The 69209-nt window shown below is 40.7% G+C and overlaps 9 protein-coding genes across 13 annotated transcripts; 4 read left to right on the plus strand and 5 right to left on the minus strand.

Annotated features, from left to right (window-relative positions):
- The first annotated feature begins 1616 nt into the window (after positions 1–1616).
- Positions 1617–13188, plus strand: LOC104420980 (probable inactive serine/threonine-protein kinase scy1). Of its 4 annotated transcripts, none has more exons than XM_010032772.3 (21): positions 1617–2084; positions 2786–2884; positions 3138–3289; positions 3665–3737; positions 4579–4701; positions 5633–5741; positions 6152–6231; positions 6378–6459; positions 7081–7220; positions 7310–7420; positions 7570–7686; positions 7796–7885; positions 8048–8101; positions 8356–8430; positions 8571–8646; positions 8917–9016; positions 9327–9396; positions 9882–9955; positions 11258–11367; positions 11789–12055; positions 12543–13188. In XM_010032772.3, the coding sequence occupies exons 1-21, from the start codon at positions 1959–1961 to the stop codon at positions 12818–12820; spliced, it is 2406 nt and encodes an 801-aa protein (XP_010031074.2). In that variant the 5' UTR covers positions 1617–1958; the 3' UTR covers positions 12821–13188. The 4 variants fall into 4 exon arrangements, with proteins under 4 accessions (XP_010031074.2, XP_018719669.2, XP_010031075.2 ...); XM_018864124.2 differs by having other exon boundaries at positions 9885–9955; XM_010032773.3 differs by having other exon boundaries at positions 1619–2084; positions 11795–12055.
- Positions 13189–14789: 1601 nt separating this feature from the next.
- LOC104420981 (transmembrane protein 87B) lies at positions 14790–19427 on the plus strand. Its single transcript, XM_010032775.3, has 5 exons — positions 14790–15146; positions 16071–17004; positions 17950–18045; positions 18367–18503; positions 18909–19427. Exons 1-5 carry the CDS (start codon positions 14872–14874, stop codon positions 19090–19092), a joined length of 1626 nt encoding a protein of 541 aa, XP_010031077.2. The 5' UTR covers positions 14790–14871; the 3' UTR covers positions 19093–19427.
- LOC104420982 (pentatricopeptide repeat-containing protein At2g40720) lies at positions 19278–24043 on the minus strand. Its single transcript, XM_010032777.3, is given in 3 exon segments — positions 19278–22106; positions 22109–22587; positions 23997–24043. Coding segments are annotated over 3 exon segments (2592 nt in total). The 3' UTR covers positions 19278–20040.
- LOC104420983 (aminoacyl tRNA synthase complex-interacting multifunctional protein 1) lies at positions 23845–29348 on the minus strand. Its single transcript, XM_010032779.3, has 12 exons — positions 29197–29348; positions 28476–28577; positions 27928–28098; positions 27730–27795; positions 27406–27471; positions 27125–27217; positions 26109–26260; positions 25857–25947; positions 25697–25765; positions 25003–25094; positions 24414–24477; positions 23845–24221 (listed from the first exon to the last, which is right to left on the minus strand). The coding sequence occupies exons 1-12, from the start codon at positions 29263–29265 to the stop codon at positions 24117–24119; spliced, it is 1140 nt and encodes a 379-aa protein (XP_010031081.2). The 5' UTR covers positions 29266–29348; the 3' UTR covers positions 23845–24116.
- A 727-nt stretch (positions 29349–30075) lies between these two features.
- On the minus strand, positions 30076–32373 carry LOC108955674. Its single transcript, XM_018863784.2, has 7 exons — positions 31979–32373; positions 31746–31887; positions 31394–31515; positions 31224–31301; positions 30934–31114; positions 30676–30800; positions 30076–30545 (listed from the first exon to the last, which is right to left on the minus strand). The coding sequence occupies exons 1-7, from the start codon at positions 32186–32188 to the stop codon at positions 30153–30155; spliced, it is 1251 nt and encodes a 416-aa protein (XP_018719329.2). The 5' UTR covers positions 32189–32373; the 3' UTR covers positions 30076–30152.
- Positions 32374–34505: 2132 nt separating this feature from the next.
- Positions 34506–39519, plus strand: LOC104420984 (U-box domain-containing protein 62). Its single transcript, XM_010032780.3, is given in 9 exon segments — positions 34506–35129; positions 35132–35277; positions 35407–35713; positions 36393–36474; positions 37681–37738; positions 38239–38327; positions 38635–38730; positions 38813–38883; positions 39110–39519. Coding segments are annotated over 9 exon segments (1362 nt in total). The 5' UTR covers positions 34506–34740; the 3' UTR covers positions 39234–39519.
- Positions 39520–39856: 337 nt separating this feature from the next.
- Positions 39857–44836, minus strand: LOC104420985. Of its 2 annotated transcripts, none has more exons than XM_039303528.1 (7): positions 44367–44836; positions 44179–44278; positions 42404–43531; positions 41955–42017; positions 41666–41862; positions 41015–41133; positions 39857–40401 (listed from the first exon to the last, which is right to left on the minus strand). In XM_039303528.1, exons 1-7 carry the CDS (start codon positions 44433–44435, stop codon positions 40290–40292), a joined length of 1788 nt encoding a protein of 595 aa, XP_039159462.1. In that variant the 5' UTR covers positions 44436–44836; the 3' UTR covers positions 39857–40289. The 2 variants fall into 2 exon arrangements, with proteins under 2 accessions (XP_039159462.1, XP_010031083.2); XM_010032781.3 differs by having other exon boundaries at positions 42404–43564; positions 44367–44834.
- A 2468-nt stretch (positions 44837–47304) lies between these two features.
- Positions 47305–48737, minus strand: LOC104420986. Its single transcript, XM_010032782.3, has one exon. It carries the CDS (start codon positions 48366–48368, stop codon positions 47664–47666), a length of 705 nt encoding a protein of 234 aa, XP_010031084.2. The 5' UTR covers positions 48369–48737; the 3' UTR covers positions 47305–47663.
- An 18275-nt stretch (positions 48738–67012) lies between these two features.
- LOC120289120 (vegetative cell wall protein gp1-like) lies at positions 67013–68437 on the plus strand. Its single transcript, XM_039303649.1, has one exon. It carries the CDS (start codon positions 67013–67015, stop codon positions 68435–68437), a length of 1425 nt encoding a protein of 474 aa, XP_039159583.1.
- The last annotated feature ends 772 nt before the right edge of the window (positions 68438–69209 follow it).

Genomic DNA, 69209 nt, shown 5'->3' on the forward strand with positions numbered 1-69209 from the left:
CTCCTCTCTCAACCAGATCACTCCTACAATAGACTTCCGCAACTCCCCTCTACATCTTTATCCCGTATGCTTCATGTGCTATTGAGATTCAATCTCCTAGTTTTTACACCTACTTTGGATTGAGAGGGGTATTAATGTGTAATTTATATGTATTATAGGGTATTATGTAATTATGTTTATATTTGTACCCTTATGTAATTACTCCCTCCCATAAGTATATATCATATAACCTTTATTGAGATTGAGCCACCATGAATACTTTGTAGTTATTTTCTCTTTAACTCTAAACATAAACAATTTGAAGGTAATAATTGACAAGTAGTACAAAATTTCATTATTTTATTAATTATTTGTAAAATATGGGCTAGACTTTGAAAATTGTTAAGAGTGTAACCCTTTTTAGCCAAAATCTAGATGATGGACAAGTGCTGTGCAATCGGCCTAGTTCTACCTAGGAATCGAACCGAGCTGACTTTAGATATAGATTTTGGTTTCCAATTCAATAATTTGGAGCTAGTATCGATACAGTGCGTGTAAGTTCCACCAAGAAGTCGGTAGTTAGAACCTAGTTGGAAAAATATGATATATCTTTCTTAAATAAACTTAACTTCTCTATTACTTTATATTCCTCTCTTTATATGTGCTAATTTAATTGCTTTAATTGTTTTGATGAATTCGCCCTCTGTAAAATGTGCTAATTACATGACAAAGGCATGACCGGAGCTCCGATTGATAAACAGCCTGAGCCAACTCCAAGGAAACACTGCTACATTCAGCTTGAAACTCCAAGACTCGACGACATGGAATGCAAAATAACTGATAAGTCGGGATGCAGTTTAAAGGAAGGGCAAAAATCTTAAGGGGGGATGCAATCCACCGTAAGTTTTATGGAAAAATTATTCAAAAAGTTATAGATATATTGCACTTTAGTTAATTTACTTCTAAATTTTTCAATTGCGTCAATTGAATTTTAAGTTCTTTTTCACATTTTGCGAATTGAGTCCATTCAACTAATTTTGATCGAATAATATTGATATGGTGGTCCAATTATTGTTAATCATCCTAAATGACATACCGGCGCTGATGTTGATAACTTTTATATTTTTTTTGATTTTTTTCTTTCCTTTTTGTTAGTGGCCGAGGCCAGTCTTAGGAAATGGCCAACCACCGTCAATAGTCGTGATTAGATGAGAATTGCCTTCACTCTACTCAAGCGAGGTTGCAAGTGAGTGATGACCTTTGCTAGGCTAGTGTCACCCACGCCAGCCATCGGCGACCCTTGCCCAAAGTCACTAAGGGCTGTGACGCCCTTTCCCAATGTTGGGTGAGGGTCGCTGGCCGTAGCTTATGGCTAATGACCCTCATCCGCACTCAATAAAAAAGAAGAGTAATAGAAAAAGAAAAGAAAAGAGAAGATGTTGCATAGGATGGCTAACCTTTATGTAAGTAATTTTCGATTAAGATTAATTAAATGAATTTAATTGATAAAATGTTAAAATATTAATAACTCAATTAACACAATTTGTTCGATAAACAGAAAAAAAATCGACACGATTTCAAAGTTGAGAACTGAATCGGCCAATTTCCCCTTGAGTTTCCCAGTTAAAACTGATAATTCGAAGAACAGGCGTTCCGATCCGATCCGATCCGATTCGATTGGGGGGGGCAGTCAGAAACTCCGATGGGACTGAGAAGCACCGGATCGCGCTAATCAAATTCCCAGTTTCTATTGCCTTCCCCCGATTCCATCATCCCTCTCTCCTCCTCCTCCTCCGTCTTCTCCTTCTCTCTCCTCGCCGCTCGCGGATCGCGCCACCTCGTTCGCAGATCTCTCCCTCCCCTCTGTCCCCAGCTGCGGCACACGCTGAATTATACCAGTAGCAGCAGCTCGGAATCGGGAAGAGGATAGAGAGAGAGAGAGAGAGATAGAGAGAGAAAGGTAGAGAGAGAGAGAGAGAATGTTGAAGTTCTTGAAAGGAGTCGTCGGTGGATCGGGCACCGGGGTCAAGGATCTCCCGTACAACATCGGCGAGCCCTACTCCTCCGCTTGGGGCTCCTGGCTTCACTGCCGCGGCACCTCCAAGGTATTATTATCCCTCCTTCTTCGTGTCGAGTTGTGATTGGTGGAGCTGATGCCGCGTGCTCGGGCGGGTGCGATTGCCGATGCGATTTGCGCGGGGTGGGACGCGATCTGGGCGGAGTGAGATTGTTGCGCGAGTGCTCGTTTGCGAGTGATAGGTGAATGTTTTGGAGAGGCTCTGATGGATGTGGTCGCGTATAGTTGTGTTTTTTTGCTGTGGAAAGTCTGGCTTGATTCGAGTGAACGGCGTGGAGTGAAAACTGGCCGGTGAATTTGATCAGGGAGTGCTCACTTTGAAGGCCAGAGATGCTAGGTCCGTCCGATGCGAATGCATTAACCGAAATTCTAGAGGAGCGGGGTTTCGCTCTGGAAAGTATAATTTGTTGTGAAATCAATGTCAATGAGTGGAGAGAGAGTAGGTTGTTTGGCTATATACTTTGAAGTACTTATGTCCACTCTTCCATGAACACTCCAGAGATGTTCTTTTGCATCACTATATGAGTAAAGCTGCGATTGTTTGATTCCTTTGGCATTCGTAATTTTTTGGCCATACCAATGCTTTCCTTTAGTTTTGTGGAACATAATGCTAGTGCTTGTTGATGCATCCCGTGATCTGGGGATGTTTTTCCCACTTTTGGAGGAATAGACGGACTATTGTCCTTCTGGTAATTGTTTTTCCTTATGGACTGCTTTTGGCTTATACAGGATGATGGATCTCCAGTTTCTATATTCTCCCTTTCGGGGAACAATCCCCAGGATGGACATCTTGCTGCCGGTCGAAATGGTGTTAAACGTCTCCGAACGGTAAGCTGTTTGTTATCTTTTAACTGGATGTATACTCTGACAAGAAAAAAAAAAAAAAGATTTATACCAAGAAGTCATATAGGAATTGAAGTTTCTGAGTAAATCTGTAGTGCTTGATAACGCATGATTAGAGTTTGAGGTTTAGTCGCACCAAGCTTCTTTCGGAAGCTGTATCGTCACCTTCATAGTATGCAGAGACAAGTTTGATGGTCAATAGCAAGATTGTATTTATCAAAGGATTGCATTTTTACAGGTGAGGCATCCGAATATACTATCATTTCTTCATAGTACTGAAGCTGAAGTTTCTGATGGTGCCACCGTGAAGGTTACCATTTATATAGTCACAGAGCCTGTGATGCCTTTGTCTGAAAAGATAAAGGAATTGGGTTTAGAAGGTACTCAGAGGTAGGGTATTCTTACTTTGCTCTGATATTCATGTTTGAGCGAAATGTGTGCACTGGTAGCCCTTTTTATTGCGCTGGATTATCTTTTAGCCTATATTAACACTGGAATAGTGATGCTTAAGTTACTGCAATTGAAGTTTCAAACTCCATGACATACCACTGCACATATGACTACTCTTTTTGCCTATTGAAATTTTAAATTTCCTGGGTGTTTGTTGGTTTTTTAATTTACTCTGCTTCTTTCATTTGTACTTTGGTCATATTTACTGTCTTGTCTACAATCTGCTTGCAACTGTGGAGCATAAAAACGATAGTATTTACAATCTTCTGCTAGGTTTTAGGTATATTATTCGATAACTTTCTTTTCCAATGCCAGGGATGAGTACTACGCATGGGGATTAAATCAAATTGCTAAAGCAGTGAGCTTCCTCAATAATGATTGTAAACTTGTGAGTATCAAACCTCAATTTTTTTCCTCGTGAGTGATGAAGGAACCACTATTTACTGTTTCGAAGAGGGGACATGCTGCTGTTACAGCAATATCTGGAAATGGTGTGGTGTCACTATTAGAATCGTCAATCTTTCCTCTTGTCCTATGATTCAGCTGCTGACAGAGTGACTAGGCTAAATATCACTTTACGATATTTGGTTTCCATTTTGAGCATGATTGATTTTTTTAATATGACTAAATTAAAAGTTAAATATTGTCCCAGTTTGCTGAAGTTAACACGGAAACAAAAGCCATAAAACAGGAAAAAGAAGCTAAAATTATTAGAAGAAATTCCAGTTCAACACAATTCTGAATATTAGATCCTTCCTACTTGATTTTGGTGAGGCTGCTCAGCTTAAAGATTTTCTCATTCCTTCACGCTTATATGGTTTTAAGATTGTCAAATATCTCCATATTGTGGTAAATGGATGTGGATGTTCTTGTCTATACAAATTCACCTTTGGAGAGAAGGGTTATCATGGGGAAAGTCTTTTGCTGGATCTTAAGGAAGGACCACACAGAAAAAAGGAAATCTTTAGGCTTCAGTCTCTAAGTTGCTGCTGATTGTTAACGAAAGTCACATGGATGCTATGAAGAATTCTCTGTTGTATATTTTCAAATTTTGGTTTGGATGACACCCAATGTAGTAGTTAGAGACTCAGTCTCATCTACATCAGAGTGTATAAGGGAGGCACCTCCCTGATCTGATTAAAACGGAAGTTTAACTTCGTTTGCTGTCCCTTCTATCACCTCATGATATTTTTTCTCCATTCTGTAGAGGCTAATTTTGGCAAGTGCAGGTTCATGCTAATGTATGTGTGGCAAGTGTTGTTGTCACTCAGACTTTGGACTGGAAGCTGCATGCGTTTGACGTTCTATCTGAGTTTGATGGGAACAATCCTTCTGCATCTGGACCTATGCTGGTAAGTGTCTACTTGATAATTTGTTATCCTTTAACTTTGGAGGTGATGTACAGACCTTTTGGCTTACAGGCTCTAAAATGAAACCATGGTTTTCGTTGCCAAGATTAGATAAGTGCTTGTGCATTTGTCCATCTCGATTTGGATATGTGATCTGTCATTAACAAAATCTCCTTATTTAACAGCCCCTCCCCATAAAAGAAAAAGAATTGCTGATTGAGAATTTTATTCGAGCAAACCTGTTCTTTCATTGTTCAATGACTTGTTTCCTGCTGAGTTACCCTTACTTTTTTTTTATTTTAAAATTAAGGTGGACTTGCATGATTTTCAAATGTGCTATAATATCCATTATCAAGTATCCTTACTTGTTGCTTGATTTAGCCATTTTAACTCAATGGGCTAGCGGTTTACAGAAATTGGTGCAGCATATTCATGTCTTGCTCCAGAATTTATCTATATTCACAAGTACATGATACAGATGATGCTTCACCAATTTGAGCAATTCATATATTTATCATCATGGCTTACATAGCTGGACTTGTTATTCACAAGTCAACTTTGCAAAAACTTTTATATTATCTCTGTCTTGGATGAATGCTTGTGATGGAGGGCTTTTAGAAGACATCTTTATTAGCATGCTTCTCGCATCATTTGTATCTTGCTATTTGAATGTAATTCGGTAGTTTATACACTCTACTGAAGTTGTTCTTTCGTTCATACAATTAACTCTAAATTGTTCTGGTCCTCCTTATAATGAATAGCATCAGAGAGCAAAAGTTTAATTAATTCCATAGGTTGTGTTGTTATATGAAAATATTTGTTCTATAGTGGCAATGGATGGACTATGATTAACCATCAGTAATTTTGCCTTCTCTCATGGCATGATAAATGATCAAAGTTGCAGCTAGGTTAATCTTATAATCTGTCTGTTCAGCAATATGAATGGCTCGTTGGAACGCAATACAAACCAATGGAGTTGGTAAAGTCTGACTGGGCTGCCGTCAGAAAATCTCCGCCATGGGCCATTGATTCATGGGGATTAGGTAAGTTCCTTGACAACCCAATGAACCTTCCCCTCCTCTCTCTCTCTCTCTCAAATTATTCTCAGAAATAAAAAGAATGAAAAAGAAGAAAGGGGTTGATATCTGAATGACCTCTCAATGCCATCACGTACTTGCACTTCCAAAGGTGTTTTATATGTATGGTCTGTATTCTCTTGCACACTTCATGCATAAAACGTGAGTTGTGATTACATGCTATGGAGATTCTGCACTTTATCAAAGATGACAAACATATGCTCATGCAAGATTCTTTTGTTTTGAGTTTCTGCTAGTCGATTCAGCTGCCTTTTATTGCTTTCTCACTAGATGCTTTGTTCTTTTCCCCCTTTTTTGGTGTATTTTTGCCTCAGGACTCTAGAATTTCATTCCATTTTGTTTGTTTTTATCGGTAGGCTGTCTCATATATGAACTTTTCTCCGGCATGAAGTTGAGCAGAACAGAGGAGTTGCGCAACACTGCTTCTATTCCAAAGGTAGATACAGTGTTTGATAAGGGTCGCTGTCTGGACATGTTCACTGGATGAATGGTTTATACTAATTCCATTGCATCAGAGATTTATAATTTTGGTTTGTTTTGGTTCTTGAAAGATTATTGTTTCACTTGCATCTCATCTTGCAGTCTCTGCTTCCAGATTATCAGCGGCTCTTGAGTTCCATGCCTTCTCGCAGGATGAATACATCAAAGCTTTTAGAGAATAGTGGTCAGTTTTCTAACTTGAGTGTCTAACTACTTTTTGATATTATTTACTCCTTATTGTTGGAGGTATAAATTGCAAAATTTTTATGTGGAAAATAATTTGAATAGATTAATGTCCATTTGAGTTATAAATTTATAGTTCTTCAGGGAATTAGTGGAGAGCATTTGATTCATTTCCAGATGTTGTCAGAGAGCCATATACCAGATGAATGTTAATTATGGAGGATAAACTGGTGGTAGTTGCTATTCAGTATATGGTTTCTTGGTCATTAGTTAAGTCTCTTCAGGAAATAACAAAAAATGTTTTTTATTGAAGTGACTATAGACAATCTGGTTAATGGTTAAAGAAAGTAAAGTGCAATTTCATTTCATTGCAAGAGCAGATGAGTGTCTTGTGGAATTTCTGGCTCTCAGGTATACTTGTGTGCATGTGAAAGGTGCTCATTGCAGGACCTTCTGTTTCCTTTAAAGTGGCTTTGCAGTCACTTGCTCATGTTTCTGTGTGTTTTCTATGTGCTGCCATTTTTCCTTTTATGGCAAGGGTTGTTGATCTAGGACAACTATTTCTCTGAATTCTTTTCTTCTGTGTGCCATAATACTAACGTTGGTGCTTATGGAATGGCAGAATATTTTCAAAATAAACTGGTGGATACAATACATTTCATGGAAATTCTCAATCTAAAGGATAGTGTTGAGAAAGACACCTTCTTCCGCAAGCTGCCAAATTTAGCTGAGCAGCTTCCTCGGCAAATCGTTTTGAAGAAGGTGCAGTCATTAATTCCTTGTAGACATAGTACACTCAACAATTATTTTCCTTAAACTCAGCGTGTTGATGTTATTTCCTGCTTTTACAGTTACTTCCTTTATTAGCTTCTGCCCTTGAATTTGGTTCAGCTGCTGCCCCAGCATTGGCTGCATTGTTAAAAATGGGTTCCTGGCTCCCTACTGAAGAATTCAGTTCCAAGGTTATATTCTTTTAAGTCCATCAGTTGCATCCTTTTATTCTGTTTCTTTTATATGAGTTTTGATATTGCATCTATTATATGTGAACATGTATGGAAGCGCTGTCTTTGTCTATATTGTTTTGTCTGATTTTAAATTTGTTTGATTTCAGGTACTGCCTACAATTGTGAAGCTTTTTGCGTCCAATGACCGTGCTATTCGAGTTGGTCTCCTGCAGCACATTGATCAGTATGGAGAGTCATTATCAGCTCAAATTGTTGATGAGCAAGTATGCTGCCACTACCAAATTCTTGATGTCTTTCTATACTCCAAGTATATCAAGAGTAATTTTTGCATGTCCAATTTTGGATTTCTAAAGCTCCTATCTTGCTGACTAGGTTTACCCTCATGTGGCTACTGGATTTTCTGATACATCTGCCTTTCTGCGAGAATTGACACTGAAATCTATGCTCATTCTTGCTCCTAAGGTAGGTTTTATCTCTCAGTTGTCTTCTAAGATGCTGTGCACAAACCCATAAAAGGCGAGTGCTGTGATTTTCGAAGCCCTGTCACATACAGCAGATCTAATGACAGCCAAATTCAATGAATGGAGACAGTGATTCATTACATTTTTCTTTTTTTGACTACAGCTTTCTCAGCGAACAATTTCAGCATCTTTACTGAAGTACCTGTCAAAGTTACAGGTATGATTACTGGGTCTTTCCGATCATCTTTTATTGAACTTCAGAAGTCGTATTCCTTCTCTAAAAATTAATTCCCTCCATTAGGCAGTGCATGATCAGTGGATAATGCAAGATCTGTGCATTTTAAGATATGCTTGGTACTGCAGAAAATTGGTTATGTCTTTTCTTTGTGGTGCTTGTTTTAGGAGTCACTCATCTATTAAGCAATTTCTGGGAGCTCTGGTATGTGTTTTTCATTTTTGTAAGGCTTGCAGGTGGATGAAGAACCAGCAATAAGAACCAACACCACGATATTACTTGGTAACATTGCAAGCCATCTAAATGAAGGGGTCAGTTTCCCAATTTCCATCATCTTTTGTTGTGTCTTTTGATTGCCATATCTTCTTTCAGCATATTACCTCATCTTAATCCTTCTCTAGTGTCAGTGAAATTGCTTGAGAATGCCACATATTGTTTTTATATGGTGCAGACAAGGAAAAGAGTGTTGATCAATGCGTTTACAGTCCGTGCACTGCGCGATACTTTCTCTCCTGCCAGAGGAGCAGGTAAGGTCCCTCTGTGATTTAATCAACATTTTAATGAGTAGTATACTTACAAGTTACAACATGCTTTGAAGATGCTAAACATTCCCAGCATTGACGGAAAATGAAAACTATTGTTCCGTTTGTGCATCTAGGCAAACTCTTTTACTCTATGTTCATATGTTTCCTTTATTCTTTTGCTGAATCTATTTTTTTCTCTTTCTGATTAGACTGTCCCTAAGTAGTTGTTTTTTTTCAACTCTTCTAATTGATTAAACAATTATGTCGAGGCAGGAATCATGGCTTTATGCGCGACAAGCTCGTATTATGACACTACTGAAATTGCAACTAGGATTCTTCCAAATGTTGTTGTTTTAACCATTGATCCTGATAGGTAAGGTGTTTTCTTTTCGCTGCATCATCCCCTCGCATGATTAGATGTTTACCTGCTCTTTGACTAGCCATCACTTTTTTCTCCTTTTTAATGTTGTACATTCACATGTACTGGTTTTGGGCCTCTCATTTTTGGGGACAAAATCAGTGTGGAGCTTTTGTGATATTCAAAAAAAAAAAAATAATAATAATAAATAAATACTTACGAGACCTAATGTACAGGGATTTGTACTCTCCTCCTATCTTGGAGGGAAATGACTCTAACACTGTTGCTATCTCAAGATTGAGTTCCTTTTTTTTTTCCTCAACAGTGATGTTCGATCAAAGGCATTTCAAGCAGTTGACCAGTTTTTACTGTTATTGAAGCAATATTATGAGAAGGTATCTCTTTTCCGTCTCTTTCTTCAACCACTAACCAAAACTGTATCTTAGTTTTAATTCAATCAATCAGAAAGCTTGGAGGTGAGTTATTTTATCATTTGCACCAACACAGTAGTCAGAAGGAGCATGGGTAGTTTGTCTTTGCTCATGATCTCTCTCTGTCTCTCTCTCTCTCACACACACACACGCACACACACAAAAGCACGCATCCATCAGATAGTCCTGCTGGTCTGATCTGATGGAATGAATGCACTTTTGATGACTTTGTTCGAATGAGGTACCCTATTCTTTTATCCCCCTCTAGTTTTCATTTTTCTCTTTATGTATAATACTTGGAAGTGCTAATTATATCACTTTAGATCTTTACCAGTACTCGTCTTTTTCTGAGCTATGATTTCACTTATTTAAGATACTCTAATTCATCGACAATGTTTAGTTTTTTCATCAGTTAGTAATAAAATCTTCTGTTCCTTGTTCTTTTTCAGCAGACAAGTTCTGGGGATACCACTGGCATGAGCACTGGAACTTCTTTGGACCTTGGAAATGCAGGTTTACTTGGGTGAGTTCATTCTTCTTTAGCAGTGCATTGTGCTTACATGGCAAATTATTGTGGTTGGAAAGTAAAATGAAACGGCTTGGAGGCTCTCTCTGTCACTTTGATGGAAAAAGTTCATTCTTTGTGATGCATATTAGTATTTATGCCTTGCACATCATACCATGCAGAAAAAGCAAAAATAATCCCAGCAGCAATCTAGGAAACAGATGTCTGTAGATATAAATGGAAACAAGCAGTTTATTATCATTTCAACAGTCTGAAATTAATTTTTCACTGCAACCAGTCAACAGTTGGATTTGGCAGTTTCAAAGCCCATACATCTTCAACAACAAAATTCACAACTGCAAAAAATGACAATTATTGTCACTGCTTATCTGCAAGTTCGTCATATGCAGATGAGGTGCCTCCTGGAAGAACTAGTGATCAATGTTGTTAATTGGGATTCAAATAGGGAATTTAAACCTCATATTTTGAATTGTGAATCCGAATAGGGAATTTAAACCTCATTTTTTGAATTGTGAATCCGATTGAATTGTGAATGATAAGATTCAGTAGAATATTAGAATAAATAAATAGAAGGATATCTTATTGAAGCCTAGCTATTATTTGTGAAATTATAGAAAAATATTGAACAGATCATTTTGAAGAAATAGCACCTGATCATGCCAGATGAACTCAGACTACCTATGTAAGATATTCAAGGAAATAATGCCTCTATCAGTAAAACTGTGATTTGAAAACATCCATGCTATGATTCGTGTTTAAAGCTTGATGTCATAACTTTCAGGGCCAACAATCACAAATATAGAAGTCTTGACTGAATTGTAGTGAATCGTACCTAATCATAGTGAATGGTATACGGATCATAAGATTCATTTGCAATTCAGATGCATCTCCACTTCTAGTTGCAGAATGAATTGTTTTGTGGGTGAAATCGATTTGAAATCATAGGATTTCAACAACACTGCTGGTGATTGACTGTTCCCTTTAGCTGGAAAACACAGAAAGCAATTCTGTGTTTTCTCAGTTACTCCTTTCAAAGCACTGAAAATGGTGGTAGTCAAAGGATGCATTCTCCTTGTAATTTTCGGGTTTTAGGGCTGTTGAGATAGGGAATCTGAGAGCATTGTAGATCAATATGATTAGAGAAGTACTCTGTCTATGCCAGAACTTGGCAGCCACAGGTCAACATAGTGGTTGTTTCTCTTGCAATTGTAGAGGAGTATTTTGAGTCAGGATTTTATCCTCTTTTATATGGTGTTTTTTCATGAATTTTTATTGACCTAAGGTTGCAATATTATGCAGATGGGCAATGAGCTCCTTGACTCTCAAAGGAAAACCTTCAGAACAAGCACCTGTTGCAACTGCAAACTCCAGCACTACTCTTACTTCTTCAGCTTCCACTCCCAGCTTTGGTATGGCTGCTGTTCATTCACTGATATTCTCTGAATGTGTTCCCCAGAAGCCTTTAGTGGAGTCTAGTTATAATTTGTTTTCATAAAGCTTGAGCTGGCTTTGGTAATGGTAAATTTTATTACCAACACCGTTGTGCATGAATGGTTTGTGCTAGGATTGACTTTCTTGCGGTCTTACTATATGCAGCTGCTGCAGTGTTTTCTCTAAAGGGAAGGGGTTTTTGAAAAATCAATAGCGAGACTAAGCCCAGAGGGATCATAAATTCTCTTTAGAGTCACAGTGCATGGCTTTACTCCACAAGATGTTTCTTCCTACATTATGGACTGTCGATATAAACCTAGGATAAAATAATTGATATGTACATCACTGTGACTATATTTAATATAATATGCATGTTATGTTGATTGGTTTCTTGGATAGTTTCAGGGGTGGACACTCCAAGTACCACAATGGTTCATGCTAGTTCTAGCACAGACTTGTCTGATCAGCCCGTACCTGTGTCACCGACATCAACCGATGGTTGGGGAGAAGTGGAGAATGGAATTCATGAAGAGCATGAAAGTGACAAGGATGGTTGGGATGATATTGAACCCCTTGAAGAGCCTAAGCCATCTCCTGTTCTTGCTAACATCCAAGCAGCTCAGAAAAGACCAGTGTCGCAACCTGTTTCACACTCCAAGCCACCAGGTAATATGAATATATTTTGCTTGATGTTGATGGTGATGAATGCTCATAGTTTGCTGTGAGAGTGCATTGACTGTAAAAGACCTACCGATGATCTGTCACTTGACGACTGAACCATTAGACAGTTTTTTAGTCCAAAATGCTATCTTCTGCTTGAAAAATTCATTTCAAATCATTATATTTGTTTCCAGTATCTGTAATGTCCAGTGAGTATGCGATCTTCAATAGTAACTAGAATATTATAGATTGAGTTGCTGTTCTGGATAATTGGTTCTGAATCACATGAATATCTATATGTGAGGGCCAGTTACAGTGTATTCAAGTTAAGAGGTCGTGGTGGTAATCATCTTTTGGTGCTTTAACATCGAAGGATTGTCGTTAGTATTGAGATTTTACCGCAATTAATAACTCTTTTACATTTTGATTTTGATTAATGCTATTTGCTGCCAATACATCCGGCAGGCTTAAGTATTTTCCTTTTGATTCTCAGCGACGAGTTTGAGGCCAAAGAGTGCAGTGAAAGTCACCAAAGATGAAGATGATGATTTGTGGGGATCCATAGCGGCACCGGTTCCAAAGAGCGCCTCGAAACCTATGACTGTAAAACCTGCCGTAACAGCAGATGACGATCCATGGGCTGCCATAGCCGCTCCCCTGCCTACCACCACCGCCAAGCCTTTATCGTCCAGTAGAATCCGAGGAGCTAAACCCGCCGCTCCAAAATTGGGCGCACAGAGAATAAACCGGACATCGTCATCCGGAGTGTAAATCAGACAAATCAAGAAACAGGAACGCTAGAAGAATCGGGGAGCCTGTACATTTTTGTCTTCAGGGGCTGTGGTCGACCAATCAATCATAGCAAGAATCGGCGCACATTCGGTTTGCGATAAAGTTCTTTCTTTCTGGCAAAATTTATCATGTGTATCATTTCATTTGTAATATCATTTATAACCATCATATAGAACGTCGTCATTCTTTTCTCACAGTACCTTAGTCTTGTAAGTGGTTATGAGAAATTTCAACTGGCAAGGACTCCCTGGTTGTGAGCTTGTAATGTGATGGCTCTTTTTGGCCGGACAAACTGTAGTTACTGCTTAACGAAAGCGGGTGCACGAGTTGGTGCGTGTTTGCGACAATCTGAGTCCCCGTCTGTTCCTCCTGCGTACAGCCATTGAATCGCGACTGCGGTTGGGCTGCCCGTGCGAGCAGCTCTTTCGCACATTTTGTCTTACGGCATGTGGTGTTGTGTGGTGAATTTGATGGAGATGCATACTATGGGCCTGTTTGTTTGTTTGTTTTTTTTTTTCCCGGTACATAATTTTTCTTCTTTTGTTCCGGGGAACAAAAAAAAGGACAGAAACGCATTTGTTTACACTTTTGTTCCCGGGAATAAATTTGAAAAGAAACAAAAAAAAAAAAAAAAAAACTTATTTTTTATTCCGGGGAACACTTTTTGAAGAAACAAAAAAACAAAAACACAATTTATTTCTTTTTCTTGTTCATTTTTTTTCTTTTTTCTTTTTTCTTTTTTCATTGGCCCTCGACCTTGCCGGAGTCACCGGCCCCTGATGAGGCTTGGCCTCACTAGATTTGGGCGAGGTTGGCCTCCCTAGCCAACGTGAGGTCGGGCCTAGCTAGGCTAGGGCGTGGTCGACCTTGCGTTGCCTAGGCGAGGGCAAGGCTCGCCTGGCCAGCGGCGATCTCGCCAAGCCATCGGAGAGGCTCGCCGAACGTTGCCCAACCCCTATCGGCGGCGATTTGCCAAAAGAAAAAGAAAAAGAAAAAGAAAAAAGAAAAAGAAAAAGAAAAAATATTAAAATATTAAAAAATTAAAAGAAACAAAAAAAATTATACAAGTTTATCAAACGTGTTTATATGCCGCCGCCAAGAAAAAAATAATAAAAAAAAAGAAAAAAAGAAAAAAATATTAAAAAATTAAAAGAAAAAAAAAATTATACAAGTTTATCAAACGTGTTTATATGCCGCCAGAAAAGAAAAAAAATAAAAGAAAAAGAAAAAAGAAAAAGAAAAAATATTAAAAAATTTAAAAAAACAAAAAAATTATACAAGTTTATCAAACGTGTTTACATTCTTTTTTATTTCGGGAACATAAATTTTGTACAGTTACCAAATGTATTCTTTTGTTAAAAAATTGTTGTCAGGAACATAAATAGCTTTTTCTATTTCGTTCCCTAAAACAATTTTTGAATAAAAACATTACTAAATGCACCCAATATTACAAAAAGAAAGAGTTGACACCACGGAAAATGTGATAAAATTATCTCAAAATAAGTTTTTGACCACCATAACACAAATTTATACATCCATGGTAATTTTTCACCAAATTAATATTTTGACTAAAACAACTTTAAATTACTACATTTGTGATAAATTCATACTTTCATAATTTTCATTAAATTTGATTAATATTTGGTACATCTGCGATAATAGAGGATAAATTTTCAAACTAAAAGATTCGTTGTCAACTCAATATTTTATCAAAAAAAAAAAAAAAAACTCAATATGTTATCGATAAAATTTAAGGAAAATTAATATGGAGTAATCTTGCACGTGCAGAAAAAAGTGATCGTTTAAGGAAAGAAGAAATAAAAAAAAAAAACCCGTTTAAACAGGAATAATATAAAAAAGGGTAGTCGAGTCAACCGATTTAAAACTTGCAGATTCGGCGGAATCTCACTTCGGAAGTCAGCTCCTCTCTCTTCTTTCATTCCCACCACATCGATCAGATCTCTCTCTCTCTCTCTCTCTCTCTCCCCGATCGCCACTTCTCCTTCTTCGCCGCCTCGCGCCGTCGTACAATGACGGCGGCCGGCCCGCGCCACCGCCGCCGCCACCTCGCGCGTCGCGAGAGCCGCGCTCGGCTCTCCGTCATCCTGGCGTGCCTCGGCTGCTTCCTCCTCGGGCCCGCCGACGCTTCGATCCACGAGTACCGGAACGAGACGTTCGCCCGCCGCTCCAACTCCTTCTTCTTCCACGGCGGCAGCGAAGGCCTCTTCGCTTCCCAGCCCCGCCCCTCCTCCGGCGGCAATCTCACCTCCGACGACGCGCCTGTCAGCGGCAGATCGTTCATCCGGTTCGTCATTGTCCTTTTTTTGTTTTTCTTGGCGGCTCGATGTTCTGCGTTCTGCTTGGTGAGCTGGCACGTTCTTTGCGGGTGATCCGGATTTTCCTCGCGGCAAAAGTGGTTCGCGGCGGCGTTTCTGCGTTTACCGGCTCAATGCTTCATCGTACGTTGGTTCGTTGCATGAGGTTGATGGTTGATTAGAGTTATCCGGAACAAAAAAATTCGTGCACGTAGTCCGGTCCGTGTGAATGATGAGTTTCAGAGGTGATATTTTAGTGGAGGACGAAGAAGAGCAAGAAAAGTAGGAATCTTTAGGAATGATGATGGCCTTCTGTCTGGCTAATGCTGACATCATGCATTGGTCCTTTTCACGTGATGGATGTTGTTCAAGATTCACCTGGAACTGTTTGCTTGGAGTTTTGGGGTGTGAGTGTGGAAGGCGGAGACGATGAGTGGACAGGGAGAGGGAGTACCAAAAAACATGCGCAAATGTGGAGAGATCTGTCCTTTTTGGCAACAAAAAAAGATAACGAAGAGCTACTAGAGATCAGAGGTTTTGGGGTTGATCTCGCATTTACTAGGATTTTCAGTAAAGCGTGCAATCATATTTTTGGCCAATGTAAAATTCGGAAGAATCACAGCTTTCAATTAGCCTTATATATGGAGGACCTGATTATCTTCATTAATAAACAGGAATTATTCACCCTTATAAATGCTTTTCAGCTAAAGCAGTAAATGCATTTTATACATCCTGTCAACTTTAACTCTGGGTAATAATTATTTCTTGCAGTTTATTTGTATTCAGATTTCTGCTCGACAATATCTTTGTTCTTTTCTCTGTTTTTGAAAGTGCCTTTGGTTGCTGATCTTACATGTAGTCCAAAGTTATAGTACGGGGTTTAAGGTACTTAATGTCAAATATGACCTGTACAGGTTCGAGTCCATCACCTTCCAAAGGACAAAGGAGTCTGCTGAGAAGAAAAATGAGATGCAGCAGAGAACTGGATTGGTTGAAGCTTTAATTGTTGATGTCAGAGATAGGGAGAGGATTGGTGGTGCTTATCTGAATTCAAGTATGATATGTTGCACTCCAGATCTCTCTAAGGATGGATACTGCAAGGTAGGGGAGGTGATCATTCATCAAGATCACAATAATCCCGATGGACCTAAACGAGTTCAGACTTTCTTTGAGGCGAAAAATGAAGAGGCTAAGATGGAGCTTCACACTGTGGAGATCAACAGAACTGGAATGTACTATCTGTACTTCATGTTTTGTGATCCAGAACTTAAGGACTTGTCAGTCAGTGGAACGACTGTTTGGAAGAACCCAGAGGGTTATCTACCTGGAAAGATTACTCCCCTGATGACATTTTTCGGCCTCATGTCTTGGGCGTACCTGGTTTTGGGTCTTGTCTGGTTTCTCCAGTTTGTGAAGCACTGGAAAGACGTAATAAAACTTCACTATCAGATAACGGCTGTAATTGGTCTAGGGATGTGTGAAATGGCCTTCTGGTACTTCGAATACGCAAACTTCAATTCCACTGGATACAGACCTATGGGAGTCACTTTATGGGCAGTAACTTTTAGTGCTGTCAAGAAGACTGTTTCCCGTATGCTACTTTTAGTGGTCTCAATGGGATATGGTGTTGTGAAGCCAACCCTTGGTAGCATAACCCCTAAAGTACTGGTCCTTGGCATTGCATACCTTGTGGCTTCAGAAGCTCTTGAGCTTTACGAACATTTGGGAAACATAAATGACTTTGCTGGAAGAGCAAGGATTTTCCTGGTGCTACCAGTCGCTCTTTTGGATGCCTGCTTTATTCTTTGGATCTTCTCTTCATTATCTCAAACTCTTGAAAAGCTTCAGGTAAGTTATATACATCATGTTCTCCTCCAATCACTAGTTCTGGCAAGCCCTCGCATGCAATAAGTAGGCATCCGTTGAATAAAATCAATTAGTTTCTAATTTGAGCAAGATTATTCTGGACTTGTATGCATAAGAAGTATGTTGTTAGTCTGTAGGTTCCCCATGAAGTGTTCATACGTGTGCATGTTATATTTAATCGGTAATTAATTGGCCTTTTATTCGACTCCTGAGTTAATTATTTTGTAGACAAATGCATTCACCACGAGTATATAAAATGCATTTTATATACATGATTATACATATTTATTTTTGTCAAGTCTCACATAGTGATACCAATGACATCAATCCTTGTTATTTTGAGGTCATCTACATTTTGCATGCTTCGCAGACCTGGTCTAAGTGGCTACTTGGCCGGCTGGACTCTAAAACCGCCTCTTAGCTGAACAATTGACTGTGATTCCTAGTATGTCAAAATAGCAGTAGCAATGTTGATAACGTATGATATGCCAAATTCTATGAATATTAGAGATAGATGTGAGCTGTGATTGCGCCCAGTCTGGATTATATCCTTCTGAGTATCCTTCTTGGGAGCAAGAAAAGTTTGTGGTTTCTTGGCTAGGTCGTGATTGTCCCACTTCGTAGAAATGTGGTCAAATAATAGCGCCACAATTTAATCATGCAAGAATTTAAGTTATGAACATCATTTTCTAGGCCCACTATTTTCACATGCGTTTACCTCAATTTTACCAACTATTTTTGCTATGACGCACTTGATAGAACTTGGTTAGGTGGTTTACTTCCCAAAGTGGATATATCTTAATAAATTTTCTGGAACCGGTGAAGTTCATTTATACACTGCATGCATTATATTAAATTGTCTTTTTTTTCCTCCCAATTTCGAGAACTAATTCAGATATTGTATTGTTTTATCACTTTGGAGGACAGATCAGAAGAAGCGTGGCCAAACTTGGGCTTTATCGCAAGTTTACTAATTGCCTTGCAGTTTCAGTGCTTCTCTCTATCGCTTGGATTGGCTATGAGGTTTCTTTTATTTCTCTTTCCAACTTTGGTTCTAGAGGCTTGTCTGCTGAATTTGTATTTTCCCTCTACTCCTTTTCCTTTATGCATTCAGTAGACGTTTGATTTTGCCTTTTTTAGCAAATGCTTTGATAATTTTCTGTGCTTGACGTTTTCCTTAGCTCAATTATTTCTGCTGAAAACAAAGTCCTTTGTTCTTGCTTGAATAATAATGCCATTACTCATACATGATCGAAGCTGATAGTTTGTTGCTGTTCCTCTATTTCTTATCAAGCAGACTGATTGACTGATTGATTTTCTTGTTCCTGACACGATTTTTGACAGCTGTATTATAATGCAAATGATCCTTTGAGTGAACTGTGGCGAAGTGCTTGGATTATCCCTGCTTTCTGGATTTTGCTTGCATATATTCTCTTGGTGGTGATATGCGTCCTCTGGGGTCCATCGAACAACCCAACTAGGTACTCCCAGAAACTTGATTCCTATCCTTTAGATGCTGCTACTTTATCTGGGAGTATTCTCTTCGATTTTAAGTCTCATAAAGCTCTAAACTTCCACACATGCGTATGATTGGATCATTTTGGTCATTATATATTGAAATTTAGGAGGCATCCAGTAGGGTCTTTGGTCTACCAAAACTAAACTAAACTAAACTAGTTGCATTGTGTTGTTATTGTTATGTTTGGAAACTGATTAAACAAACGTTCCATGCCTACTTATTGGGATTCTTGAAAAGGGGCCGGACTTGGAACATCTAAAGCAACGAGATTTCAGAATTTTATTTAACGCAATGCCAATCTTGCACTTCTCTGCCCCTCATACAGTGAGGCATGTCATTGCCGTTTAACCTTGTGCTGATTTTACAGATATGCCTTCTCCGAGGAGCCTGGGAATGACATAGAAGAGGAGAGTGTCTTGCTTGCTAGTAGAGGAGTTATGGTGGCTTCTGAGGTAGCTACCAAGTTGGAAAGAAAGGATAGGAAGCTGCCGCTTCCAGCTGAGCATCATGTATTTAGCATCGGGGAAGCAGTTGAAGACAAGAGAGAATAACAGCTCTATCTCATCCTGCAATCTGTTACTGGTCACTGGTGCAGTTCACAACTCTGCCAGAAACTAACCTTTGACAGTGTATACTTCTTCGATTATTTATTTTTTCCCATAGAAAGTGCTAATAACGAGAAGAATTAGAATAAAGTTCACAAAGCCATATGACAGGGGGAGGGTAGCAGGAGGAGGATCTAAATTATTAGGCGGTTTGATGTAAAACCATCAGGCAGATGAATGGAAGTCGCTGATATCTGAGGTGTAAATACAATAAACTTTACAAAGCAAAAGTATTCTTCTGAGATATTATGTTATAAAAGGCCGCAAAATGTTTCATTGAACTTGTATCTCTCAGTGGATGGGCTTCATTTCGCTAAGCTGTTGATACTCGAATTTGGGCCGCCACATTGGCCAGGATTGTGTTGGTAACTTCTTTTATCCTCTTGCCTATACTGACTGCAGGATAAACCCACGAATGGCACACTGACTAGTCTGAAGATGAACCGCTCCTCATGAAATAGAACATGCTGATATTTTAATCAAAGAACTGGGACTTCTTTGGTTCAAGACTTGTCGATGTTATGTGCTTGATCAGCCAGCACCAGCAGGTCTTGACATCTCAAGAGAAAACCCAGGTTCTAACACTTCCCATGTTCCCTCTCAGGTCTACCACGCTAGAGCTAATTTGACACCTGCATTTCCCAGAGCTTCAAATGGGTCTTGACCGATGTGAACATCTCAGCAATTTCTGGTATCAATTTACTTCCGAAATCAAATCGGGCTGAATCCAAATACTATTGTATCAACACAATAACTCCAAAATTAATTTCACGGCACTTTCTGAGTGACAATGCACCTATCATTAGGTGGTCTGAGGACTGCTTTTTCTTTGTTTCTTGGAGCTCAGTCACCCACATCTCTCAAAACATGGGTTCTCCCTCATTCCCACAGACACTAGAAAGCCTCGATGCAATCATCCAAAACTATCTTCCCCATGTTCTTATTTAAGTTAGTCACTGTATTGCAAATATCGCCAGTACTTTGGGTGGACAAACCTCCCGAGTAGAACACATCGACTCTATCCCTCAACTCAATCCAACTGCAACCAGGGCTCTTCCTCAAACCCTTCTCTTTCATGGAAGCCCGCAATTGCACTGCCCGATCCTGCAACTCAGCTTCTCCATAAAGATTCAACAACTGAACATAATTGCTTCCTGTGTCTGGTTCGATCCTCAACAAGTTGGAAGCTGCCACTTCCCCAAGCTCAACATTTTTGTGGATTCGACATGCAGACAACAAACAGAGCCAAACGCTTCTATCAGGTACCATGGACATGCTTTCTATGAAATGATAAGCATCGTGCAAGTGTCCAGCTCGGCCAAGGAGATCGACAATGTTAACATAATCCTCTATTTCGGGCTCGACATGACACCCCTCTTTCATCAAGTCAAAAAGTCTCAGGCCTTCCTCAACCAAACCAGAATGCCTACAAGATGAGATCAATGACCTGAACGTTACTTTATCAGGATCTATGCCTAAGATTCTCATTTCGTCAAATAGTTGGATGGATTTAAGGTAGTTCCCATTATATCCGTAACCAGATATCATCGAGTTCCATGTCACCAGATTCCTTTGTGGCATTTTTTGAAAGATCTGCTCAGCATAGTTGATGCATCCAGATTTGATATACATATCCATCAGTCCGTTCTCCACTTGAAGATCCCACAGAATTTCCTGTCTTACCAGATATCCATGGACAGTTTTCCCTTTAAGCAATGATGCTAAAGATGAAATTGCAGCAAGTACAGTTGTGATGGACACAGAATCTGGTTTTTGACCTTGCTGCGCAATTTGAGAAAAAAGATCAATTGAGAGTTCGGGGAGATTGTTTCGGCTATAGCACGACATCATGGAATTCCAAGTTACAAGGTTCTTATGCAGCATATTAGCAAATAAAACTGATGCTGTATCTGGCAAACCACATTTTGAGTACATATCAATAAGAGAACTTGCTACAAAGGTATCAGATTCCAGTCCACTCCTTATCACTGATCCATGAATGGCTTTACCCAGAGAGATTTTCTCCAGCCCTGCACCAGCATCAATTACACTTGCCATAATATTTGAATCCGGTTTGATCCCATCATTTTTCATTTCTTTATATAAATCAAGAGCCTCCTTATACTTCCCATTTTGGCAAAAACCTGATATCATGGAACCCCATGCTACCATATCCCTCTCTGTCATGCAAGAAAAAACCAAATTAGCATCTTCAATGTTTCCACACTTGGAGTACATAGTCAGCAGCGAACTCTGTGTAGCAACATTCTTTTGTATCGGTCGCTTGCTCAAGTATGCATGGACCGATCTTCCAAAATTAAGAAGCAGAGCCATACTACAGGAAATTAAAATGTTTGACAATGTGATGGAATCTGACTTTGTACCACTGGCTCTCATCTGGTTATAAACTTCGATAGCATCATTGACGCAGCCATTACTGACATAAGCTGAGATCATAGCATTCCATGACTCAATTTCTCTCTCTAACTGAGAGAAAAGACATTGTGCATCTTGAACTGATCCACACTTTGCATACATAGTTAAAGTAGCAGTAGAGACATAGGGATCATTGAGAAAACCCATCTTAATCACGTCACAATGGACTTGTCTACCAAAACACACGTCTTCACCACAGCAACAAGCACTTAAAGCACTAGAAAATGTTGCTGATACGAGGTCCACATTCTCATTCTTTGCTAAGGAATAGAGTCTCAAGCTATACTCCCACAAGTTATTCTCAATTAGCCTACTAATCAATACATTCCATGCTACTACATTGCTGCTGTCCACCAGATTATCAAACAAAATGAACGCATCCCTCAGTCTCCTACAACTAGAGTACATATCAATCAAAGCAGTTTCTAAGTAAGGGTCACCATTGAACATGTTCCTGACAACATAGCCATGAATTTGCTTCACCTGCAAAGATCCCAAATGACCATCAAAACACCTAACAGAATGGAAAGAGAATACTCATCAGGTCTTACACCCAACAGCTGCATTTGACCAAATTTATGTACACCCTCCTCAAGACGGCCATATCTAAAGTACCCATCAATTAAAGAGTTCCAGATCGTGACGTCCTGAATCAATGCTTGACTCTCTGTCAATTCATCGAACACCCTGACGGCATAATCTAAAGACCCACATTTCACGTACATGTTGATGAGCGAATTTGCTATGTACAAATCATTCTGCAGACCCAAAGCAAGAACGGAAGAATGAATAGTCTTTCCAGAGCAAAGATTGGAAAGAGAAGCGCAGGCTTTGAGAAGGGAAGGGAAGGTGAATTTGGTGGCATTTACTGGCGAATACAACTTCAGGGCCTCTGTGTACTGGGACTGTTGGACTAAAGATTTGATCTTGGAATTGACGAAGGACGTTGAAAGATGTGATTGACGCAAAAAGGACGTTGTCAAAGATGTGATCAATGAATAAGATCTTGGGAAAGAAAAAAAAGTCGTTTTCAATTTAGGGCGCGTTTGGGGCAAAAAAGAATGAGTTGAGTTGCATGTAAAGCACGAAACATGTTTGGTAAATTTGGATAATTTTTTATTTCTTTTTTTTTTTTCTATTTTTTTTCTTATTTTCCTTTTTTTCTTTTCACTCTAACTGCATTCAATCAAAAGCGAAGCAGAAGCAGGTTATGAGATACCATCTTGGGAAAGGCCAAAAGAAAGAAGAAAAAAATAAGTCGTTTTCAGTAGAAACACAAAATTTGTGTTTCTCGTTTTGTTTTTTTTTGTTCCTAGGAACAAAAGAACAAAAAACAGAAAAATTGTTTAAAAACAAAAAAAAAAAGAATACAACCAAACGGGGCCTTACTTGTGAGGTCAACGACCTACAGAGAAAATAATGTCTTCACCCGAAAAGACAGAAGGTGGTCGTGCTCAGATTTATTGCTGCTAATGATATCCAGAAAATACTTTTTTTCTTTTTTGGTCGACATGTTAAGAGAGAACTCTTGATTCTATAACAATAGGAATCCCAAACAATATGATACATTTCCTTTTCTCAAACCAGGTAGATGAAAAACTCAAACCGAGTGCATGTTTTATCTCTCAAATTATGTAGAGATATCTTTCTTTTCTCATTTCGGTATAAAAAGAGGCTATTTATAATAATAAAAAGGGAAAAGGATAATCATGCTAGTAGATTTAAAATTTATAGAGAAATCACAATTAAGTCTTAAAATGTAATTAAGAACTAAAACTTGTAATAAAAAGTGTACTCAAATCTTTTTATTAGCTCTATCCAATTTGAAAGATGAAAAATGCTGATATAGCATTTTTTTAATGTCTCTCGAGGTCACATGGAGCAAATCCTGCAGTGCTATATTGAGAGACTCTACGGGGCCAAAACAAAAAATCATATTGGGCTAAGCATGAGCCAAACCCAAGCCATAATATAACTCAGTTGATGTGCAGATTTTACTCGAGCAGGTATGATCAATCGCAGATTTGTGATTTGTGAACAACACTGATTTGAAGTTCAAGCTACTTGGTTCCTACATTTCAACTCATCTTTCCGAGAATATAGCATGTCGGATCCATATAAATCTCATCATAGTGAATATGAGCAGAGCCCATTGCCGTCGACAGAGAGAGAGAGAGAGAGAGAGGCAGAGAAAGTTCAAGAGGTAACGAAGTCTCCTCAATTTGCAGGGGAGATAGAAGAAGACCATCACCATCACAGGCATTTCCACCAATACAGCATTTTTGTTTTTTTTGGGTAAGGCCAATACAGCATTTTTGTTGACTCTTGAATTTCCGAATAATGTATTAAGAGCGAGATGTCCCAAAAACTTGCGTGTCAGATCCCATTGATGAGAGTTTTGAGTGACATTATACATGACAATTTCTGCTGATGGAGCCACGCACATACAAAGATGATCCATTTTCTTAGAAAGTTTTGAGGTGAAGTTGAATGTGGGATCAAAATTGAGAAAAGATCCACTTCATCGGCACAGCTCATTTGATGCTCGCCTTAGGAATGGAAGAAACACATGGTCCACCAGAAGTCATAAACGGTACACCCTTGAACGTAGCGACACCTTTCTCATCAGTAAACAGATGCTGCACCATAAACACAGTTCGCAATTACAATACCACAGAAGCCATAAATAATTCTTTTGGTGAACACAGAAGCCATACGGTATGAAGGAGGAGGAGGAGGAGACAAAAAGTGGATCACCCAGAGCAATCTAAAAATTCAAGCTGAAAAAGTCCTGATTGAGAAGAGGATAAACTAACAGTTAGAAAAAATACCGGTGTTATCTTCTCCAACTGCTTCTTCTTAGGGTTCAGAACTTCTTCTGGCTTTCCATCAATCCTAAAAAGAGAACCAGCAATGGCATATGAGCAAAAGGAACCAAAAGGTTGACGCTTAAGATCTATACCAATATTTTAGTTGAAAAGTGTGTTTTATCAAATATGTTCCAAGCCAATGTTCAATCAACGAAGTTGGAAGTAGAAGATTGATCGAATGGGAAGTGCTTTCAAGAGAAATAACAATTGCTATCTAGATGTCACACACCAAATCCTATTGCCAACTAAACTGTCTACAGAATGGCTTTTCAAATGTGTCTGCATACGTGGATGCCATGCACGCACACACCACATAGATTGATCAATCTCAGGTGATTGATGATGTATGAGCGCTTGCAAAGTAAGAAGTGCTTTCACACTGTGAATAGTAAAGTACACTTTGGAGTAGGCTTTAATCAGGCATGCCCTTAATTTTTCAAAATTTCCCAAAAGCAGGTAGTTTGGTGATGTGCATATGCTTCCACAAAAGGCAATCGGCAACAGGAGGTGTTCAGGTAAGTAAATCTCAGACAAAGTTTTCCAGGCTCACCCAGAAAATGAGACCTGCTCCCCAATTTTGGCCCCCTCTGGAGGAAGCAAAGGTTCAACAACTGAGTGATCTTCATTAGAAGCACAGAGCACCTGAAAGATGAAAAATTGAAATCAAATTTTGTGGATAATTGTCTCACAAGTGAACTTCATAAGTTGCAAACTATAAGAATTTCTGGGCAAGTGGGTGATTATCAAATCACAGAGACTATGGTGACACATAACATACAATCACATGAAGAAGCAGCATGAAGAAACAACTTCATCCTGCTACAGAAGTTAAGGGCTACTACCTGATCAATAGTCTCACCAGCAGTCAGCTTATGCAGAAGCAAAACTACAAAGCTTAGACTCAAAACTGAACCACCAAAAACTGGAATTCATGCAAACACAATAGGCTAGGGACGAACTGAAATATCTTTAATGGATCCACTGATGCAACAATGCCATCGCCACTGGTTAAGAGATGATAAATAATGAAACCAACAATTCTCACCATGACGCTATTGAAATTCTAGCCACACACATGTCAATTTTGTCTAATCCAAGCTAGAAAGTACTTTTGGAGGAGCAAAGAACTTCTAGTATGTTTTTCCATTTGCGGCTTTCCACAAAATATATTTTTCTTAAACAGGGAAGCTCGATGAATGAAGAGAATTCACTGATATTTAAAGAGATGAGAGCAGAAGACATACCAGGCCTTCAGACATAACATCTCTGAGCTTTCCCGGTTTTACATTTGTAATAAGCACGACACGCCGGTTCTACAAGTAAGAAAGAGAGAAAATTGATTGCTTCCAAAAAGTTTATTAAACTGCTCCTTACTTTAGTGAGGCAATGAGGTAATTACAATACCGTCAACTCATCTGGACTGCAATATTTGGCCAAACCACTAACAACTTGCCTCAATTTAGCCTCTCCAACATCAATTTCTTCAACAAGTAAACTGCACCACCAAATCAAGAAAGGAACAAAAATCAATCTCTGCACTTTGCATGACTATCATATCAGAATCAAAAGTTTACAAGACAAGGCAGAACAGAAGACCATGATTAACAAAAGCTTGCGCTTTTGGGAGGGCAGTGAGAGGGTATCTCAAAAACACACCTATCAGCAGATGGATGCTTCCATGCTTTCCTAATGAGGCCAACCCGTATATTGAGCAAGCTCACATCAATTTCTTTGTCTTTTTCAGCAGGTTCCTTTCCTGGCGCTTTCTTGCTTTCTTGATTAGCTTGACCAGCTACCTTGCCCTTTTTCTGATAGTTTTGACAAACAGAAGTAAAAAAGTTAATTCATGGCAAACAAGCAGTATGCTCAAAAAAGATCTTGCTCAATTGTGTGCAATGTGGCTCATTTCCTAGATAACGTCTTCTGTCTTTACTATTGTTTGTGCCCATCAAATTTGGGCATTGAACACAAGTCTTTGTACTGAACATAGTGAATATTTTTCTAAGACTATATTCATATTTTTTATGAAAATTCCTCGTGATCATGGCCTTTATGACATGACAACTCTGTAAGAATAAAGAGAGTTGCAAAAATTCCCTAAAGCTGCCCTACAGCTGACACAAGCAATCTTAACACCCTTTTCTGTTACCCACAAGAGGAATGATGCGCTCCTGTTAAATTAAATATTGAAAATAAAATGGCATTGATAAGTACCTTTAAATTGTCTTCAAACTTTCTTGGTTGTGTTTTTTCAGTTGGGTGGGCCTCAGAGCCACAACTTATAGACTTTCGACATAAGGACTAGAAGCAAGTAGATAGAAAGATGGTTTATCAAGCTTCCCACCTATAGCTAATGTTGTGCAGTAACAAGCCTTCTCTAATTTTATAACTATGAAAAAGATAAAAATAGTCATTCAAAAAATTAGCAAAGCTCTAAATGGAAAAACTATATTTTTCAAAGAATTAAGGTGTTCAATTAAATTACCAACAGTGAATTATGATCAAATTACAAAACTCAAAAACCATGCTTCAATAAGTGAGCACGTGTGCAATCCTCGTAAAGCAAGAGAGTCAAGTACATCCATGGTATAATTATAAAGGAGAAAAGTGAATGAAAAGCATAAAAAAGCACAACTGCAATGGAAGAAATCCATTACTTAAGAAAAACATACATCACTTTTCTTTGTATTTGAGTCTGCTTCTGACTTATCTGCAGTCTTTTTTGTTTTCGGATCCTCATCTGACTTAGCTACGATTTTGGGCTCCTGCCATCCAAAATCAAGCAATCAATTGACAATCACATTGCATTACATAATGCCAGCATATCCTACCCATTAAATCGAAAGCAAAGACAGGATGATGTCAAGCCATTAGCACTCTAATACAATATATGGTCTTAAACTCCACCTCACCATAAGTCGCAGACAATTAAACACATAAAAGCAGAAATTACCGGAGGTGCAAATACTGCCTTCTCCAAGGTGATCTTTTCAAAAGATTCCCCAAATTCCTCCTTGTGCTGTAAGAATGAAGTATAAGAGCATAAATACTGTAATTCAGAACAGAAGTACTATGTTGATAATGGATTAAAAGGGGCAGGAACCACCAGTCTGATGGGCACCACAGGCCCAAGCCTGATACTGAATTAGATTCAATCAACCATTCATAGCAAACATGCTGAAAATATATTTATATTAGGAAGCAAAAAAAAAAAAAAAAAAAATGAGACTGAGGAATGGAACCGTTATTATGAAAAGTCAATGTCTTCAAACCACACCTGGATGTAATCAAACCATCTCATAAGATGTGGCAACTTTTGCCTGTCCGTATTTGAAAGGCCAACCTGGGAACAAGGAAACAGTAAGAGACCATCCGGCTTCATGTTCAGATTGGTACTAGGCCATGAAGCCTTACAAGTATTCAATTTTTGGAGAAACAGCATGCTGTACACTTTTAAACAATGAGTACTGCGTACCACAGAAGAATGAATTGTTGAGAAAACAATAATATCAGCTTCAGAGGGTGTGACTCCATTTCCCAAGAGGACTGATTTTGTGACCAACTCTTCATTCAATTTGTTGAGGGCATCAATGGATGACTCGGTATTCACAGGGAAGCTCTCAGAAAATTCTATCCACTTTGTCACCTACAACCAGAAATTGTGCTTCTGAACCCATAGGCGGAGAAAATCCTAAGATATTTGAAAAAAAAAAGGGACACCAAATTGGTAGCATCATCATGCGCAAGATAGAATATTAAAATTAAGTTTGCTTTTAATTTTTCTCTGGTCAGCTAAACCTTTCTTGTGTAGTATGTGGTACACTTGGGTACCATCTTCTATATGGGACAGCAAACCTCATTGCCATTCCTTGTATTTTTCTTTTCACCTTGAAAAAGAAGATACGCAGAAGTGGAACCTCCAAGCACTGACATTTATCTTTACTCCAGGCATGTTTCCCTCAGATTGATGAATTATTTCCTACTGCCGAGTAGGATTTCGTAAAACAAGACAACTAAATTTACCTCTTCATGGTGATCCGCAGAAGCCTTGTTTGTGGATGACTTCAAGATGTCCGAAAGCAAGCTCTTAATATCGTGTTCGCCAGCCTTACTTAAGAAGGCCGCCTGCAAAAACCGATCTTTCAAACTTAGAAGCTAAAATGGCCATGAAAAATCAATGAACTTAGACAAAAAAAAGAAGCTGCAGGATCATTTTTCTAAAGAATGGACATGATTAACTTAAATGGTCTACAAAAGTGCAACTAGACGATTTCATCACGCCGCATTTGCTCAACAAGTGCCCTTTCTATATTCGATCAAAGTGAAAAATCGAGCTCCAGATAGGAACCGCGCAAGCATGAGGTGCGAGTCGATAGAGCAATCCAAAAAGCCACGACTATTCCAAGATCGAGCGCCACTAAAAGCCAGCCCATGGAACGACGGAACCCGAAAATCCTCAACAAATGCGACACGAAAGGCAACCGTTCCCGCGATAGGACGAGCACCTTCCACCTAGAAAAGCCGCCGACCATCACTCCACTCCCCCGTTAAGGTGATCCCAACGCTGTTCACATGCTCAGGGCGCCCCCCCAAAGAGCAAGCGATTACGAAATGCCTCCGCGTCGGCGGCGATCGGAACAGACGCGCATTCGCCCCGGCCTCGCGCGAAAAAGAGAGAGGGAGAGGGAGGCGCGTGGACAGAGAATCGAATCGGTCTCGATCGAACAAGGATCGAGGAGCTTACGGGATCAGAGGAGAAGCGTTTGCAGAGCGCAGACACCATCGCCTGCTTCGCGCCGAGACTCGCGGCCATTGATGTCGTCGGATGTCGTCTTCGTCTTCTTCTTCTTCTTCTTCTGCAAATTCTATAAAATCCAAATTTACAGAAATGGAAGATCGAGCTGTGTCGTGGACTCTCAAATTGATGAGTAGGGTTTATGGGGTTTGGCAAGCAATGGGCTTTTCGATGAAAGCCCAAATTGATTTGGGCTTTTCGATGAAAGCCTGAATAGATTCGTTGCGGCCCATGGGCGATGTTAATTTGCATGATTCTAAGGAACCTTCCCTTTTTTCTTGTAGTTTGGCTTGAGTTTAATGAAATGATATATTTGTTTCGATCCAAAAAAGAAGAAGAAAAAAGTCATGAAAAAATAGAAATTTTCCAATTTGAATTTCTTAAAATATATGCCTCTTTATATTTTCATAATATCTTGTAAGTCGTTACTTCTATTTTCCATTAGGGCCTTGGGACACTTATCAACAAAGACACACTTCATGTATTGTGTCGTCACTGCAAGTAGATCATGAACGACCTTTTAGCATCGGATCGCTTTCAACAATAGCGCGTCACGCGAGATTATTTACATAGATAGGTCAAGTTACTTTAATAAACCCATTTAGCAATTCAATAAAGTATGTTGATGAGGTCACTAAAAGCTGCTAATGAAATTCTTATAATGACGTCTATTATTTAACCTCGTCGGCCTACATCGCAATGCAACTTTAAATTGTTTATCTTCTCGACCCTAAAAATCTCGGTCATACCCGTATATGCTACTTGAATATGGATTGTATGAAGAAAAAAAAAATCCGGAACCAAGAATATTAAAACCCCCCATTCGAATTTTGTAAAACCCAGAGCATGGACCAAAGTCATGATCATTAGGACATAATTAACAAAGCTAGTAACAATCATGGCCACTAATCAGCTTTAAAGCTATTTACATGGAGATTCCCTTTCTGCACGCTCCCTGGTGACTTCACTGCCTTCTCTTCATCCCAATCCTCATCGCCCCAGCTCTGATCCCAGCCTTCTCCTGCTGTTTCGACTGTTCTTCCTGTGGTGGAGTTCGTTCTCACCGTGCCCATCTGGAGCTGCTCGTAACCCCTGTCCGTGGCCGGCGCCCCCTGCAGCTTCCAATACACCAACGCCGCCGCCAGAATTACCACTCCCGAAGCGAAAAGAGCGGCGCATGCAGAAGAAGAGAACCGCTTTGGAGAGTTGCTTTCTGAGACCACGTCGACCACGCAATTCCATTCTCCAGCACTGAGTTGTATTGAAGTACTTGCACCAACTTCGTCTGTCACGTTTACCTAATATGCAAATCATAAGAATATGGCACATCAGGAGAAGAGCCTGCCTGATGCTCAAGTGTGCGCCGGGGGTTCATGCCGTATCGGATTGAAGTTTTCAAGAAGAGAATGTGAAGCCGTCAGAGCTTACCGTCTCCCACTGTCGGTAAGGTAAATCAACCGGGACGAGACTGATACTGGCCGGTAACAAGGTGATGTTCACCGTCAGAGGAATCTCCCCACCATTCTGGACTAAAAGTAAAGTTTCCATTGTAGCTGCAATAAACAGAAACAATAGAGTGTTTTGAGCATCTCCTCGACAATTTAGGCATAATAAAATCTAGATCAAGTTCAGGCCTATAATGTCACACTGAGATCAAGATGAGAAGTGCAGAGAACTATTTCGTACCGTTGCGATTGTAATGGAGGCAGGCAGTCAAGTTCTTTGCTAGGCAACTCTTGGACGGTGCCAAGCACTTTCTGACATCAGCAACAGTGGATGCATTCGAAGCCGGTGGATTATCGGGGACGTGGGAGATCCCTTTATCTGATCCCGACGTAATTGAAGGGGGAGAAGGCGAAGGAAAGACCTGGCGTTGACAGAAACACTCCGAATCAAACAATCACACTCCCTTCCAAAACCAAAACCGAATTCAATGCTCGAGGCATTGCTGATAGGAGAAAATAGCATGTTTATACCGCGTGCACGACGCAAACCCCTTCTCCTCCATCCAACATGATTGAAGAACTTCCTCCGACATACGCGGTGATATTAACCTGAAACAAATCACAGTATTTCATTATATCATAACGAAGATAGCAACTTGACAATCACACAAGGCATGGAGAAGGTACAGGAGCTCGCTCGCCTTCTTTTGTTTCGCTGCTTGAATATCATCGATAGTGATATTGTTAGCAGGCGAGAAGCTCACGTTCACTTCCAGAGGAGTCACTCCGCCGTTCCGGATTACAAGAAATGTTCCGTTCATCCCTGCAAATGAAAGGATCAGCTGAATCATATCCTTTGCCCATAAATTTTCAGAGTCTCCAACTTCTATAATGACGATGCCGATGGCTGAGCAATGGTTCGCTTAAGTGATCGACTCGTTTCGCCACATATCGATTCTGGTCAGAACAAAATCCACAAGAGAGGCTTGAGAGCATTGTTGAGTACTGAAATTAATCTGCAGAGAGAGAAGTTAGGCCTCCTTTTCATTTTACCATTTTCGACACATGCGGTCCAGTTCTTCCCTTCACAAGCCCCGGACGGCGGCCCCAGCGAACAGTTCTCACCATCACCGCTCGACTCCAACATCTGCCGGGCCACCTCGGAGCTCGGTGTATCCAAGCCAGCTTGTGAAACCTGCTTTCGCGATGCCATTCGATCCTCGATCAAAAAAGGACTTGATCAAGAAGGAGCAGACAAAGAAAAACAAGAAAGGCAAATTATATACAGCCACTTTGATTCCTTCCCCTCCGGGAAGCTTTCTGGAAGAGCCATTCCATGAGCCGAGAGACGCGCTGCCCCGTCGCCACAGAATCACGACCAACAACAGCGCCACGAGGATCCGATAACGCTGCAGCTTCTTGGAGCGCATGATTCGGCGACCGTATCGTCTCAGGAAGAACCTCGCCTTGGACGCTGAAACAGAAGACAAACCCATGAAGAAGACCTTCCTCCGTCTCTGCTAAAAAGGGGCGTTTCCGCAGTGTCGCAGAGCGCTTCCCTTTCGGAGCCGGTCGCCATGGGGGAGCCGGCAGATATTGCATCGTAGCGTCCGAACGGGGGGGGACCCGACAAAGGGTTGACTCTTGACATTTTTGCAGGAGCATCGAATTCTACGGTGAAGTCCGTGAGAAACGGAGAATGAAGGTGCACTTTTTGGATGTACGTGAGATGTCGGGTACGATAATGCAGTCGACAAAAGAAAATTCTAAGTTACTAGAGCAGGGTGCAAGCTGAATTTCCACGTCTTAACTTCTCTCGTGGCGTGAAAATCGGTTGGACAACCAAAGCCTTGAGCGGCCCAACCCGATGAATGGGTGAAATGGGGCATGGAGAATTGAACTCGAGATCTCTGACTGTGTTATCAAAGTATATCACAAATTTACTTTTATAACTTAAGCTTCTAGTAAAACGTCTCAACATAATATTATAAATGGAGACTTTGAATTCAAATATTTTCAGAATCATATTTAAGTCCCCGATTATATATTTTCATGTTTTGGTTTTAGGATGAAGCCTAGTCTAAACATGAAGAAGGGTGTTTGAGTGTACAAATATAATCCATGTTCTTTTTTGACAACTTAGGGAATACTTTAATACCTGATTTCATATGCAAATCGGACTGAGAACGGCACGTGAAATTGATGCACCATGAGCCTCTCTCATCCTAAAAAGCCTAGGGTGGAATTTGGCTCTAATACCTTGTTAACATACCAAAACTAAAAGTTTAGATTTTTAGAACTTAGTTGTAATATTGCAAAATTTCGCCAAAACCAACCAGAATCTAATGCATGTTGACTCAATTATGTGTTAACATACTAGATTTGAATTAGAAGCATCGCACATTGCAATTTTGGATTCCCTTTTTTAGCAGAAAATCTTGCCTCACATGTCACAAGCATTGGATTGCATTAGACGGGAGTAGAAAAATTGGATGGTTTGTACATAAACAGACACCCCTCCATGGCTTTGCCTAGGCAACTTTCCATGCTCGCATCTCTTGCAAAAGCAAGACTTGTACGGAGGATAGGTTACTTTTACGATCATATTTTATAATAATAATAATACTTTTTTATCACCAATTCAAAAAATATATATTCTAAAAAAAAAATACTCATGATGGATTCGCAGGAAAAGGTAAGGGTATTATTAGCCCCATCTCCTGCCGGGGTGCGTTGCGGTCATTTTTTTATGGAGAAAAATTCCCCAATTCAGCGCGTCGCCTCAGCGGGGCACGATTTCCCGGCCTCCAAGTCCATCTGTACGCCTAATAAGGAAGATATTTTCATTTTCAATGCATTAACTACATATATACCAAACATAGCAATTTCATTTACTCGGATATTTATTAACAAGATGTTTTCAATATTAAAATGTGCTTCAACACACATTTATAGAAAGGCTCATTCTATTGGACTATAAAGATGAGTATATTCTAAGTGAACGTTCTCATATTAGAATTAGGAACCACCCATTAAGGACTATTAAAACTGAAAACTGCAAGTTGGTTCCATGAATCCACCTAAAAATCGAATCATCGGCTCAGTTCAATTTGTTTCCAAGTGGGTCCATGAAATCAATCACATCAAATTTCATGCACTCAGTACAACACTTTCCGACAAGTCAAAGTAAAGCAAAAAAATAAAGAACTCCCATCTTCTCAATTGCAAGATTAGTAGAAAAATTAGACTCATATTAATAATTGAGAGCTGACATCGTGAGTTGATGGGAGTTAAACTTAAGAGTCAAGGCCATGAGTGAGAAATAGAAAGATGACTTATATGTGATAAGAGTGGAATAAGGCAAATACTCGGTTAATGGATGTTGAATTTCATATTAAAGATTTTCGGAGGTTTTTATTTGATTAGAAATTATTCTTAAAAAATTAAATGTATATTTTTTTTTATATATTTGGTCTGGTCCTTATGGGTAGACAAACAATTTTATGCTTAGAACTGAGAATCGGACCCAGTATCCACCCGTTTTAAATGATTCGAACAATTTCAATTCTTTTGCATATTCTATATCAGTGAATTTTGGATAATTATCAATATATACCACGAGCCAAAAGGTAGATAATTTTACGGTCGGCCGGATCCTCAGATCACAACGGGGTCGTTAATCTTTACGGCCTTTTTTTCTCGTAACTAGGATACAAAAATTCAACTTACTAAGCTAATCGCCTCTGTTTTTTTCTCAATTATTATCTGACGGCGGTCGGGAAAGGAAACGACCTTAAAAAGAACACGCTCCGATAGCCGCGGCAACGTGGAATCTCCAGGCCCTTTTCTCTCTCTCTTTTCTCTCTCTTCCCGCGAAAAAGATCGTTTTTTTATTTCTTCAATTAGCTGACGCCACCATCCCCGAGCTCGCCCAAGCTTCTGCTTTCGCCTGCAAATTCGGTCTCGGGAAGGCGAAGAAGAAGAACCATCGATTCTCTCTCTCTCTCTCTCTCTCTCTCTCTAGCGGATGAAAATGTCCGGCGACGAAATGGGGCTGGTCCCGCCTCCGGTCGGCCTCAACTCGCAGCTCCTCTTCCAGGACGACCCCGCCCTCCGCTTCTCCGGCCCCGCCCCGCCGAGCCGGGTCGTCGGCGGCGACCCGGTCCCCAAGCCCCGCGAAATCCCCCTCCTTCCTCGAATCCCGCTACTTCCCCACCCCCCGCCGCCGCCGCAGCCGCCGCCGCAGCCGCAGACCCATCCCCAGCCCGCCGAGTTCCGGCACGGACAGTATGCCAACGACCCCCGCCCCGACGCGGGCGGCGCGCCGCGGAATTGGTCCGACAACAACGACTCGAGCGCCGATGGCTCGGAGGGCAACGACGAGGAGGACGAGGATGACGATGAGGCGGAGGAGGAGGAGGAGGAGGAGGAGGAGGGGGATTTGTAGGGTTTGGTGGGGAATCGAATAGGGCTCGGGATGGTGCGAATTCTAACAAGGACGGCGGTGGTAGTAACAACAAAGGCAATAGCGGTGGTGGGGTGATCAAATTAAGCAATGGGAAGACGAAGTTTGGGCCTTTATTCGGTAAGTGACTGACGGGGTTTCCAAGTTTCGAGCTTGTATCGCTTGAAGTTCTCAAGTTCGGAGCTTTTTTTATTCCTTTACTGTGTTGATCGTGAGTGGTGCTTTTTTTGTTTTTCGTGCTTCTTCTAGGGTGTGGTAGAGAAGTAGTCGTAGTGAACGATGGCAACTGTGGACAAATCGGGAGCGACGCGAGAGGGAGCTGCGGCGAGATTCATCAGCAGCGATTGCGAATTGGGAATTTCGAGAATGCGGTCACTATTGCGGAGCCGGACGGTGACTTGTATTACTCAAATTATCTGCGAGGAGAAGGATCTGGTAGAGGACAGAAGGATGTGGTAGCTGTGGACAGTGGTTGCGGGTTTAGCGGAAGAAAGGATGGTGTGTTAACCAATGATTCAGGAGATTCATTGAGAGACATCTTCTCGGACCCTTTGACGTAAGTTCAATGTCGTATCCATTTATCCTGGCTTATTTATGTGGCAGAAGAGCTTTATTTCCTTTCTTCGGGTGGTTAGTTTGATTGGGGTTGGTCATTGTGCATGTGATGAGAAAATTATTAATAATTGAGACGTTGTTCTTACGTTGTTTTTGGAAAGTTAGGCTGATTACCCAGTTTATGGACTAGGTATATGTAGGTTCCTGGATGATGATGGAGATTCATGTGAAATAGTGGTCTCTTGCTTGGACATGGAGATTATTATGCATATTCCAGATGGAAGATCATGGCTTTTCGTATTCAGTTCCTCTGGTACAAGTTAGGTTATACTTAAGGCATCGATTGCCAAATGGAACTACTGATACATCATTCATCTCTACTTTCTGAAACCCAAACAAGTCTACGATCTAGCACTTGCATGTATACCAGCATTTCTCTTCTGCTGTGAACTTGTGTCTGAACAATTGTAATCCGTTCCGATAGGAAAACTGTAAGGAATGTACCTCTTGCTAAAAGCATGGGATCAGAGTGAAGATGTATGACCTCTCTGTGTAATTCCTTTTAAAGACCTCTGACGTTGATTATAGATTGGTGTCTTTTGTTGGTTGTTCTCTATTTTCTATTTCATATTTTTTTCTCGGTGAAAATCTTGTGTGACCATCTCATTTAAAAACCGCAGGGGAGCTCTTATGGAAGATGCAATGATATTGCCATGTGGACATTCCTTTGGAGGTGGTGGAATACAACATGTAATTAAGATGGTGGGTTCTTCAATATTTTGATATCCATATTTTGATTGAGATCTTAATTGGAGTTTGAAACATTCTGACACATGGGATAATATGGGGACTTAATGAGTCTCTCCTCTGAAATGGATTGCAGATAGGATTGTTGGAATGGCTCTTTTGGAATAAGATAGGACTATTAAGTCTGGGAACTGATTTACAGGAATTTCCTTTTTTGACTTAGCATGCATAAGACATTGGCAAATACGGATGTTGCATTGGCAAGACCCATTTCTTTCCACACCTTTCCCTATGTTTAACCTTTATAGGTAGTTGTTGTTGTGTTATGTATCATCCACATTTGAGTTCCATAATTGTTTGCTAGGCAATACTCTTTGGAATATTTCGTCAATCTAGATTTCTTATAGTCTGACGTTTGGGTGCCGGTGTTGGAAGTTAAAGATTGTTGTGTACTCTATGTTGTTCGGGTACTGACAAGTTAACATTATGTTAGAACTGAAAAGCTTGACTTTGTTGTTTATATTCACATGCATCCACAATACCACGCCATTTTTGCTCGCTTCTACCTCTCTTCCAACCAGGATCCTTTAGCATGACAATCATTTCAACCTGCATGCAATCTGTCCATGGATAAACACAACTGAGAAGCAAAGTTTCTTAAGCACATTGTGAAGTAGCAGGGATTTTTCAAGATTGCTAGGTTAAATCAAAATTCTACTCATGCACTTACCAGCGCATTATGGTTTTCAGGAGTTGACACATGCAAGTGTCATTCCAAGCTGCTTGCTGTAACAGCTGTTATTACCATAGGCATTTCTCATCGAAGTGTTTTTTCCTTGTAAGCTGTTATTCCTTGACGGCAAAGTGTCTTCTGATTTGCCCAACCTGTGATGCCCACTCCGGTCCTTGATCGAGGACAGTGATTCAAGCAATATATCTTGTCTATTGCCTATTCTTCACAACCCTAATATATTTGGGATAAAAGGAATGGAGATTGTATTTTTCTGGTGTTTATGCACATTAGTCCATACTAAAATACAATCCTTCACTACACACGATGTGGTATATGGTACCTTCCATGTGAGCTTGTCTAAATCACTCTTGACTTTCTTCACAGTCTATTGTACCATTTTTTATTTTATTTTTCCTTTTTCGTTGTTCAAGTGTTCTTATAGTGGCTGAATAACTATTCTGATTTTGATTTGCATAATGCATCTTCAGAAAGCATGTCCCTCTTGTCAGCTGTCGATTTCAGAAGACTCAATATTACCTAATTTCTGTAAGTACAAACTGTTTTTTCCAAGTATATCAAATATATGGAGAATTTTAGATCATGAATCACTTGTTCTTAACCTGTGTACCATACTACCATGTTTGCAAGTTATAACATGAGATTTATTTATCATCCAGATGTTAAATTTTCATCTGACCCCATTGAATATCCAGTGGATGGAAGGATGTGACATTACGTTGTATATTATCATTTGATGTAGTCTCAATATTATATGGGAAGTTAAGATGTAATATATAGCTGATATGCAGAATATATGTTATGTTTGGTCAAGGGAGAAGTGTGTGAGTGCATCTTCAAATTCAATTTGCTACAAGAAATATTGGCTTGAAGTATTACTTTGTGTCACTATATGTGGGCCTATATATTGCAGTTGCATCTGAACTGAGTCTATAGCATAAGACTGTTTTTTATGTCAAAGTGTGTCTACTCGGTATTAATATGATTATGTCTTCTTCTTCTTTTTTTAAATCTTTTCTTCCATGCAGCTCTTCGAGCTGCCGTACAAGCATTCCTCCGGGAAGAGGACTTGCTCTTCCACCGATCAACCAAAAGGAGAAGAGAGAGATTGGACCAGGTCGGTCTCCATTGTATATTTGACACAATGCAATAGAATTCTTCAAGGGCATCACATGTGGTGCTGCCTGTGTTTTGTTCTGTATGGAAGTCCTATGTTTATAAGTTTCATAAATTACTGCCTGCTGCCTGCTCCCTGCCTCATCTCATTTTTAGTCTTTTAATACCCTTATATTTCATAAGTTATGCAATCTGTGCACTCTCTAGGGTAGAGTAACTTGTCATTTATGTTTCTGGATGCTCGTACGTTAGTATAGTTCTCCCTTATGTTCCCTTGCCTTTCTTCTAAGAGTGCTTCTTTTGTTCAGGAGAAAGGTAACTGCAGTGACTCAAATCTCATGGATACAATGAGAGGAAGAGGTGTGCAGTTTCCATTTGCCGTGACTGATCGCGTCATTATTAAGGTTTGGTCTTTTAGAAAGTGAGTGATTATTATTTTCGATGCAAACACCCTTAGAAAATGTAAACGGATGAACATTGATTCAGGGTAACAAGAGGACACCAGAGCGCTTTGTTGGACGTGAGGCAGTCGTAACAACACAATGCTTAAATGGATGGTTGGTTATATTTTCCCCCCTCTTCAGTTTGGTGCATACTTGATATACTCACGTAATCCAAGCATCTGCAATCAATTCTCTGTTTAAAAAGCATATAGAGGAAGCATTGAAGTTCTTCAGCACATGCTACGGTTTTCTTTTGGAAAATGTTCCATGCTTCAAATAACAGCGAGATTCTCTTGCCTGCATGTTGCTGCTTCATTGACACGTTAAGCTCCCCTTACAGGTATGTAGTGAAAACATTGGATAATGCGGAGAGCGTTAAATTGCAGTACCGATCACTTGCCAAAGTCCGAGATGACTCTTCCTCAAAAGCAATGTCATGCAAGCTGACCTCAAATTGGCTCTAGTTCATTGATGCACTGATGTGAAGAATCGGCAATTTTGGCAAAGTCCTATGCCTGCTGTACGTGACACATGAAGAAAAATTTATAGTATTCCTCTGTTTGAGAGGCTTTGTACTCTGTACATGGCACGAGGCAGTGTATTTATTGCTAGGGAATGTATCAAATTGGGTCATGTACGTTGTTGCAGCCCGTGTATGCGACAGAGTTAAATGACTTTGCACATACAAATTTCATGTTGTTGATTTTGCCCCGTGTAACTACCATATTTTTGTCTGGTATCTTTTCTTCTTGTCGGTTTTAATTCTGTAAGGACCACTGGCTAGTGTGCATGCTAGTACAAAACTGGCGTATGCTTTTTGACATAAAGTTTTGTCAAGACGATGATTTGTGATTAGTCACGTTTTAGGTTCAGAGGGTGCTTGAGATTTTCCTCTTTTGCTCTTGTGAGATTTACTGATAAAACTTGGGACCGCCTGAAGTCAGCTTGTTTGAGCATGCTTGAGAAAAAAAAGATGTGCTTTTTTATCTTTTCAATTTTAAAACCAAAAAGAATATCCTAGGCTTCTGAGATTACTGAACATATAAATTTATATTCTAGTAGTGTTTACATGAGTCATAATATTCAATAAAGAGCAAAAAGTAAATAAAAAAATTGCATTGCTTAAGAAAGATCTCGAACTGACAACAACCTCTGGATGTAAGAGAACAATATTTCAGCTGTTAGAAGATGATCTTCATCAACAAAAGAAGATCCAATTTCGATTCCTTTGTCCATTCAACTTCCAAGCAAGATTGCTTGAACACTGTTAGGGTATTACTAAACTTCAGTACAGACTGACCTTCGAACAATATCAGCTTCTAACACTACACCTCCCTGAAGTTAGTCACCCAGATTGCTGTTGTTACGTTAACAGTCAGTAAAAAACCCACCCAACTTGATGAAATCCAATGCCGGTTCACGAGAGGATGTGAACATAACCTGGGCAGAGTTAGGGATCGAAGGACAAATACAAAAAGAACGAAAAAAAGTAAAGAAGAGTTTTAGTTGAAGATCAATCATCAACAGCAGGAGACGTTCTCCTTTGCCAGTAGAAAGTTGCATGTTGAATAGATGGAAGCTGCAGCTGCCCGAACTGCTAATTCTCTCTCGGACGTGTCTGGCTTGTTAGATCTGCAAAACACAGAAAATAATTATCAGGCATCTCACGGAAAAACAAACTACTTTCATGTGTAACATAGTGGACAGAACAACAGAATCTCGAGTATCGTAGTCTGAATCAAGAAAATTGCAGCTTATGATATAAAAACAGCTCTTGGAATACCTATCCCGAAATCTTCTATGTGGAAGACTAGACCAACGTTGCCCTTATAAACTCCCTATGAAGATACAGCTTCAAACAAAAAGCATGCTAGATTCTCAAAATAATACAAGATCAGAGCATCCATCACAAACAGCCACCATGGGCATTACACTGCATGACAAAAGTACGGGGGAGAAGTGCCATTAAGATTTCCATCAACGCTGATATTTGACCACTTTTCAGCCCATATTTTTTAAGACAAAATTCACAAAAGGAAATTCATTGCGGGCATTGTTCATTGCACGAAACACAGAAGAATACCAAAATTTGTGGAACCTGCCTGGGACTTCTAGGAACAGTAATGATAACCCGACAAGCTGTTTGCTCGATTCATGTTCTTTACAACCGTTATAGACAAGTGTCATGGGACTCTGCATGGGATTCCCTAAAAGAGCTAGTAAATAATTGTACTAAAAGATTTACCTAGAGATAATATCTGTAGCTCCCAGGTTCTCCGAACTGTGAGGCGCATTCCACTGGACATGTTGCAGGCCATGTTCACAATGCAATTGCATCTCTTTCACTTGGTTCAGCCAGATTTCCTGAAAATTCATTAAGTGAAACAACACTAAATACGGTTCGAATCAATTTATAATGAAACACAATTAATCTTCACAACTGAGAGAGAGAGAGAGAGAGAGAGAGAGAGAGAGAGAGAGAGAGAGAGGTTCGAATCAATTTATAATGAAACACAATTAATCTTCACAACTGTGAGAGAGAGAGAGAGGTTCGAATCAATTTATAATGAAACACAATTAATCTTCACAACTGAGAGAGAGAGAGAGAGAGAGAGAGAGAGAGAGAGAGAGAGGAGTTTGTAAAACAGTCATAAAAATGAGAGATGATATATCCGCAAAAAGAAAAAGGGACTCTGGTGCCAATCAGATACAGTCCTCGAGTCATAAAAGTCAAAAACCACATAAAGAAACAAGAAAGGAAGTCAGAACTAAAATGATGCAACTAGACACATAGAAGTTATCAATAGTAGAGTTGGAACTTGACCGCTAAAAGTTCCAATCACAATCAGTCCTGATGAAAAATTTGCAATCAACGGGAAGAATGTTGTACACTCACAAGCTGTTGCTCCTCTTCACAAAGCGCTTTATCCATCTGACCAAAGAGGGTACTCCATTTCGATAGGTGCATGTCAGCTATCGGACTATTGGTCAGGTAAGGATTATTCTCTTGATTTGATGAGAATTCCTTTCGTATTAGAAAAGGTAATTCTGTGTTGATCACAGCCTGAACTCTCTTTTTACTGCGTTTCAAAGCTGCAATTTAAAGAGAGCACATCATTAGTTAGACAAATCAGTCAACTTCGATCCTAACCCTACTCTGGCGACTACATGCAATGGGGTATTACCTGCTAGACGTCCTTTGATGTCTTGATGCAGTAATTCTAACCATTGAGAAGCAACAGTTGCAGCTGAAAAACATTACACTTACATTTGTCAGCTAAAATGACCTTTAAATTGTCTACTACAGCAATGTAAAATCCAAGGTGCATATTAATAATTGGCTTGGCCCTTCACTACCCAGAGCTTACTGGACAACGGCATGCAAAACCAACTTCACAGCAGAATCATCCATAATGATCCATCCATCAAAAAAATTTAATAAGAAAACCATTCCCACCAAGAGAGAGAAAGTAAAAAAGAAAGAAACAAAACACAGAAGTAAGATACGGATTGTTAAATTTGTGACATAGCATCCATGAAGATAGATTAACTGAACCGTGAAATAACTATTAAAAAAAAACATAGAATTACACTAGAACAAGCAGAGAAAAAACATGTACAATAAAAGGCTTACCTTTAACAGAAAGTGAAGTAACACTGCTAAAAGCAGTTGAGTCTTCGTTGGACATAAAAGTAATCTCAGATGCTTTACTTGTTGTTGATGACAATCTCAATGCCAATCCATCATCCTGACTAGAACTGTTGGCGTTTGAGACAAAATTCTTTTTGCACAATCCTCCTGCCATGCCCAGATCCCTATCTTCTTCTTCATTCTCTGAAATGAAATTTGAAGACTTGTTCATCATCAACATGGGGAATCCGGTGGTCTGCTTTCTCTCAAGTAAAGCACTTGGAGCTACATTTTCAGATGAATAAGAAAGCTGGGGCACTCCCAAATTATCAGAACATCCCAACCCCTTGCCATAACCAATTTCTTTTATTTCACCTTTCGAATGACCACCGTGTTTATTCGCGACATGGCTATTTTCAGCCCTTCCTGACCTCACCAATGCCTCTATAATGGAATGGACTTGTTTTCTGTTCCTGACATGGTTTATGATCCCTGGGTTCAATTCATTGAGCAGTCCACTTGGAGCAGCAATCTTGGTGAACCTATCTACCTGTTCTTTCTTTGCAAGCTCCAGCTTTTTCTTAAGAACATCATTCTTACTCTTCCTACCGCGTTGCTTCGGGATTGGTATGCCCCCATGAGAGGACGAGAGAAAGCCGTTTTGCTTCATTTCCTTCCAAAGCCTCAATGAATCTTTCTCCTCCAATGGGCCAGTTGAGCTAGCACACTCAGATGCATCTACAGGCTTCAACTGATCAAGATTCTTGTAAGGGTAAAATGGATTTAGATTCACAGTGCTAGAAAGGTCTTCTGCATTGAGATTCAAGTCAAGGCCCTTTGAGTATGCATGATGATCACTTGATGTCTCATGCTGTCTAAGCAAAGAGTCTTCGATTGTTTCCTTAGTTTCTCCAGTATGCTTAGAATTGACATCACTTTCCAATTTGTTGGCGGAGCAAATTTCAGTATTAAGATCAAGTTGTACAGGCTTACAATTACCCTCCACAGGGGAAATATTTCTTTCAAATTCATCTTCATGAGAACCATCTATAATAGAGGTGACCGGCTCCTCAGTTACCTGGGACGTGCCTAGTCCTTCACCACAGCGAGAGGAAACTTTTCCTCCCTCATCTTTCACAGATTTTGGAGAATAGTTGTTAGTTCCTGGATCAAATTTTGAAGATCAAGTACACTATCATGCACACAAAATTTAAAAAAACCTCCCAAAAAAGTAACAACACTGTCAATTTCCACATCTCTACATTTGATATAGAGGAAAATGCAAAGAACGTCAGTGGGTTCCATATGCTGTCATAAGTATGAACATCGCCTCACATCTCTAATATAGTCAGTCATGTCATGACACTTCAAAATGCACAGGCCTAAGCATTTAACCTGGTTATTTTGGTTTTTTGGGTCGGTAAGCATTTACCCTCTTCAACAGAGGAAAAAAGAAAGAAAATTTCAATTCTATATAAATTAAATGAGGAGATGCAATTCAGTTGAACTCAGGGTCTGCAGCATTTCATAATCAATCTACGAGTTTAAGCGCAAAATTTGCATCCTGTAATTTTGAAACTCATTATAAGAATAGCTTGAACCATTAGGTATGTTGAGGATTAAATTAAACAACTACTGGAAGAAAAAAAAAAAAAAGAAAAAAGAAGAGAGAAAGACGAGATTTTTCATTCAAATGGAGACCTAAATTTGAATCCCCATCTCTCCACTGAATTCAAAGAACAAGTACATAACAAAATAAAGAGAGAACAAGACTCTACCTCCGCGACGCAACACGGATTCCAAATCCCGCATTTTGACACGCTTGCGTGCAACTTCATGTTTCTCCTCAGCCACCAGATGGCGCTTCTCCCCACTCGACTGATAAAGCCAGCATCAGCGATATGGAAACAGAAAAAAGAACAGATCCCACGATAACAAAAGGAGATGAAATGAGTAAAAATCCAACCTTTACAAGTAATTTAGGCGACGCCGAAGCCCGATCAGAAACACTTCCCGAATCACACTGGTCCTCCATTTCCTCCCCGACCCAGTTCAAATCCGAGACCTTTGACACCGACCCTCGTACCAAAAATCAAGAACTCCTCCTGGGTATATTCAAAAACTATGGACAGACGAAAAAAACTGGAAAAGTCTCGCTCCTTTCGAAATGGGTGCGGGTTCTTTCTCGAGAGAAAGATGAATCCGCCTGTGAATTTGGGTAAGACAAATGGTGGGTTAGGGTTTTTAAAATGAGAAAGATCTGGGATTGACAATTGGGGTAAATCTTATTTATGTGCTGCTGGTCTTTAAATGCTTTCTTTAGGATTTTGAAACGCAAGGGAAGCGCGCCTACGGACGCTGCTGTCTGATCCGGCGATTCTTTGCATATATACACTGCTAGCGAATCGCAACTTAATAGTAGTTTAATTAATGCTTACCTTTTCCTCTTCTTTTATATACCATCCGAGGCTAAAGACAACGGGACGAGAGAACGGAGACAAAGGTGTCTTCTTTCCGCTTCCTCCTTTCTTGTTTTTCTTTCAAATTCAAATAGTTTGGAGGGACTTTTTGCTGGGCCCGTTCGGCTCACGGTTCTCCCTCTCTCCTCTCTTTCCCTCTTACGAAAAGAAGGTCAGACGGCGCGCTCGCCACGCGCATGCCCCCCCATCCATTCAAATGCCGGTCCGGGCCCGGATGTTGGATGAGCCCGACAAGAACAGGGCCGGACCCAATTCGTACGTTTGAAGATCAGGTAAAACTCAACGGCTACGAGAAGGGCTGAGTTTATAAGACCGATGCTTGTGTTTTTGGGTCGAGATCTACGTTTGAGTGGCTGCTGAGATTGCGTATCGGGTTCTTAGACATGTCTTTCGTGCCTCTGCAGCATGACGAATGAGGTAAGGAGCCTGGTTCCGAGCGCATGAGCGGGCGTGTTGGTTGCCGCATTGTTTGAATTCAAAGTTTATCACGGTGGCCAAGAAGGTTAAAGCCGGCACAAGAGCAGGTAGATTGCTATTCCTACTTTGAGAATCGGTACTGGCGAGAGAAGTCAAGCCAAGTGCCGTAATTTTGGATTCGTCTAGATTTGAAAGCTGACCAAGAACTGTCATTGGTTTCCTGGACAGGGACGCTGGTAGATTATCGCGCCAAAAACCTACTTCCCTTCCATAAGAAATACGAGCCATGCGTAGCTACAATCCCCAATCATGGGAAGCACCTCTCCAAGGGAACAGTTTTGCTGGACTTGAGCACCAAAGAAGTACTAGGTAAAGAACTGAACGCGCTTGCAAGACCGTCAGGTGACATAGCTTTGTCTGCACCAAGTAGGCCGATGCATGAGCACAGCAGTAACAGCAGATCCAGACTGATTTTGAGCCAATGCCTCGTCTTTGAGGAATGACATTCTTCAGGAACCAAATAAGTAAAGGGCGATTGCACATGTAAAAGGCTCAGCACTTAAACAGAGTGTTTTCCGTGAAATTAAAGCACTGTCAATGGTTTGTCGATCTCTTCCTATATCATCCTTTGTAATCAAAACATTATGAATATTCTCATGTAGACAAATCAACCATGAATTTTCAAAAGATGCAGTAAGGACATCGTCCAACCACCAGATGAGATTACAAGTAAAAGTGATCGATTCCTAATCTAATCCAATTCCAAGATGGAATTGAGAACTAGACCTAGAGGACCAGTTCCGTCGGACGAGTCAAATTTAACAATCATCTCAATGAAACTTAGAGTGTGTTTGTTTTGTGAAAAACAATTTTCGGAAAACATTTTTCTCATTTTCCAGCTTTTAGTTCATTTAGAAAATGAATCAACGGAAAATATTTTCTAGTCAACAAAAAATGTTTTCATTCCAAAGCTTAAATTCGGGGAAAATAATTTCCGTTTTGAAATAACCGGAAAACGTTTTCCAAAATATTTTAAGGTCCTTGCTCAATGAAAAAAATTATTATTAAAAATAATTTCTAATTAAAAATTTTGAATTTGTTATTATTATATCTTTCCTTTTTTTTTTTCTTGTTTTTTTTTTTCATTTTTTGCCTGTGAACGTAAACCCTAACTTCTCCTCCCCTCTACTCTCTCCTTCTCCTTCGCCCCATTCCTTTTGTCACCGCCACCTCCTCCAACCCTTGCCCCTCCCGTTGGCTTCTCTCCTTCCTCTTCCTCTTCGTGGGTGTCTTCTACATCTTCAATCATTTTTCAAATGCAATCCAAACACCAGAAAATATTTTCAGTCACGTATCACCAAACAAAAAAAAACCAACCATTTTCCTGGAAAATGGTTTCCCAAAAAATATTTTTCAAAAATATTATGTTTTCCGTGAACCAAACGCATCCTTAGATGCTATCGAAAATGAGGCTAGATGGAATGAAGGTTAGTAAACTCCATTTTTTTTCTGACACACACGTCCTAACATTTCTGGTTCATATGGCCTATAGACAACGTGACACCCAAGTGCCTGAGTTGTGCCTGAGTTGTGCCTAAGTTGTCATCATTGCACGTTCAGGGAAGCACGCCAATGGCCGCAACCTTACTGCTCAATGGCAAAGCATATGTTTAAACGAATCCATAACGACGCTCAAGGTACAATGATACGATTTGCCATACAACATCTAGGAAATGTCATCCTGTGTTCCCAGACAATGGAGACACGAGTAACCTCAGCGCACTTAGGCATCCTCGGCCCTGTATCCTAACAGGAAACGGGCAGAATCGTCGAACCACTTTCATCATAGAGTATGGAAGAAATCAGATCACGAGGTGTACTAACCATAGCCAATTACAGTTTCAGTTTTCATGCCGATTATTTGGTTCGACCGATCATACTTCGGCAGAGATCAAACAAAATTCACATTAATCATTCAGCAAAGGAGCGATATTAGGCAGAATAACGAGCAATAAATCAGGGATTATGCTTGTTTGATCAAATTCCCAGAGATGCCACAAAGCAAAGTCTAGTACTCGTTAAACTATGCCGTAAGCACGTTACCATTTACGATTTCTAAATACTCCAACAGCAACGTAAACTGAAGACTTTCGCTGGGGGAAAAGAAAGCCCCGTCAAGAGGCCATCATACTAAAATTCAATCCGCTTTGTTCTCTGTGATTTATCTGTACAATTGAAGCTCAAATCATTAAAGAATCCTCCACAATCAACCCCAATGATTTGCACCGAATGCTGCTTACATTCGAAATCGAAAGAATCGATCATCCCCCATCCCGTCACCATTCGCGACCCCCTCTCGCCGACACCTACCACAACCAGAAATTCTTGAGCTGCGATCTGGCGGATTCCCGGAAACTCTTCACCTTCATCAAGCAGAAGTGCGTGCTGCACGCCCCCAAACCCGACCCGACCCGGCACGTCTTGAGCAGATAGCAAGCCGGCCCGCAATTCGCCCCCTTCCCCTGCACCACCAATCCCCAAATTCTGGTCACATTATCTCCTCCCTCGTCGTCATCCTCGAGCTCCTCCACGTAGATCACGCCTTCAGGCTTCTGGACCTCCCCCTTCTCCCACTTCATCCTCACGCGATCCCAATCCTCCTCCCTCATCCCCTTCTCCGTCCTTAGCCTTATCGACTCGCCGCCCCTGGCCCCGCCAGCGCCGGCGCCGGCGCCGCGGTTCTCGTCGTAGACGTGCACGAACAGCGGCGCCCCGCGGAGGTTCCTCACGATCTCCGCCACCGAGTCCTCCATCCAATCGTCCAGCTTCTCGTGCGCGATCGCGGCGCCCTCCTCGAACTCCTGGTACGGTTTCGGCTTCCTGGGTATCCGGACCGGCGCCATCGGGGCCGCCGCCGAAACGGCGCGCCGCATCTGGGTCCTCGATCTCGCTCCGTTGGGCATCGTCACCGACCACGGCTTCGACGGGCTCTGGTGATCGATGTGGCGGGCGGGGAGATCGAAGCGGCTCATGCAGCACTCGCCGCCGCCGCGGACCCCGAGAGACGCCATCGCCGGTCACCTGGCGGCAAGGAAGAGCGAACCCAGAAGCGGCAACCCGCGGAAGATTCGAGCTTTGCCCGCTCCTTGATCCGCGGAAAAGGAAAGGCTTCTTGGGTCGGGATGGAAAGATGATGAACGGGTGGTTTTCTTGCGGTTGGTGATGGAGGGAACGAGAGAGAGAACGAAGGAGCACGGGATTGAACGAGGATTAATCTTTTTATCGACGGGTGGTCAAGAATGGATGGTGACTGGGGAGAAAAGGGGCAGGAACAAGAACTGGAATTTGGAATCGCGAGTTGATGTTTTTGTAGGTGAGTTTGTATGGATTCGGAAGCATCGATGTCGCGACTGGGACGCTTCCTCCTGGTAGCTGTAAACGCCACGCAAACTATTATAATCCACCGGAGACCTTGAGGAGCTGTCGCCTGCGGTCGGGAGCACTGGGCTTCGGTGCACCCGTTTCCCTCCTAGCCAATGGGAAAATTTAGAAGAGAGATTATCAGTAAATATAAGGCCTTTTTGAAGTCGTTGGTTCAAAAAAATTGGATTATCTACTGACCGTGCATCGTAGCGATAAGCTAGAATTTAAAAATCGATTCAGAGATTAAAATTAAGGCTGGACTCAAGTCACTTGTGTCCTTTCAAAACAATGAAGCTCCTCTTTGATTGGGTATCGGAATCAATCCAATTCACAAAATTATAATGAGATCAAACAACAATTTCAGAGAAAAAATGTCGTTATTCGGAATGTGAATTTAAAAAAAATAAATATTCATTGAATTATTTTCATAATTTTTCCCACTTAAGATGACGTCAGAAAGTGAAATTCTGTTGGTGGTTGCAATCCGCGTCTCCTGCAACCGGGCGCAGAAGATAAAACCTTCCCTCGGCTCGCAACGCCACGAGCCGAAATGCGAGCGGGAACGTGCACTTTTGCTCCCTCCACGAGGCTCACATAAGGCGCGCGTTAAATTCTCGCGTGACGTGGATCGGGGAATAATCCTGGGCCGTGCATCCGAGTCCACGTGGCAAGACTCCTTCCAGGCTCAACGGTCTCGATCGTCCGCATGGAGGTCGCATCCCCACGAGCTGGCGCACCTCATTTCGCGCCCCGTTGTCGTTTAGCGGCTGGAGCGCCACGAGGGCGCTGACGTGGAGGTCGGTGGTTGGTGGAGGGAGGGGGAATGCACGGGCCGACACGCGAAAGCCGCACGCGATCGCGGTTCGCCACAAGCTGACGTCGACCCGCGAGCGCGTTCCGTCCAGTGAAATCCGACAGGCGGACACGTGGACACAGGCCGAGTGCCACGTCATTCTCGCGGCTGGTGGCGCTTGACGTGGTCCGCGTCAAAGAGAAATTTGAGAATTGACAGAAAAAAGGAAGAAAAGGAGTGGGTCAAAGAGCTCGTGGTTTTTGACTGGGGAGAGACGGGAGGAGCTCGAGAATTTTTCACATGGAAAACGACAATTTTATTTTCCAGCATTTTGAACGTGAACTGGTCCAAGTGAATCAAAGTCGTCCACGTGAAAAGAACATGTTCTTTTTATGGTGAGAGAAAACGACATGCTCATAATTTTAGGAAATTTTTTTTATAAGTTAATAATTTTTGTGAAATAAATAAAATCTTAACAAAGTAGTTTTGGTTTAAGATGCTTATTTAGATATAGTAAAATTGAACTCGGAGGGACCCTTATTGATCTCGGTCTCGCATATTCTAATGCTTTCTAATATTTAAAGTTGATTCCGATCACTTTGGACTTTAATCACTGTTCGAGGACGACATCAAAAATTAGTTAATAATTTGAAACTTGTCCATCAACGAGAGACAGGGAGCCAAAAAGCTAGCGAAGACTGACTTTTAATTTTTGCTCTTTACTTAATTTGAATATTGTCACTCACGCATTTCGACTTTTGGTAATTGAAGCTCTTGATTTTTTTTTCATTATTTTAATTTATCCAAACAATATTTTAAATTTTGGTAAGAAAGTAAAAGAAAAAAAAAGTTTTGCTTTTGGTAAATCTTAAAGAACTTGCCTTACTCTAGTTTTCTACGATCGGGTGTCTCTGGAAATAGATAGAGGGCGAAAAACTTTCCTACAATCATGTACATACAACACAGATCATCTTCGATGAACTTCCATATATTTGCTGAATTTACGAAAAAAAATACTCATCATTTTAAAGTAAACCGATTTTTACATGCACAAAGCCCATAGCGTATTACCCTCCAGTAAAAAATGTTTCAATTTATGCCTTCACCATCACAGGCCCTAATGACCGGCAAAGAGAAATAGGAAAAGAAAAGAAAAAAATCATAAATTTTCAAAAAGATTGTTTATGTCAAAGCCATCCAATGCCGATTGTGCCACGCAAAACAATTGATGCTAATTGAATTGCCATGTGAACACATTCCAGCTAAAATCGTCAAAAGGATTATATTAGAAAATTGTCAAATTGGGTAGATAAATTATATTGGAAAATCGTTGAAAGATTTATAACTAAATTGGTTAAATTAAAAAGTTTTGGTCTAAATTAGTTTTTGTATAGTAGGTTAAGATTGTTTGTACAATTTTCCCGAATGAATATTCTTGTGATTTTTCATTAGATAGCAAAGATTAGCAATATATATAATTTATCATAAGATATTTCTACAAATCTTGTAATTTAAATAGTCCTATTACTATGTGTGAACTTCTCTTGTTTATTTATAATATAACCAACGTAAAAATTATGACAACATCATTTTATGGTTTTATTAAAATAACACCGAACTTTTCTGACGTATTTTAAGGAAGATGACAATATATATAAGTCCACCTTGAACCGTATAAGTCCCGTTTCAAATATTGCTAAATAGAGGTCAATTTCGATGTGAAATTATATAAGTTTCTTTTCTTTTTTGTGGTTTTAAATTTTAATGAGACAGCTCGATGGTTAGTCTTTGCAATATGAGCCCTCTCCTTAACAGCAATCGCTCTCGTCATCAAATGGCAGCATAACCCTATCCCTTTTCACCTCATCCTATAGTTCTCCCTTCTTTGAAAGACTCAAAGTCATAGAAGTGCCTCGCCCTTTAGTAACTCTTAATACTCTTTGGTGTGCACATCAGAATACAAGCAGTGGTACAGGATCGTTTTCACGATAACACGCTGTTCTCGACATTTAGTAATAACCACGGTGGAACAACACAGGCTAGCGAGGGCGTGCGTTCCTGAGGAATCTACGCAAGGCTCTGGTTCAAGGAAGAGGTGGCGATGCGATGGCCGTGTTCTGTAAAGTGGAGACGAGCCGAGGGAGGGGACAAACCGGGGATCACGGCGAAGCTGCGGCCAAGCACGAGCGGAGAGGCATGGTGGGGATTCGAATGGAGGGAAGCTCTTGTCATTGCTGTCAACTTGTCCGGATTGCATCTCCAGGACCAAACTAGACATGCAGACTGAAAATGATTAAAACATATATAGGACAATTTTTCGGAAGAAACTAGGACAAATGTGTCGGTATCAGATTCGCTAATTAATTGCATACCATCCATGCGTGCTAAGAGATGCACATATTTGGAGTGGGGCTTGGGGTATGCAAGGCCGCCACAAGAATAATGGATAAATCTTTGAATTTAATGGGCATAAGGACACTAAATTATATTAAAGATTTTAGTTATCCATGCATAAATTTATTGGCTCAATGGAGAGAGACGAGTTAAATTTGGGAGAATTTCTTAAAATCTAAGGGCGGATAGGTCATTTTGAGATAACTGCACATAATAAACTACCCATTCTCTACAAAGGATCTATATTCTTTGTTCTGTATTGAGAATTTCTAACAATATTCCGATTTCAAATCGCCTAGTCTACTTTCATATCGTTGATAAGAATTGAATGTAAATTCGCTTTGAAGACATGAAATAGATGGTCTTTGTACGAGTTTTCTTGTCGATCATGAAGCCGTAACTTGTATTAGGATTTAACGACCGCTAAGTATGCCCTTTGCGACATGTTTTTCGACGACCGAACTGGAGGAGAAAAGTACCTCAATGCGTAACGAGTAGTCGTTGTTGCTAGAAGTTCGTTTTGGGCTTTGATTGGAAGAATCTGGGCTCCACTACATTGGGCCTTATGATAGATAGAGCTGGAGGAGTATTCAAACAGGCCAGGCCCATGGTCCATGAGAAATTGCTAGCCGTGGTTGGAGTCTGGGGAATTGGCTCGAAGTTGCTGCTGCGAATTTCAAGCTGAACTCATAAGGATCAATATGCACACGTAGCACTAAATTCTCTCGTAACCCTCAAGAAATACCATATCAAAGACATCAGATGCAATTTGTGTTAAAATGAACTCTACGATTTGAGGACAGACTGAGATTTTGTAGGAATGATATCGGGCACGATCTGTTCATCATAACTAAAATTTAACTCTCCGGACTTACCTTGGCGGAAGTCCGAACTTTCACGTGTTTCGGTTGGCCACAAGTTTCCCATTTTATTGCCCTCCTGAATCAAGACAATAGAAACTTTTCATGCCTCCCTCTCCTAATATAAGTTTCTCGCTTCTACCAATTTCAATTGTGCTAACCAACAGGGATGATACTTATCCAAAAATAAAAGGAAAAAAATGATTTCAGTATTTAAAACATGAAAATCCAGTCAGGATCGAGGTGAGTGATTTAAGGGCTTGTATAACAATTTGCACAATGGTCATCCATGAGCTTGAGACTTATATGTCAATACTTTCTCGTCTTTATTAAAATTAAGATCAGGTTTGTCACACCCTGAAACCATCATGAATGGGGGATGACACGGTCATCCTTCCACTCGAAGGACGTAGTCTCAAAGCTTCCAAAATCCAACTCCTAAAAGCCCCTTTGTCATATCGCTCTCGTACTACTCATCGTTAGCTGAGGATTGGAAAAATGGAGGGGCGAGTAACCATAGCTCATTAAGTAGTGCATCTCTTTTAAGTGGATCGAGCACCCACTATGCATATTTCCAAAATTAAACCACAACAGTTTTAACCTAAATCCAAAATTTAACAAACAAATAATAAGAGAATAAGTTATCGATGCTTAAAAATAGCTATATTTATAACATAAACATTCATTTCACAATAACATCAAAACAAGCATCAATGGTCAGAAGCATCATTGTCAATACTCAATGGAGTAGGATTTTCTCTTTTTCTGAAGCATCATTCCTTCCCTCTGGAATATCCAACCATTCTCCCATGGTCATCAGAATTTTACAGGCCCCAAACTCAAGGAAGCTATTTAAATTTTTCAATTTTTGGATGACACACCCATCATTCTCTATGATAGTTCGGCAAACTTGGGACTCCCCGGTGACGGGAACACCTATGTTTATCTTGTATAGCAAGCTCAAGTTGCTGAAAGTGAGGCTCAAACAACTCAATAAGGACTCATTTTCTGATATTTATTCCAGGACAGCGGAAGTTGGGAGTGCTTTAGAATCCATTCAGGATGCCCTTCATCTGGACCCTTTCAACCAGGCCTTGGCTAACAGGGAGAGAAACCGAATCTGGGCTTTCTCGGATCTCCGTCTCCAGGAGGAATTATTCTATAAGCAGAAATCCAGAATTCGTTGGCTCAAGAAAGGAGACCTTAATACCAAGTTTTTCCATCCCTCCGTTCACAAGCGGCATCTCCAAAATAGAATCATTTTGGTGATGGATGAGAGTGGGATTCTGATCTCTGATCCATCTATTGTGAAACAGAAGTTTGTTTCTCACTTTGAAGATCTTATGGCACCTTCTATCCTTGCTACCCTACCTTCGGTCCAGGACATCGGATTAGTATTGGATGGGTAGGCCTATTACGGATATGAAAATTCACGACACGATGTTCTCGCTAGCGGCTGGAAAGGCCCCTAGTTCCGATGGATTTGGTGCTGAGTTCTTTAAGCAAAGTTGGGATTTAGATGGCCCTTCGGTTATTATGGCAATCAAGGACTTCTTTAGTATGAGTAAGATAGTTCGAGAGATTAACAATGCCATCTTAGTCCTTGTACCAAAACGTCCCAATGTGACATCCGTAAATGACTATAGACCAATTGCTTGCTGCAATACTGTCTACAATTGCATCACGAAGATTCTAGCTAATCAGTTGGCTTCTATTCTGCCATCTATTATTAGTCCTCTGCAGAATGCTTTTGTTAAAGGACGTTGCATTAGTGACAATATTTTGCTAGCTCGAGAGCTGTTCTTTGGCTTTCATCTGCATCCCTATTTGCCTAAATGTGTTATTAAGGTAAATTTTCGCAAGGCTTACGATACAGTTAACTGAGACTTCTTGGAACTGATTTTGCAAGCTTTCGGTTTTCCCGCGCACTTCATTAAACTCATTATGGTGTGTACTCGGACGCCTAAATTTTCTATCTCTCTAAATGGAGAGCTTCACGGTTTTTTTCCTAGTGGCAGAGGACTCCGTCAAGGGATCCCCATGTCTCCCTATCTTTTCACGTTGGTGATGGAGGTATTCACTAGTATTCTCAATCTTCAGACCAGGCGGCCTAAGTTCAGGTTTTTTTGGCAGTGCAAACCAACGTGGCTGTCCCATCTTTTTTTTTTTTTTTGCAGATGATGTTCTTCTCTTTACTGAGGTGAATATGCCATCCCTTTCTTTGCTTAAGGATGGTATTACTCGTTTCTCTCAATGGAATGACCTAGTCTCGAACTTGGACAAGAGTGAGATCTTCTTCTCTGGAGTCCCGTATTCCAGGAAGGCTCTTTGCCATTTCAGTATTTGGGAGTGCCTATCATTGCATCAAGGTTTTGAAAGGCTGATTGTGCATCATTGGTCAATGCAATCACGTCGAGGGCACAATCGTGGACGCAACGTTTCCTCTCTTTTGCAGGACGCCTGCAACTGATCAAATCAGTTCTCCACTCGATCTAGCTCTACTGGGCGAATGTCTTTATTTTGCATAGGTCAGTTCTTGATTTTATTGAGCAGGTCTTTAGGCAATTCCTCTGGAAAGGCCTGAATCTTGGAACTGGAGGCGTAAAAGTTGCTTGGACTGATGTGTGCCTTCCAAAGGATGAAGGAGGCCTTGGTATTTGAAGATTGCGTGAATGCAACAAGGCAGCCATGCTAAAACACATATGGATTTTATTCACAAATAAGGAGTCCCTGTGGTGCAAATGGATTCATTCTAACTTCCTGAAGAAAAAGAACTTCTGGATAGCAATGAAACCAACCTATTCTTCTTGGGCGTGGAAGAAGCTGCTTGACCTCAGGCAGGAGTTTCGCCACTTATTCATGGCACGTGGGAAATGGGCGCTACCTTTTTTGGTTCGATAATTGGCACCCGAGAGGCCCTCTAAACATGTTTTTCTCCGACCTGGACATATACTGTTCAGGTATCCCTAAGCAAGCTACAGTCATTGATTTATTTTCTCACTTTGGCACGCCGTCTAGAGTCCTTGACACGATAACTTCCTAGCACAACCCTCTCCGTGTTCTAAACCAAAACATTGATTGCCTCCAGTGGATGGGTCACCCGTTTAGTGTTTTTTCAGCTGCATCAACTTGGGACAGTATTCGGCCAAGAGGGCGGTCCGTGCCTTGGGCTTCCTTTATCTAGAATCGCGTGTTGGTCCCCCAGTTCCAATTCCATCTGTGGTTAATCACTAGAAATAAACTGCCCACTTAGGTCTTGTCACTAACTTATGGCAGAATTACGGATGCTAATTGTGTTTTTTGTGCTTGTCATCCTGATTATGTTGATCACCCCTTCTTTGGGTGTCGTATCACTGGAGCTCTTGCTGTCTACTGGGCTTCTAGATGTAACCTTGCCTAGCGTAATTGTTCGTGGGCGGAAAACATTCAATGGGCCATCAGGTACCTATCGGAAGACCCTTTCCACCAAACCTTTGCTCGATTCGCCTTTGGAGCCTTATGCAATATTATCTAGAATGAAAGGAATAATATCCTCTTCCGTGATCACGAACTCTTTTTGCCAGCTTTGAAGAAACACCTAAACAAGGTCGTCGGGGACAAAGCTATGACCTTCCAACAAGTCCCGGATACTCCTACCAATAAGAGGATGCAACAATACTGGAACCTTAGCTCTTCTATCTTCTCAATTTGAGCTTTGGTTTGCCTTAATTTCTTTTCTTTAGACTGAGGTTTTTTGGCCCCCTCTTTCTTTTGGGTTACCATGATGCCCTTGCACTCCTATTGACATTTCCTAATGTCACCAGAAGTGCAAGTCCTTTTGTTGGTGTTGGGTCCCCCCCCCCCTCCTTTTGTATAGTTTCGCTTTGGGTTAAAGTTAATACATACCTTACTTTTACAAAAAAGAAAATATCAATGGTCAAATCCATTGATTAATCTCATTAAGTCACATGACAATGGTCCATTTCATTGATTAATCTCATATCACACATTAATGGTCTATTCCATAGATCCATTTCATATGAAATCACACGTCAATGGTCAATTCCAATGACTAAACTCAATCATATGTCAATGGTTCATTCTATTGACCAAACTCATATCACATGTCAATGGTCTACTCCATTGACCAATTCGTTGCTAAATATTAAATCATGGTCACAATATAACGCCTAGTAACAAAGCGACCAGGATTCCCCTTGGCAAGGTCTCCACCTATTATTAATCGGTAGCTCGGTCCACAAGGATATGCCAGACTAGTATGCGCATACCCACAAGCCCCTCACTGGACTCACAATATTGAGCATCAATACCAATCTACAACAACCTCCACAATTCACAAGGCCAAATCTAAAAATCATTTCATATGTCACAATACACTTCATAAATCAACCACATAACCTTTCGCAACTCAATTCATTCGCCACAAATATTTTCCGTAAAATATTTCTCAAATAATTTTAGAACTCATCTCATAAATTGGTTTTACAAATCGAATTAAATCAAATGCATATCATAAAGCTTATCACAAATCGGTATCTATATAACATTCTATATACCATCTCAAAGTCGAGTTTTTAGTAAACAATTTTCACAAATCCAAAACATGTAATATTTCTCAACTTTGTTCATCAAACAGAATATATATTTCTATCAAAAAGTTCTCACGCTATTTTTAAATACCAAAACGTAGTAAATGCCTGATTCATCAACAAAAATGATTTATTCATAATTTATAAAATACTAAATCTTCATCATTTCAAAGATATGAGCTTAGAAAAGATAGCACCACTCATTTGGGAAAGCCAAAAATCAATCTATGTGGTTAGTCGAGTTAACGCATTCGTATTCCTATCAATTAATCGAAAACGATATCAAAACCAAGTAAGGGGCTGTTTGTTTGTGTTTTTTTTATTGTTGTCACGAACACAATTTCTATTATTTTGTTCCGGGGAACAAAAAAATAATAGAAACGCATTTGTTTACATTTTTTTCCCGGAACTTGTTTCTGTTCCAGGAAACAAATTTGGAACAGAAACAAGAAACAAGAAATAAGAAAAACTTGTTTCTTGTTCCCAGGAGCACTTCCGAGAAACACTTGTTGGTTTGGGTGGTTCCGCTGGTTTGTTTGGCCCCATTTTTGGACAGGGAGGTCGTATAGGACCCCCTATCTGGCCCTCCAAACGGCATCTCAGTTCGTGGCCTACAACTTCGGATTTCGTTGTTTCCGTGGCCTCCTGCGAACTGCTTCTGCAACTGCTGCAGCAAGCTTCTGGAAACGAGTGTTCTTCGGGTTCTGGTTGTTCGTTTGGCCCCATTTTTGGGCAACGAGGTCTTATAGGATCCCAGATCCACCCCTCCGAACGGCGTCTCATTTCGTGGCCTACAGCTTCGGATTCGCTTGTTTCTGCTAGCTCCTGCGAACTGTTCCTGTGAACTGCGGCAGCAAGCTGCTGGATTCGAGCTCTTCAGGGAAGTGGTTGGGGATTCGTTTCTGCCAGGTGGTTCTCCTCCATCATCCTAGCTCGAATTCTCTTGGTGTCGTTTCCCAAGTCAATCGATCCTCCTTCCCTATAGCTGTTCGTCTCTGCTGCATAGTTTCTACTTGGTTCTATGCTGGTGTGCTGTGCTGCGTTTGTTGGAGTTTGTTGGCTCCTCTGGTATGGGGGGGGGAGCGATTGTAGTGTTGGCAGATTCGCACCCTTGTTCTTGATGGTCATTTATTCGGTTGAGTGGGGGATGCAGTCTAGCTATTTGTGAAAATGCCTGCAGATCCTGTTCTGGCTGGAATCGCTCCTTCTAGCCGTTCTTCGGCTGTCAGCCCATTGGGGCATCCGACTCCCCCTCTTGGGGATGCTATGCCTTCGGCTCAGCATGGTGTTGGTGTGGCGACCTCCTCCGGTCATCCACATCCGAATAACAGCTAGTACGAGTACCTAGAGGGGGGTGAATAGGTATACACAAAAAATTTCTCGATGTTTGCACGATACTTAAACAATTAGAGACTTTGCAACAGTTGAAAATTCAATCGCAAGACCGAGTAAGGGAAAGAGAGAATTGAACACTCGGTTTATAGTGGTTCGGCTTGATTCAAGCCTACGTCCACTCTTTTTCGCACCGGCCCGATTGGCTGGATTCCACTATGATCAAAGAGTTGTTACAGTGTTGATCTTCCTTGATTTCTAGGTGTAGATGATCTACCACACTTGCTCAAGGCGTCACCAAGTATAAACACTCTCGTATACAATTTCGCTCAGTCTCAACTAACAATCAAAGGATCTTGGACTGGAATTTTTCTATCGATCACACACTTAAAACAACTAGAACGTCTTCCTTTTATACTCCTTCATGCCATCATAGCCGTTGGCACTTACCAAAGGAATTCCTCCAATCTACCCGTTGGACGGAATCAATCAAGAAGATCATCCGAGCTATATAAGGAATCGATGATAGCCCATCAATCCCGTTCGCCCATACAATCGGGATCTCGGTTTCAAGAATAGAATAATCCAAGATTATTTCGTCGACCATCGGATCTTCAATCGTTCTTAGATAAGATATAAAGAATCCGAAATGATTATCCAACCAAAGAATCTATCCTGAGGATAGGATCAAATCCTCAATCATAAACCTCGACTTTGGATTTCCTTCAACACCGGATTAGAAAGACGCCGGTGAGAATAACTTTGAGTCTTGAGTCTTGAGTCTTGAGTCTTGAGTCTTGAGATAACGAGTCTTGAGACTATAAAATCTTGAGACTTTAACTATCGATATCCAGACTTAGATCGATAGAAATGTTTTGTCACAAAATATTAGGAAAGATTTCTCCAACAATCTCCCCTTTTTGATGGTGACAAAACTTTCTTGAAGATTTGAACAACTTTGACCGCAAAAACATTTCTCAAGCAATATGGCTAACTCATAAAGATTAATAAACAACCAGACTCTGCATCCACCTGACAAATTGGTTAGTCTTTCATGAGTAATACCATGTAACAATACTTGATATAAATGCAACCGGTCAAGCATCAAAATCCACAACCAATTCAGTCTAACACTCAAGTTCAAGTTCTCAAGTCATACTCAAAAATAAACATAACCACAAAAGTCAAATAAATAATGTTTGTTCAAATTGGTTCTCCCCCTTTTTGTCATCATTAAAAGAGGGTGAGAAAGGAGTCATGTCCCGTTTGGGAATGCGCACGATCCGGAAATCCCCAATGGACTGGACTACTCCTTCGAGCTTCTTCGAGATCTTCTGATGAGCTACCTCTTCTCTCTTGGCATTGGCTTGAAGTTGTAGAGCGAGGTCTTTGTATTTTTCTTCGAGAGGGCGAAGATGCTTGTCCAAAGATGCTTCAAGACTTGGATTTCACAATCCAGAATATATATCTCAGTTACGCATTTCCGAGAAGAATATTCATGATACTACGAAGATCTGAGAATCATCCGTACGTGTGCGGCATTGGCTTTCTCGGATGGTGTGTGTGCGAGACGATGGCGCTTACGAACGGTCTTGCAGATTTGGAATTGTCGTATCATCTTCTTCGGGCAATTGAGAGACCGAGCTTCTTCCGGGTCTTACGGGAGATTTTCTTTGATCTTCGGCATGAGGTGGAGACCTCTCTTGCTCGCTAACTCCCCCTGTCTCTAGGACATCGAAAGGGGAAGAGTGATGATCAATCTCTTGATTTCCCTTCTCTCATTTATCAGGTCGATCTTTTACTTTGTGGGGCGGGGATGCTTTGAATGACGTGGAGGAGAGCGAATCGGACTTTGTCGTGCCGAGATAAGTCTTCTTCCTCGGTGAGATCGAAATGAGTCGGTCCCTTCTTCATTCTTTGTGGTCCCCTGTTCGCGATTCTTGATGATTTCCTTGAAGACGACATCTTTCTTTGTCTATTGGAGGATTCCTTCACTTGCTTTCCCAAGAAAAATGACCACTTTCTCGACGATGAACAAAGAGTAGAAACAAGGTATAGAGAAGAGTGCTTTTTAGGGTTTTGAAGATTTGGGGAAAAATGTATATATAACTTAGTTTTTGAAAAGGGAAGTTCAATCGGTGCAATGGAAAGTGAACGATTACTTCTTTTCAAAATCTATAACCGCCAAAATTATTAAACAAAAGATCGTACCTTTTCGACTAAATGACAATTAGTACCTTTTAGAAGAAATACAACTTACGTCTTTATCCACGAATGTCCGAGTCTCGGGACTTAGAGTCTAAGAGATCGAGTCTTTAGAGTTGGTGAGTCTCTAGACTTTAACTTCTTCAAGCTTCAAAATGTTGAGTCTTGAGCGGATAAAGTCAAGCGATTCTTCTCCAAAGGCTTTGTGAATATGTCTCGCTAGTTGACTTTTTGAATCAACAAATTGGATCGAGATTTCTCCATTTTGAATATGATCTCTAATAAAGTGATGTCGAATCTCAATATGCTTTGCTCTTGAATGAAGGATTGGATTTTTGGTGAGATTTATAGCACCGGTGTTGTCACATCGATTTCGTGCATGAGTCTTCAATGCCAAAGTCTTGTAGCTGTTGTTTTATCCATAGAATTTGCGAACGGCTGACTTCCAAGAGCTACATACTCTTCGTTGTTGAAAGAGCTACGGTGCTTTGTTTCCTCGAAAACCAAGACACCGTTCTGTTTCCAAGTAGTTGACAAGTTCCGGAAGTGCTCTTTCTATCGATTACGCAGCCCGCAACCGCGATCCGCATCATCCGAGTATCCTAGAAGATTAAAGTCTCCTTCTTTGGATACCAAAGACCGATGCTTGAAGATGAAGCAACGTATTTGATAATTCGTTTCACGGACCGAGATGTGATTCTCTAGGATCGATTGAAACCTAGCACAGATACAAACACCGAACAAAATATCGGGTCTAGAAGCGGTAAGATAAAGAAGTGAACCGATCATGCTTCGTACGGCTTTTGATCTATTTTCTTCCCTTCTTCATCCTTGTCTATCTTCGAGAACATGACATTGGTATGTCGATCTTTTGCATTTTTCCAATCCAAACCTTTTGACAAGATCATTCGCATATTTTTCTTGATGGATGAAAGTTCCTTCCTTCATTTGTTTCACTTGGAGTCCAAGAAAGAATGTTAATTCTCCCATCATACTCATTTCAAATTCATCCCGCATAGACTTAGAAAATTTCTTGCAAAGACTTTCATTAGAAGATCCAAAAATAATGTCATCAACATATATTTGAACAAGTAAAAAGTTTTTGTTTTCCTTTTTGATAAACAAAGTAGTATCTACTTTACCTTTGACAAAACCATTTTGTAATAAAAACTTACTTAATCTGTCGTACCAAGCTCGAGGTGCTTGCTTTAGACCATACGAGCCTTTTTCGCCCGAAGGGCGAGTCGCTTCTTTGGGTCTTCAAATCCAGGCGGTTGTTCCACATAAACTTCCTCATGGATAAATCCATTTAGGAAAGCACTTTTGACGTCCATTTGGAATAACCTGAAATTTTTGTAACAAGCAAACGCAAGTAATAGACGAATAGCTTCTAACCTTGCAACGGGTGCGTAAGTCTCGTCATAGTCTATTCCTTCTTCTTGCGTATACCCTTTGGCCACGAGCCTTGCTTTGTTTCGTACGACTTTTCCTTTTCGTTCATTTTGTTTCGAATACCCATTTGGTTCCAATACGAGTTTACCTTTTGGTTTAGATGTCAATTCCCGGACATCATTGATGTTGAAGTTAAGCTCTTCTTGCATAGCTTCGATCCAGCTTTCATCGAGATAAAGCTTCTTCTATGCTTTTGGTTCAATTTCAGAGATGAGAGCCACAAAGCACTAGATTCTTCATGCCTTTTTGATCCGGGTGCGGATTCCTTCATTAAGTTCGCCAATAATAAGATCTTTGGGATGACCGGATTTGTGTTTCCGGTTACCGAGGTTGATGATCTCTTTCTTTATTTGATTCTCCATGATCGTCTTGATGATGGACTTCCGAATCCGAGATGCTTCTTGAGATGTAGACATTTGAAGATCTAGAGCGGATTCGTCTCATCGTACCGAGTCCTGGCTGGATTCATCTTGCACCGAGTCTTGGAATTTGACATTCATTGATTCTTCCTGAGACCGGGCGGCTTTTTTTGTTGTAGACTGTAGGCTTTGCTTGATGTAGAATATCCAAGGAAGATGCCTTCATCTCGATCTTTCTTCAAACTTACCAACTCGATCATTTGCATTTTTCAAAATAAAGCATTTGCAACAGAACACATGAAAGTATGAAACAATAGGCTTCTTACCTTTGAACAATTCATAGGGGTTTTATCAAGAATAGGTCTTAAAAAGACTCTATTTATAATATAGCAAGCAGTTGAAATGTGACTTCAGCCCAAAATCGTGAAGAAATTTTACTTTCAATTAAAAGTGTTCTAGCCATTTCTTGAAGAGATCTATTCTTTCTTTCCACAACTCCATTTTGCTCGAGGTATACGGAGAGGAGAACATGTGATTAACAGATTTATCACGGAATCTCGTAAAATCTTGATTTTCAAATTCACTTCCATGATCTGTTCTTATACTAGAAATAGCACATCCTTTTTCATTTTGAACCTTTTAGCAAACTTTTCAAAGTACGAAAGGTTTCGATTTGTTTGCTAGAAAATATACCGGTGTAAAACGAGAGTAATCATCTACAATTACTAGACAATATTTCTTACCTCCAATGCTCACGGGTTCTTGTTGGTCCGAAGAGATCCATATGAAGCAATTTGTATTACATGATTAGTAGATACATGATTTATTTGTTTAAATGAATTTTTACCGCTTTCCCGTAATGCATGGAGTACATAAGTCGACTTTTGGTATGGCGGTTTAGGTAGACCTCTAACAAATTTGCTTTGAAGAGATTTTGGCTAATTGCTTCTTGTTGATATGGCCAAGCTTTCTATGCCATAGAATTGCTTCATCTTGAATTGAAATTAAGCATTGTTCTTCATTTGGCTTTACATCAAGGAGGTAGATGTTTCCATGCCTTCGACCCATGAAAGATCGAGTCGAATCTTTGCTAATTCCAGAACAAATGCCTTCTTGAAAGAAGATCTTGTAACCAAGAGTATCACACAATTGGCTAATGCTGAGTAGATTGTAGTTGAGTCCTTCCACTAGAGAGACATTGCTTATTGTGAGATTTCCAATTTTCGCAATTCCGAATCCCACAATACTTCCTTTGCTATTTCCTCCGAATGAAACTATTCCACCATTCACTTTAATAAGCTTTATGAAACACTCGAGTCTCTGTCATGTGTCTTGAGCATCCATTGTCAAGATACCACTTTACCTTCTTTTTGACAGAGACCGCATTCAAAAAGAGTCTCAAGCTTTCTTTGGTACCCAAATTTTCTTGGGTCCTTTCATGTTAGTAGGATAAGCATTATTAGGCCATACTCTCTTCACAGGCTTCCAAACCATAGGACACTCTTTTTCAAAATGATCCTGACTGTTACACTTAGAACACCTTAAAGCATTTCGACCTACAGGCTTTACAAAAACTCTTTTGAAATGATTTTTATAAGCCTCTTTCGATGGTCTTTTCTTAATTCTTTCTTTTACTTTCGGAAAATCAATCAAAGGGATTGTTTCTTGTCATACCTAGACCCGACTTATTAAAGTAAGGTCTTTGGATTGAAAGAACTTTTCAAGTTTTCGGACCCTATTGAAAATTTCTTTGAAATATTTGATAAATCAGTTTTTAAGAAAGCATTTTCTTTTGAAAGATTGTCTTCACTCTCTTTAAGAGTAGAAACATTCAAGTCTAAATTTTTTACCTTTTCTTCTAAAATGATTTCCTTTTGTTTTAAAACTGAGTTTTCCTTTTTAAGTTCGGAAATCCTTTTAAGAGAAGTCTTAAGACTAAAACATAACTCATTAATATATTTAGAGACTTTGATGGATTTTATAATTGCTTACCTCAAATTCACTGTTCCGAGTCCGATCCAGTCGAGTCGATTGCGCCATTAGACACAAAGTTGGCATATTCCTCATCACTCTCTTCACACTGTATCGCTCCAGGTTTCGGCTTTAAGAGCTTTTGAAATTTCTCAGCTTTTCCTCTTTTCTTTTCGAAGAGGACGGTTGGGTCCGATGTGTCCCTTCTTTTTACATTCGAAGCAAACTACTTCTTTGTTTGGTTCCTCATCATCACGAGACTTGATCCATTGTCTCGAGAACTTTGTTTCTTTGGGATAAACCTTCTGCCTTTTCTATTCAGTTTTTGAATCTTCTTATCATGAGGGCGAGCTCCTCATCATTCATATCATCTTCAGAATCTGCATCATCGGAATCATCATTTGATTTCGGTGCAATAGATTTCTTACCTCTTGGATCTTCGTCTTCATTAATTCGTTCCACTTCGTAAGAGATCGAAGAGTTCCAATCGGTTCGTCTACGAGATAATGGCATGATTCTTTGCGTCTCTCTTATTGAAGTCTTTATATGATTCCAATCCTTGGAGAGTCCACGTAGAAGCTTGTTCACCTTCATGGGATCAGAAATTTTTGTCCTTGGTTCTCAAGACCATTGACAATATACGTAAAACGACTAAACATGTCGGTTATAGATTCTCTGGTTTCATTTTGAAGGATTCATATTGACCAAGAAGAATGTTAATTCGGTCTCCTTCACTCGATCTGTTCCTTCATAAGTGATATGTAAACTGTCCCGGACTTCTTTTCTTTGTGACACAAGAAGATATTCTGTTATATTCGTTGGTGACAAAGCACAATATAAAGAATAAATTGCTTTAGCATCAAGTGCTTGTCTCTTGTTTATTTCTTCTTGAGACATTCCGCTGGTTTCAACGGTTTCTTTTCCTCTTTCGGTGTTTGATGCAGCAGCAATAGTGATTCCTTTTCCACTACGTCCCATTCCAGAGGATCCTTTGATCGTAGGAAAGCTTTCATCTTGTTCTTCCGGATGTTGTAATCCTTTCCATCGAAGTAGGGGAGGCAGTATTGCTTTGCCCCTCCATCAGCCAGGTGCTAGCATACTAGCCATGGATCTTTTACTCAAGTAAAACACTTCAAACAAAGTAAGAACACGGGCTCGATACCAATTGAGATAGCTAGTACGAGTACCTAGAGGGGGTGAATAGGTATACACAAAAATTTCTCGATGTTTGCACGATACTTAAACAATTAGAGACTTTGCAACAGTTGAAAATTCAATCGCAAGGCGAGTAAGGGAAAGAGAGAATTGAACACTCGGTTTATAGTGGTTCGGCTTGATTCAAGCCTACGTCCACTCTTCGCACGACGAACACAGTGAGGTGGCTGGATTCCACTATGATCAAAGAGTTGTTACGGTGTTGATCTTCCTTGATTTCTAGGTGTAGATGATCTACCACACTTGCTCAAGCGTCACCAAGTATAAACACTCTCGTATACAATTTCGCTCAGTCTCAACTAACAATCAAAGGATCTTCGACTCTGGAATTTTTCTATCGATCACACACTTAAAACAACTAGAACGTCTTCCTTTTATACTCCTTCATGCCATCATAGCCGTTGGCACTTACCAAAGGAATTCCTCCAATCTACCCGTTGGACGGAATCAATCAAGAAGATCATCCGAGCTATATAAGGAATCGATGATAGCCCATCAATCTGTTCGCCCATACAATCGGGATCTCGGTTTCCAAGAATAGAATAATCCAAGATTATTTCGTCGACCATCGGATCTTCAATCGTTCTTAGATAAGATATAAAGAATCCGAAATGATTATCCAACCAAAGAATCTATCCCGAGAGGATAGGATCAAATCCTCAATCATAAACCTCGACTTTGGATTTCCTTCAACCTTTGGATTAGAAAGACTGTCGGTGAGAATAACTTTGAGTCTTGAGTCTTGAGTCTTGAGTCTTGAGTCTTGAGATAACGAGTCTTGAGACTATAAAATCTTGAGACTTTAACTATCGATATCCAGACTTAGACTGATAGAAATGTTTTGTCAGCTTCAAAATATTCTGGAAAGATTTCTCCAACAATAACAAGATGAAAGGCCTGTAGAGTTCGTCTTCAAGGCCACGCCAATCAAGAGGAAGAAGTCGCAGACGCTCGGCCTCTAAACGACCTCTTCAACCTCCGGCGGGTCACCATGATGCCCCGGCGCGTTCTTGGGCAAATGTGGCTCGTTTGGCGGTGAAAGGATCTGAATTAACCTATGTTCCGCCCACTTTTGTGGATGGAGAAGTGGTTGTGAACCTCCCGGATGAAGCCCTTAACGCTATGGACCCGAAGTGGAATGATTGCTTGGTCGGATATCTGGTGGGGAGAAGGAAGCTCCCTTTCGGCTTGATGGAGCAATCGTTGAGGAAGATGTGGGGCTCCAGAGTTGGGGAGATCTTCGCCGATGATCAAGGATTTTTATTCCTCCAAATCCCGGATCCCGGGTATAGGAGGAAAATCCTTGAAGGTGTGCCGGTGACGATTGCAAGGGTGCCGCTAATACTTCGGCAATGGAAGCCTCTTATGGACCTTAAGAGAGAAGACCAATCCGCCATTCCCGTTTGGATTCGGTTGCGGAATTTGCCGTTCGAGTGTTGGACGGTGCCGGCGATGAGCGCGATAGCGAGTGTGGTGGGGAAGCCGCTATATGTTGATCAACGGACTGATCAAATGCAGATGGTATCCTTCGCGAGAATTTGTGTTGAGATCACGGCTAACAAGCCAAGAGTAAAGATGGCCAAGGTCACTTTGAAAGGAGTTTCGTGGTTCGTTAGCATTGAATATGAATGGCTCCCGACTGCGTGTTTGGATTGCAACGCTTTTGGCCATAATTGCCGTGTTCCTCCTCAGGAACAGAGAGCCTCTGGGCGTAATCCGAATCCAAATCAGGTTGCTCGTCGTCCGGCCAGACAGCCTTCAATCGTACCTACTCCGCCAGCCGTTCCATCCCCACCGGTTGTGGTTCCTTCGGGTCCACAGAGGGCGTCCTCTCCTCCCCCAGTTGAAGAGGTGTCGGAGCAGATTGTGCGAAGGACAGAAACTTCTCTTGGTCCGCCTCATGCTGTAGGAGGCGTTCGTGTTCCACCTCAGTCGGAGGTGGACCCTGTTCGACTACTGCCCGCCCCGGTTTCAATGCAGATTGCTCCAGCAGAGGATAGAGATTCTCCTCAAGCGATCCCAGCCCCTCTGCCCGCTCAGAATCATCCTGGGAAAAAGGCTAAGAAAAAGAGAAAGAAGAAGAAGGTCTCCAAGACAGGAGAATCCTCCTCCTCCTCTTTGGCAGTCGCTGACCAGCACTCTAGGGGTATTCCGCTTGTTGCGGCTTCTCCTCCACTCGCCCCTGCTCGACCGCATTACTCTCGGGACAAACCGCCTGCAGCGGCTCCTCCTCACCCCGCCCCTGCTCGCAAGGGTGCTAGGGGCTCCAGTGCTCCCCCTAAGGTCATCCTATCTCTCACGGCGGGATCCCGGCCGCCCCCTGCTCTCCCTTTGAAGGCTAATATTGAGTTAGAGACGGATGAATCCGATGTGAAGGCCCCCGATGGCTCGGATGTGAAGGTCCCCGTTGGCTCGGATGTGGAGGCCCCCGATGACTCTTCGGATGATGAGGACATCTCCTCCCCTGAGTCGCCGTTTCATCCTCCGCCCTTGACCGTGACAAGTGTACGAGACCATTCAGGACAGGTTGCATGCTCTAACCCCTGATCCGGAGCCGAAGGAGATCGTGGAAGCGCCAGGACCTTCTCGCTACAAGTCTCAGAAACAGAGGTAGGCCTTGCCTCCTTTGTCTTTCTTTGTGTAGAGTAGAGTAGCCTATACATAGTTTATATTTATATATATATATATATATATATATATATATATATATATGTATGTATGTATGTATGTATTTCGGATTTTGGAATATTAGAGGTCTTATGGATCCTTTGAGGAGAGCCGAGGTTCGTAAATTGGCTCAGTCTAACGGCCTCTGTTTGGTCGGTTTATTGGAGACTAAAGTCCCTGAGTATCTCTTTGGTCCCCTGTCATCGGGGCTGTTGTCTGGGTGGTCTTGGATTGCCAATTATGATTCTACTCCGGGAGGAAGGATTTGGGTTGGTTGGGACCCCTCGCTGGTAAATTTTGAGGTGATTTCCTCCACTGATCAGGCCATCCATGGTAGAGTTAAGCATGTTTCGTCGAGTCTCTGTTGCTGCATCTCGGTGGTTTATGGCCAGCACTCTTTTGTTTCTCGGAGGCCTCTGTGGGCGGACTTGATCAGAATGAGTTCTTGCATCTATGACCTTCCCTGGATGGTGGCGGGAGATTTCAACGCCATAAGGGACCCATCCGATAGGTTTGGCGGTACCAACGCCTGGCCTCCTTCTTTTAATGAGTTTAATCAGTGTTTGCATCAAGCGGAGCTTGAGGATTTGAGATATGTGGGGCTTCGGTTTACTTGGTCGACGTCTTTGGGGGCTAATCGAAAAGCGAGGAA

This window comes from Eucalyptus grandis, chromosome 10, assembly GCF_016545825.1.
Source record: "Eucalyptus grandis isolate ANBG69807.140 chromosome 10, ASM1654582v1, whole genome shotgun sequence".
Lineage (NCBI taxonomy): Eukaryota > Viridiplantae > Streptophyta > Magnoliopsida > Myrtales > Myrtaceae > Eucalyptus > Eucalyptus grandis.

Coding starts and splice junctions, on each gene's coding strand:
- LOC104420985 (XM_010032781.3), bottom strand. CDS start 44,435: ATGGAGGACCAGTGTGATTCGGGAAGTGTTTCTGATCGGGCTTCGGCG. Junction 43,565..44,178: donor ATCCGTGTTGCGTCGCGGAG/GTAGAGTCTTGT, acceptor AATTTGATCCAG/GAACTAACAACTATTCTCCA. Junction 41,863..41,954: donor CATCAAAGGACGTCTAGCAG/GTAATACCCCAT, acceptor TTTAAATTGCAG/CTTTGAAACGCAGTAAAAAG.
- LOC104420983 (XM_010032779.3), bottom strand. CDS start 29,265: ATGGCCGCGAGTCTCGGCGCGAAGCAGGCGATGGTGTCTGCGCTCTGC. Junction 25,766..25,856: donor GCAGTCCAGATGAGTTGACG/GTATTGTAATTA, acceptor TCTTACTTGTAG/AACCGGCGTGTCGTGCTTAT. Junction 24,222..24,413: donor AGTTGGAGAAGATAACACCG/GTATTTTTTCTA, acceptor TTTATGGTGCAG/CATCTGTTTACTGATGAGAA.
- LOC104420986 (XM_010032782.3), bottom strand. CDS start 48,368: ATGGCGTCTCTCGGGGTCCGCGGCGGCGGCGAGTGCTGCATGAGCCGC.
- LOC104420981 (XM_010032775.3), top strand. CDS start 14,872: ATGACGGCGGCCGGCCCGCGCCACCGCCGCCGCCACCTCGCGCGTCGC. Junction 15,147..16,070: donor AGCGGCAGATCGTTCATCCG/GTTCGTCATTGT, acceptor TGACCTGTACAG/GTTCGAGTCCATCACCTTCC. Junction 18,046..18,366: donor TCGCTTGGATTGGCTATGAG/GTTTCTTTTATT, acceptor GATTTTTGACAG/CTGTATTATAATGCAAATGA.
- LOC104420980 (XM_010032772.3), top strand. CDS start 1,959: ATGTTGAAGTTCTTGAAAGGAGTCGTCGGTGGATCGGGCACCGGGGTC. Junction 8,102..8,355: donor AGTACCTGTCAAAGTTACAG/GTATGATTACTG, acceptor TAAGGCTTGCAG/GTGGATGAAGAACCAGCAAT. Junction 9,956..11,257: donor GGAAATGCAGGTTTACTTGG/GTGAGTTCATTC, acceptor AATATTATGCAG/ATGGGCAATGAGCTCCTTGA.
- LOC120289120 (XM_039303649.1), top strand. CDS start 67,013: ATGGACCCGAAGTGGAATGATTGCTTGGTCGGATATCTGGTGGGGAGA.
- LOC108955674 (XM_018863784.2), bottom strand. CDS start 32,188: ATGGGTTTGTCTTCTGTTTCAGCGTCCAAGGCGAGGTTCTTCCTGAGA. Junction 31,516..31,745: donor GACCGCATGTGTCGAAAATG/GTAAAATGAAAA, acceptor TTTCATTTGCAG/GGATGAACGGAACATTTCTT. Junction 30,546..30,675: donor CTTACCGACAGTGGGAGACG/GTAAGCTCTGAC, acceptor TTTGCATATTAG/GTAAACGTGACAGACGAAGT.